Here is a 72,089-nt window from a genome sequence, read left to right on the forward strand (position 1 = left end):
ATGTTGGAGGAGATAACTTGTCTTTTTAATTTGTCTCTGATCAAGAGGGCTTATATCCACATCTGTTGGAGAGAGAACTATGTGTCACCCAGAGATCCTGGAGCCTGTTGTCATGGACAAAGGAGACTTGGAGATTGTATATCTCAGAGGTAGTGTGAGTGTATCTTACACATGGGAAGGAGTGTGAACCTGCTACCTGGTGACCAGTAGGGTGCTTGTCGTTGATGCTGTTCACCCGGTATTTCCTCCTTCTGAGCTTGTGATGGGGTTGCACTTTGCTGGCCGTTTAGAGTTAAATGTGGTCCTATCACTTACTTTGGCCACTGAAATGTAACGTAGGCTACTTCTGGGTGGAAACTTGAACCAGTGCATGATTTGTCATGTTCATACTTTCCCTTTTCTATAGTGGCCAGCAGCGTTGCAGGTAAACCTTTGGCTTTAGAGTGAGGAACAAAACAGCCGCATCCACCATGACCCAAAGTTGAACAGCAGGAGTAGTAAATAAACCCATGTGGTTTGGGGAGCTTGGGGATGTTAGATTTTTTTTTAAAATTACCATAGCCTGATCTAGCCTCTTCTGACTGATATTATAGGAAAGGTCATTCTAGACAGAGATTATAGCATATGCACGGAGGCCAGAAATATCCTGTCATTGGTATATCAGAGGGAATAGTTTGGCTTGGCATCCAAGGAGAGTATCATTCTTGAGAAAAGAGAGTGATGGTGGGGTCACTTTAATGCCAGGGAGAGAAGTGCAGATTTAATTCTTCTGCTGAAGGATTATGTGAGTATAGAGGGGGCTATAGATTGGAGCAAAAGAAACTCATTAATTGACTGTCGAGAGAGTCTGATAACATCCAAATTAGAGCAACAGTCAGAGTTCCTGTTGTGGCTCAGCAGTAACGAACCTGACTAGTAAACATGAAGACACAGGTTCAATCCCTGAGCTTGCCCAGTGGGTTAAGGATCTGGTGTTGCCATGAGCAGTGGTGTAGGTCTGTGACCCAGCTTGGATCTGACGTTGCTGTGGCTGAGATGTAGGCCGGCAGCTACAGCTCAAGTAGCCTGGGAACTTCCATATGCCATAGATGTGACCCTAAAAAAAAAAAAAAAAAAAAAAAAAAAAAAAAAACAAATTAGGGCAATGTTATGGAAGTAGAAAAGCAAAGACTGAGGGAAAACTTGGAGGTCATCAAATTGATGCTACATGATGATCATTTGGGGGTGGGAGGTGGGGAGAGTAAGGAATCCAAGATGATTTGAGATAATTTGGGGAGCTTGGGGATGTTTGTTTTGCTTTAGGTTCTGTTTGCTTTGGCAATTTTCAGCACATTGCCTGATTCAAGGTCAAGGACCATTATCTTGTACAGGCCCGAGAAGGCAAGAGGAGACTGATTATTTGGTTGTTCAAGTCCAGGGTGCCATGTTTCCCCCTTCTCATTCTCTCCCTCACTGGGAGGGGTGGTGGGTGTGGGGGAGTGAGGCTATCAGTTACATTGTATCTTTGATTTCTCCTCTGAAGTGCTGTAAAGGCTGGTGCCTGATTCAGGGAAGAGAATAGCATTTATCAACCCTCTGTAGTTTCATACATTTTGAAGTGTAGAAGAGATGAGAGGAGGGTGAATCTTCAGTTCAATGGGATTATGTGAGTTTCCTCTATGGAATATTTCAAAATCATAGACACAATTTAAACATAGCCCTGAAGAAATCAAGACTCTATAAAAAAAATCTGTAAGTGTAACCAGGCGAAAAAACTGGATAATTCACAAAATGGCATTATCCCTGCCAAGAGCTCTTAGTTCATCTCTTAAAGGGTCAGGAGCATCTTCAGATGTTTTCATGTCTATTGAAATAGTATGTTGTATGAGAGATGTAAGGTGGTTGGTTCCCTGACCTCACCTGTCTCTTAGCCCCACCCCAGCCCCTTAGGTGCTTTCTATCTATTGTTTTATTATCCTGCAAGTGCAGTTGTTCATTTTTCTCTTCTTGGCTACCTTTGTGTTCCACTCTCACTTTTTGGAATGAGGTTGAATTTGTTTCATTTCACACCCCGCCTCCAATGGAACATGCCCTGGTTGAAACAGTTACCCTCAGTGTGACTGCCGCCAAGAACCCCCACACCTGGGTCTGTGTCATTGTTTGCACTGGAGCTTCTCAAATGAGTTGGCAGACAAGCAGCATTAGTGTCACCACATCTTTCTTTTTTTCTTCTTTCTTCCTTCCTTTCTTTCTTTTCTTTCTCTTTCTTCCTTCCTTCCTTCCTTCCTTCCTTCCTTCCTTTCTTTCTTTCTTTCTTTCTTTCTTTCTTTCTTTCTTTCTTTCTTTCTTTCTTTCTTTCTTTCTTTCTTTCTTTCTTTCCTTCTTTCCTTCTTTCCTTCTTTCCTTCTTTCTTTCCTTCTTTCCTTCTTTCCTTCTTTCTGGCTTTCAATTACAAATCATTTTTTTAAAACGATATTTTTTTTTTTGGTCTTTTTAGGGCCATACCCATGAAATACGGAGGTTCCCAGGCTAGGGGTCAAACTGGAGCTACAGCTGCCAGCTTAAACCATTTTTAGAAACTGAAGTATAGTTAATTTAAAATGTCACTTTAGTTTCAGGAGTACAGCAAAGTGATTCAGTCTCTCCCTCTCTCTCTCTATATATATATACCCATAAGTATTATATATATTATTTTTCAGACTTCTTCCCATTATATGCTTTTACATGATATTGAATATTTTCCCCTGTGCTATATGGTGGGTTCTTGTTGTTTATCTATTGTATGTATAGTGATGTGTACATGTTAATCCCAAATTCCTAATTTATCTCCCCCACCATTTTCCCCTTTGGTAACCCTATGTTTGTTTTCTATGACTGTGAGTCCACTTCTGCTTTGTAAATAAGTTCACTTTTATTATCTTTTAGACTCCATATATGTGATATCATATGATGTTTGTCTTTTATGTCTGACTGACTTCACTTAGTATGGTAATCTTAAGCTCCATCAATGATGCTATAAATGGCATTATTTCATTCTTTTTCATGGCTGAGTAGTATTCCATTATATATATGTACCACATCTCCTTATCCATCCATCTTTTGATGGACATTTAAGTTGCTTCCATGTCTGGGTTAACAATCTGTTTTTAAAAAGCCCTCCAAATGTCTCTGAAACATGCTAAAATGAAGGACCCCTGGTCTAGGGAAGTTTGTAGACATAAGCCTCTCTAGTGCTGTGGGTAGGTCTGGGGACAATCTGGTGATGAGCAGTAATCATGAGAAGTGGGTATTTTGACTGAGAACAAAATTGCTTACCCTCTCTGGACTGTAGTTTCTTCACCTTTGAAATTAGGCAGTTGGTCATCAGTTCCAATTTAGGAACCGACAAATTTGTATGAGAAATTTATTGACTCTAATATTTCAGAAAACTTCAGAGAAATTATGTGTTTCCCCTCAATGTACCAAGGACCAATCAGTTCAGGGCTCAAATAAGCAATAAGCTATGACACTGTGAGCTTCTCATGGTTATTTGTCTTCATATTTCCAGGGCTAATCCCAGGGTCTGGCCCAGTGGAAGCCCTTTAATGCTTTCTGAAGTGTATATAAAAATCGGTGTGGGAGTTCCCATCATGGTTCAGTGGTTAACTAATCCAACTACGAACCATGAGGTTGCGGGTTCAATCCCTGGCCTTGCTCAGTGGATTAAGGATCTGGCGTTGACGTGAGCTGTGGTGTAGGTTGCAGATGCGGCTCGAATCCTGCGTTGCTGTGGCTTTGGCGTATGTAGGCCGGCAGCTGCAGCTCCGATTCAACCCCTAGCCTGGGAACCTCCATATGCCATGGAAACGGCCCAAGAAATGGCAAAAAGACAAAAAAAAAAAAAAAAAGTCGGTGTGAACACACAGGTTATCTTATGCTAATCAGAATCTCTGATTGGATTCCCAAAGGAAGATCATGGAACTCTTGTTTTTTAAGGATGTGTATCAATGGCTGCCATGTTAGATTTCCACAAATAAAGGATATTCAAAATAGGGACCAGGTGGCCTCCACCTTAAACTTGGCTTGTTAGATCTATGGACTAGAGCCTAGTTTACTTATTCATAAATCTGTGTGGTTTCAATTATGCATGACTTTCTGCTAAAACTGGATGTGGTTCCTTTGGTCCTGCAGGATCCATCTGGGTCACTGACAGGCCCCTGCTGTGTCCATGTGTGCAGCACATTTGTTGGCAGTGCACGAGGCAGCAGTATGGCAGGGAAATCACATTTTCACAGGCCGGGGAAGGTGTCCTGTGGCTGCCTGGGAGAGCATGACGTGGTGCCGGGAACCTTCCAAGTGCTCTGAGAGGGCTCTCTGCCACAGAATTATCAGTCTGAACCTGCGGTATTGCCTTCAATCTTGAATGTTTTTAAGGGGAACAGATTGGAGGCCTCTCCCACTGTGTTGGCCTGTCAGAGGGAGAGAAAAAAGTGATGCTTCCTGCTGCTCCAGAAGGGAAGAGGATCAGCAGGACCCTGATATCCTTCAAACTCAAATCACTATCTCTTTGCTTATAAGATTTTTCTTTATTTCTTCCTTCCTTCCTTCCTCCCTTCCTTCCTTCCTTTTATCCCCCCTCCCTTTCTTTTTGCTTTTTTGGGCCATACCCATGGCATATGGAAGTTCCCAGATTAGGGGTAGAATTGGAGCTGCAGCTGCCAGCCTATACCACAGCCACACGGGATCCGAGCTGTGTCTGCAGCCTACACCACAGCTCATGGCAATGCTGGATCCTTAACCCACTGAACAAGGCCAGGGATCCAGCCTGTATATCCTCATGGATACTAGTCAGATTCTTAACCCACTGAGCCACAATGGGAACTCCCATGCTTATGAGATTTTCTAATCCAATGGTCACCCTTTTGAAATCTGAACTCCAGGGTCAGACACACAGAGGGGCAAGAGAACAGACACAGCTTTATTAGTTCACAGAACTCCAATTCTTTATTAATCACAGCTTGCTCACAATGACATACAGGAAAATAGCACTAATGAAGAGTAAATATGCAGGCAGCAACTTTCAGGAGTTGGGAGTAAGGGGAGAAAGGACTTCAAAACTGCGATAGGTATTTATGATGGATATCTGGTGATTCTCTTAGTTGGCACAAACACCCTGCCTAGCCCCCTTAACTGCATCGGCCCTCACAGATGGAGTAATTTTTTTTTTTTTAAATAGGCAGGACTGCCTCACACTGGGGAAGAAAGACCAGCTTAAGTGAAAGTCCGCAGTGCTTTTGATTTTGTTTGCGTGTGTGTTTGAATGCAACAACCAGCTCACAGTTTCCAAGTGGAAAAAATATTCAGTAGCATCATGTACTTGTACTATAGGTAAGAGCTTAAAATGAACATCATCAATCATGGCATCCACAAATAAGCCACCTGACACGTTAATTCATTCCATCAAAAGAACTTAAACTAGAGAATTAAGCCCACTTCATGAAGAGCGATTTCGCGGCTGCTTGAACCACTGGGGTTTGGATCTGTGTTCAGCACTTTAAAAGGTTCAGTCTTTTGCTTCTACCCAGATTGATCTCAGATCTGTCTTTTTCATCCATCCCTTTCTACAGCCAAAGCACATTTGTAGCACATAATCCAGTAGAAGCAGAAGTAAATGTTAATGAGGAGTGGTTTTTCTTAGCCAGGTTTTGTAGGTTCTAGGCAGTTAGTAGATTATGAGCAAACAAATGTGGTGGTTTGTGTGGAGTTGTAATACCTGTGATCTAGGTATGGTCTCGGTCAAGTTCAGAGATTACAAAGCTGTCTAGGTCATTAGGCAATGGTGGGTTTCTAGCACCAAAGACTGTCTACTGACCTCATTTTCCCGTTGGAATGAAAAGGGCAGGGGATGGAGTCAGACATGGGGAGCTTCAAAAAGAACAGACCTAGCAAATTCATTTGAGTGGAAAGACACAACATCAAAAGCCTGTTACAGGACATGTAAGATTATGAAATAACTTGCATAATGCAATACTTGTATTTTTTAACAAAAATGTAAGTATTTACAAAATAAGATCCAAGGTATTTTTTAAACATCAAGCAAAACATTCTGCAAAGAGACCGCATTGATTTTTTTTTTATTTTTGATTCTGGTTTTTTTTTGTTTTTTATAATGAGTTCTTTTTAAACCATGTCATACATTTCCCATACTGATATCGCATGATCCATTATAATATAGGCAGGGGGATTTACTAATGGTGGGGCGTGCCATACCCTCCTGTTGCTTCAGCCAGACAGTTCGACCTGGAGCTCCTTGTTCCTGCGCACCTCGGCGGCATGCCTCTCCTGAAAAACACCCAAGGGAGAAGAAACATTATGAGCCTTGTCCAGTCCGTGGAACCAGGAGGTCCCATCCACTAATTTGCATGCCATGCGCTTGACCGGAAGTAACACTTTTGTGTCTCTCCAATAGAATAGGAAATGTTCTCATTTCATGAGAAAGGAAAACATGGAACTCAATAAGGGTCAGATTACAGAAGATCACAGAAGACTAAGAGTGTCTGAAAATTTTATCACTGAAGTTGCAAAAAGTCATATGATTAAGAGAATGTTGACTCTCAGGACTACTGTATAGAGCCACAGACTAGCAATAAGACTTTTTTTTTTTTTTTTGCTTTTTAGGGCTGCGCCCGTGGCATATGGAGATTCCCAGGCTAGGGGTCAAATCAGAGCTACAGCTGCTGGCCCACACCACAGCCACAGCAACATCAGATCCAAGCCACATCTGCAACCTATACCACAGCTTATGGCAACACTGGATCCTTAACCCACTGAGCGAGGCCAGGGATTGAACCTACAACCTTATGGTTCCTAGTTGGATTCGTTTCCGCTGCGCCACAACAGGAACTCCAAGATAACATTTTTAATGGTGTTTTTTTCCCCCGTTCCTTAACATTTTGAGGAATTCGTATTTACCAGTGGACACTTTGGGAGGATTAGATACAGGAAGAGGTCTTTTTGGATGCCTCCTAAATTCTTAATCCATTAGTCACATCTTTCAAAACTTGAGTTCAAATGATCTTTCCCAGTTTACCCTCCACCTTTCTTCTATGTCTACTTAATTTTTCGGTTTAACAGAATTGTCTTTTCACATGATTTTCAATGTTTGAGATTCCTAGTCTTTCTGTTCCATCAGTCAGGAGAGTAAACTGACTTTTTTTTTGGCTGCGCCCACAGCATGCAGAAGTTCCCAGGCCGGGGACTGAACCCACATCACAGCAGAGCCCCAACTGCTGCAGTGAGAACACCACAGTAGGAATTCCTAAATTGAATCTTTTAATTTCTTTAGTGGCTGTCTCTATCCCCATAAAGATTTTCAAGGGACTGAAAATGATCTCACTTTCCACTTGAAAATCTGCATAAATCTTCCCTTTCATGGGGCAGCCACTTTATTCTAACTTGTATTTTGGGCATTTCTGTTCTTATCTGTTCCCTTAAGTAGATGCTTACTTAGAAGCTTACTGAGGACTGAGACTGTATTTTCTCACTTTAGTCCCACTTGCAGGGGCCAGTAGGGTATTTAGCACCTAGTACATGATGGATGGATGTTTATTTACATGAGGAACCGAAGCACTAAACTTTCTGGCAGGGGGGTGCTGATGGAGGAAATGTGTAATGGTAATTTTATTAAAAAAAATTTTTTTTTGGTCTTTTTTGTCTTTTTAGGGCCACACCCGCCGCATATGGAGGTTCCCAAGCTAGGGGTTGAATTGGAGCTTCAGATGCCGGCCTATGCCACAGCCACAGCAATGTGGGATCTGAGCCGCCACATCTGTGACTTACACCATAGCTCACGGCAATGTCTGGATCCCTAACCCACTGAGCGAGGCCGGGGATTGAACCTGAAACCTCATGGTTCCTAGTTGGATTCGTTTTCACAGTGCCACGGCAGGAACTCCCAGGAATGGTAATTTTAGTACACAGTTTTATGCTGGATGATTATAAGCATATGGTCTTGCTTACTAGCACAGGTGCTAAATAAGTGTTTGTTAAGTTGAAATTGAAAAATGCTAATTATTAGCATTGTTTATTTTTCTATTCAGAATACTATATATTGCCACTTTTTTTCCCCTGTAGCTTCAGAAATTTCTTGTGGGTCTATAGATTCCTTCTGTTTAGGGGCAATGCCCTTGGCTAGTTATAAAGTACGTCTTACCATTAGACTCTATAATCTCAAGAAGTCTCTGCTTATAGGTTCTTTATATATACTAAGCACTTAATATGTATCAGTTCTTCATAAGTCCAGATTTTACCTGTATTAATTCCCTTGACCCTCGCAAGAATCCTGTGCTGGAGGCTCTATTACGGTTCCCATTTTACAGATGAAGAAACTGAGGCACAGACAAGCTGAGTCACTTGCCCAAAGATCACATAATTAACAAGCAGCAGAGCTGAGACTTGAGCCCAGGGAGCCTGGCTCAACCACTGCCTTCCATTCTCGATTGGAGTTTAAGGGAACATTTTATGGTTGTGTGGAAAAATGTGTCTTTTCAAAGGTAGGTTCTGGGAGAAAAAGGCATACACAGCCCGACACTTCCTTCAAAGATAAGAGAATTCAAGTAAGCAGGAAGTTGATTTTGGAGAAAGAGTTTAAAAGCAATTTTATTTAATTGGTTTAAACGAGCCTTTTGTCTATACTCAAAAGCCATGAAGAGGAGGGAAGAAAAGCATGTATAAAAGACTGTTTGGAAACGTCATGGGGGAATCAGCACAGATACAGCTGACTCTTCCTTTTTTTTTTTTTGGCTGTGCTTTTATAAGGAAAAAGATGCTGCAAGATCTTTTTCTCATGCAGAAAAGAAACTAATTAGTAGGAACTGAGCTCTGACAAAAATGAGAAAAAGCCCAGACTGTCGCTATGCTAGGAATAACACTAGCCTCCCGTCTAAAGATTCATATAAACTCAACCTTATAATATAACAGGAAAGATTATAATGAGTATTATTAGGCTGATTTGGAGCACACTTCTTATTCAACTCAAAATATAAAGAAATGGATTTGTGCCATAGCAAGGAACAAATACAATCTGTGAACTTGAGAAAACAACAAAAAAAGAAAACTTAAATAAATGCTGAGCTTCTAGGAAAAATATTATTTTCAGGTAGTTTAGTAAATCTATCATTTGAAAATGTTATGTTCAAATCATTAGATATATAGTCAAAATTGTAATGTTTTTTTCTTTTTCTCTTTTTTTTTGTCTTTTTGCCATTTTCTTGGGCTGCTCCCGCAGCATATGGAGGTTCCCAGGCTAGGGGTTAAATTGGAGCTGTGGCCGCAGGCCTACACCAGAGCCACAGCAATGTGGGATCCGAGACACGTCTGTGACCCACACCACAGCTCACGGCAACGCCGGATCCTTAACCCACTGAGCAAGGCCAGGGATTGAACCCGAAACCTCATGGTTCCTGGTGGGATTCGTTAACCACTGAGCCATTTCGGGAACTCTGATAGTCTGTTTTTCTTAGCAAAGTGTTGGCAATTGTCAGAAGACCTTGTGTAGGAAGTTACTGAGACAGCTGTGATGATAAAGTTTATCAAGAGGTCAAGTCTAGTCTTTGATTATTTTCATTTTGTTATTGAACTTCTAATATTTGCCAGGCACTGTCAGACACACTGGGCTAAGCAGACTAAAGCAGATCTAAATTGTGACATTCTCTGCAATTTACTTCCTTCCTCCCATTGATATAATAAATAGTAATTTAGCATCATATGCAACTATTTCTTTGATATGCAAAAATATGAGCAGAGGTTTTAGGAAAAATTCTGATTCCTTGAGAAAATGTGGTTAGAGAGAGTTTCTGTACTGATAGTGAAGAAGTGTGAGGTGTTTTTTTTTCTTCTTTTTCTTTTTTTCTTTACCTTTTAATAGCCCCTTCACTTTACTAGGTATCAAATGAAAACATGCACCTAGAATTAGATGATTGAGAGTTTCAGTTCCAGTCCATGCAATTCAAGATGAGATCAACATTATCAGAATCCTTTTAAACTAACAACTCTGCACTTCCAAGGCAACAAAGTTATTAGGAGAGAGCTGGGAGTGCAGGAAAGCACATTTCCATACAGGAAGATGACACTGGTCATAAGAGTACTGTAAACTTCCAACAATGCTGCCAAACCTGCTTACTGTGCAGTGTTTGATGATTGACAAAGAGTCACACCTTTAGCTTAGTACAAAATTTCAGAGTCAAAGAGACATGGGTTCAAATGTAGACACTTTGCTTTACTTAGCCATGTGCTCTTGGCTAAAGGGCTTAACCTCTCTAAGGACCAGGTCCCTTAGATGTGAAATGGCAATGATAACTGTATTTATTTTTTAGGGTTGTAGTTTTGATTAAATGTGATAGTACATGCCAAATGCCTGGGAGAAATCAGAAAAGGCTAGTTTCAAGCTTCTTTTTCTTTTCCCTATTCATTCATCAGACATATTCCATAGTTACCCAAATGGCACTCGTGAATTAGAATGACAGGAAACAGAGGTCAGATGAGAATAATGAAGGTTACAATAGTTAGAGATGGATAATGGTTGAAATCTATGTCTAAAGAATTACATATCATCAAAATAATCTCAGAAAAATAAAGAATTTTACTTCTTTAAGAAAATTTTTTTTATCATTTTAAGCTACATCATATTATGTGATATTACTGTCACTAAAATAGTAACTATATATATTTATTCTTTTTAGGGCCATATCTGGTACATATGTAAGTCCCATATTTTTGTTTTTTGTCTTTTTAGGGCTGCACCTGCAGCGTATGGGAGTTCCCAGGCTAGAGGTCGAATTGGAGCTGTGGCTGCCAGCCTATACCACAGCCACAGCAATGCAGGATCCACCAGATTCTCACCACATCTGCAACCTACACTGCATCTTGTGGCAACACTGGATCCTTAACCCACTGAGCAAGGCCAGGGATTGAACCTGTATCTTCATGGATACTAGTCGGGTTCTTAACCCCTGAGCCACAATGGGAACTCCCCTAAAGTTTTCTCTTGACCTTTTCTCTATTGTTTGAGGTAAATACATCCATTACATTGAAACAGCATCTCATTTCCTAAGTGCTGTATTTTGTGGTTGGATAAGGTAAAGTGGTTGTCCAGGAAGTCTGTTCTTTTGCCTCTCTCACTCCAGAACACCACTGAAAGCTCCTTTGGTACCTGTTACACTACTATGAGCTGGGCAGTCTTTGCTTTAGCCAGTGAATGATAAATGTATAAAAGCTAGAAGGTATGTCACAATTTGGATTAAGAGGAGAACTCAGCAAGGTTGAGTAAATGTCCTCTTAAATGACCAGGTTAATTAACATTCCCCATTCTCTCCGTCAGTTCTGCTGTCTGGCATCACCTAAATGTTGAGGCTAGCTCCCTCCTCTCTGGCCTTTCCACTTACCGTTTCTCTCACTGGTCAAGTTATAGGCTTGATTACAGCCTAGCTGCATTTGAAATTTAGCCATGTTATCAATCAATCAATCAATCAATCACGCTTTTAAGGGCCGCACTCATGGCATATGGAAGTTCCCAGGCTAGGGATCAAATCAGAACTGCAGCTGTTGGCCTCTATCATAGCCACAGCAACACAGGATCCAAGCTACATCTAAGATCTACACCACAGCTCACTGAAACACCGGATCCTTGACCCACTGAGTAAAGCCAGGGATTGAACCCACGTCTTTGTGGATACTAGTTGGGTTCATTTGCACTGAGCCACAATGGGAACTCCCAGCCACGTTATTTAATTAAATACTATAGAAATGGTATAGAAATTATAAGAGTGGACAGAAAGTTTTGGAAATGCTTGACAAAGTGAAGTATTATTAGATATCGGGTGGATCAACTGGGTTAAAAGCCAGAGGGAAAAGTTGTAAAAAAATTCTAATATTTAGATTATTTTGCAGATGTCTTCACAAAATTAAAAAAAAAAAAGAAATTGTAAGTCATAGCTAATGTAGTACAGGTGTGGGTAATGCAAGGAAAGAAAAGGACTTGGAACCCCAATTTACTGATTCGTTTCTCAAAAAGGTCCTGGTGCATGTTAAAAGGTTGTAATTGAAAGTACATTTAAATGTTTGATATTGAAGTTCTATATTTAATACATATATGTATTATTAAAATGACTATACCTTCTTTAATTGATTTGTCAAAATTAATTGCTCGGTTCCTGGTTGGGTTAATAGGAGAACTGCTACTACTCAGGGTTCCTGATGGGTCAGATGGTGAATTTTCTGCAGGACACTGTCTAGTGCCTTGGGGAAAGGATATGTTGGTGGAGGGAGAAAGTGTCTCTTTTATCTTTTCTTCATGGCAAAACAGATGTTTCCTCTTGCTCATTTTTAGAAATAGAAATTCCGAGAATGTGAACTTTTAAAATTTCACCACAGTGTCTGTCGTAATTCACAGACTGTAATTTTGAGGCCTGGGTGTGACTATGTCACTCAATTTGATCGACTAAAACGGAACAGCATGCCCCATTCCTAGCAACACTACTTGATTTTTCTGTTTAGAGATGAGGTTGAAAGATGAAGGTCAAGTCACAATTATTGTGAATAAAAGAGATAGTGGCTCTGAGAACAGAGCTTCCAGAGGGTCTCCAGCACTGCTCAGCCTGAATGATGGGAATGGATTTATGTTCAGATTGATGAGGAGAAAGGCACCAGGATGCCAGAACTTGAGGAAATAAACTTCTCTTACTAGTTTTCCATGTAGATTTTTCTACATGAAGAGAATGGTCTTCCTGCTGTTCATAAATATCCTATCCTTCGCTGGCTAAATATTATTTTTCCAAATGTGTGAAGATACGTCCAAGTATACTTGGACCAAAACATTTATAAATTTACTATTATATATTGATTAAATATTAGACTAAATATATTAGATATTTATACATCTAAATATATTATTATATATGTCTATTATTTATTTCTACTTGTATGAAATATTTAATATTTCTGATTTAATATGTTTCCAGTAGATGGGTTTCAAAGATTTGCCTTTTACTAATTTGAAAAGCAGGAATCAGCGTCCCTGAATCTACTCGCCACTGAAAAATCTGACAAAATTCCAGCTTTAAGTCGTCCTCCCATTCCTCTACCACGTTGCAGTGCCTGCTAAGGCCACGCTACCCTGGGAGACCCAGCCCACTGGGTCAGGTGTTCTCTGCACCTGCAGTCAAGTTTAAGTTTCTGGTTCCCTGGGTATCTGAAGGGTCTCCCAGCTGTGCCGCCTATGAGTGATGCATCTGCTCAGGGTTCTGATTACCTTTTCCTGCAGACGTTCAATAATAGCAGCTAGATTAGCCTCACGGTTTTCCTTAATTTGTTCCATTTTCAGGATCAGCTTCTCCTCCGCCATCTTGCTGAAGTTGTTGTTCTCCTCCAAGGCCTTCTGGAGGACCTCTCGCTCGTGTTCCCTCTTCTCTGCCAATTGTTTCAGCACCTGAGCCTCCTGAGACTGAGAAGGAAAACAAATCCATCTTAGAATCACCCAAATGCAATCCTGGTGGAATAACGGTGCCCTGATTCAAGACTGCATTCTTTCCACAAAAATAGTGTTTCTAGCCTTGAGCACTGTTGTCAGTTCCCTGCTTATCTGCATGTCTTAGCGTTTCCTATAGAATCTGGTGAGCTGGGAAATGTGGTTAGCTGAATTTTCAGCTGTGAGGTTTATAGACAGACTGTTGTAGAAGAAGAAGCATTTAACCCTCATGGAAGAGTTTTTGTTTTTGTTTTCACAGGTTGCTGCTAAGCAATGATGCAACAGGGAATGCTGTGATGAATCGCCAGATGGCAACTTCCTTGGAAGCTTGAGGAAAATAGGTGAGGATGGAGGCGAGTTCCCATCTTTTTTTCTGCCTCCTTATTTTTGATCAGCCATAGGCTGGGCCCTGTGATTTCAACTTTCCCCAATCAAATCATCAAATTCACTTTCTCGTTTTATTCCATCCCCACCTCTACCCCTCTTTGTTTTCATGCACCGAATTCTCTTTTAAGATTTGTGAATAGGGCAAACGTCATGTGCATGTGGCCATAGACAATAGAAAGTCCTTTTTTGGCTGTGTCATGAACATGCCAAGGCCACCTGGGTCATCTTTGAAATCCTGTGGTTGCTCAGTGACTACAACAGTGACATCAGAGCCCTGTGTACGCCACTCCTGCACATACCCCACATTTTGTGCGTTGTGACTCTCTTGTAGCATAGGAGGCGGTGTGGTTCTGTATGTTAAAAATCATAGGGTACTTGATAAATATGCAGAGGTTAAGAGACACTTAACCTCCAGAGATTATGACTCTGTGATTCTTTGGTGAGACCTAAGAATCTGTATTTTTATGTGCATCCGTAGTGATTGTAATGCAGGCAGTCTACAGTGTACTTTTGGAAAAATACACTGTCCTGGGCTTTGATGTCAGGACTTTTTTTAAGTCCTAACTGTCTTGGTGACCCGGAATGTATTAACGTATTTCCAGATTCATCTCCTTCTCCACAATTACGCAGCTATGAAAAGTCTTACACAGTAAAATCTACCCAGGCTTAAGACTAAATTAATACACATCAGGGGGAGGGAGGTGGGAGAGGGAAGGATTGAGAGTTTGCTATTAGCAGAGGCAAACTATTATATATGGAATGGATAAATGACAAGGTCCTACTGTACAGCATGGGGAAGTATATTCCATATCCTGTGATAAACCATAAGGGAAAAGAGTATGAGAAAGAATATATGTATGTATAACTGAATCACTTCGCTGGATAGTAGAAATTAACACAATTTTGTAAATCAACTATACTTCAATAAAATTAAAAAAAATTATTACACATCCTTCCTTCCTGGATAATTCTTTGGGATCAGCTGGTCCACAGGGGTAACTGTAAATGTGAATATCTAAACAATGGTAGATCAAACAAATATGCATGGGCTAAGTATTGACAACCATAAAATACATCAATAGAAAGACATTTCAGTTGACGGGAGCGGTCGTGGGGCCTTAATGGAGAGAGATGTTGATGTATAAACATGAAGTCTGACAGGGGAAGAAATTTCTCTTCAGATAAAAGTCTACAAGAATAGTAAAATCAGATAACCCTTGTTGATGGGTTTATTCTGAAGTTCATAGGGAACAGGTCAAGTGACTTATTAGAGAGGAAACAGACAATTCTGGGAACCAGTCTCACTTTTTGTTTTAATCCTATAGAGGTTTTACTGATGTCTTTAATAGACCCATCTCATTCTTGCTTTGTGATAGGTTGCAAAGAAACTAATAAGAAAAAAGGATGAGAAGACGTTGACACAAAGTGAGTTCAAAATCACATGAAGCCTTTCTGGAAGAAATAAGAAAAATGTATTTTCTAGCTTGTTCAACCTTTTGCCTCTAGGTGGAGCTATTAGTAAAGCATTATACATTGATTTTGCTCATCCTGCTACCAGAACTACTGAATTGTGACACAGGGATGGAGAGACTAAGGGTGTGTGTGTGTGTGTGTGTGTGTGTGTGTGTGTGTGTTTAAAATTCCTCTCTAAGAAAAGTCTTCATGGATTTTTTTTTATATGGATACAGATAGTACCGGTCCCAAAGGATTGTCTGTCAGCATCAAATGAAATAATGTTTGCAAGCTATTCAGCATAGTGTCTAATAGTGAGTATGTTATTACTAAGCAAATGGCAGCCATTATCACTGAAAGTAAAATTCAAAACCCTTGTGACAGGAGATGATGGCAATTGAATGGCCCGGTTCCACTAAACTCAAATGTAGAATCTTGGCTATCTCATGTGTGCAGGATGTGTTCATTTTCCTTTGGTTATTAACAGTTAATGGGTTCAGGTGTCTTCATAGTTGATGACAGTCAGCCCTTTCCTATCTCCCTTCTCTGCATCAGCACATTTCCCCAGAATGTAGCCATATCGATAGGATTTTTCACAGTTAAGGAAGCACCACTAGGAAGTAAGAGGAAATCACTCTGATCTTTCATTTCAGAAAGTTCAATCTATGTCACCTCCAGGCCAGGAAAATTTGCTAAAGGGAGAGACATCTGGGTTATCACAAAACAAGGGTGCAATAGATCTGAGAATGAGGGATAAGCTGGGGGCGGCCCTAAATTTCTCTCGTAATGGGCAGAAAACCACAAGGCAGCTTCGGGAAACAAAGCCAAAAGAAACAAATCCAAAAAAAGCAAGACAAAACTGAACTTTTCAAAATCCTCTATAGCAGTGCTTTTAGATCGAGGTCTTCCCCACAACATGGTCCACTGGCCATAGCTGCTGAAGGTAGGTACTTGAACTTCCTGGCCAGTGTGTTAGCAAGTCCTTTCCTCTCCTCCAATTCCCCCAGATCAGTGCTTTCAACACTGCCCTGGATAGGATCTACCTGGATTTTTAAATGGCTCTCAGAGAGAGTTACCATGGGCAGTTATCAAGGGGTGACTGCCTACTTTTTAATTTTCAGATGCTCAAGTTAACTTTGGCCCTCACTTAAATTGTGTTGGAACTTGATGTTGATATTTGCAGTCTTAATTTTCTTTGGGGAAAGAGCCAGTCAGGAGACAGCAGGGGAATGGGATTGAGAAGGGAGGGCTCTGGAATTAAAAAGGCAAGAGAGCAGCACATTCCCTTTCAAATCTCTTGCCTCGGTGGGACACTTTTGGTCTGTGTGAACCATCACTCCCGCAGGGGCTGAGATCAGTAATGAAGGGAGCCTGATTGCATTTAGTGGAGTGTGTTTGGCTCAGTTTGAAATGCTTCAGTATTTTTGTAGCCACTGGGGCCAAATGAGATCACCCAGCCAAGGTGTCAAGTGCATTTCTTTAGCACAAGTAATAGGGTGGGACAGAAACAGAAGGCAGTAACAGAGTGTTCTCATGTGAGGCTGCTGCTCAGTGATAAAGACCTGCGAGCCTGAGCCTGGACACCTCTCAGGGCTGCTCACTACTTCTTCTTCTTCTTTTGCTTCTTTAGGGTGCATCTTCGGCATATGGAAGTTTCCAGGCGAGGGGTCTAATTGGAACTGCAGCCATTGGCCTACACCATAGCCACAGCAATGCCAGATCCTAGCCGCATCTGCAGCCTACACCACAGCTGATGGCCATGCTGGATCCTTAACCCGCTAAGCGAGGCCAGAGATCGAACCTGCATCCTCATGGATACTAGTTGAGTTCGTTTTCCCTGAGCCACGATGGGAACTCCAGGGCTGCTCACTTCTGTGGTGCCTTTACTTGTACACTGGAGAGGAAGGTTATAGCCAAGACTACCTCACGATTGTCCTGTGTAGGACTCAATGATTATATATGTTCCAAATATTTAAGCTTGAGCCCATGAAAAAAAATATAGGATAAGCTGATTATGGAAAGAATTCTCACTGAGAAAATGTCTGTCTCCCTCTTTTGATCCTTCCCCATAAGTATTCAATTCCTAAATTCTTCTGTGGTGTTAACGGCCTTGAGGCCCTTGAGCTCAGTGCCCAAGGCCTCAGGAACTCCCTTGCTACAGACAGTCATAATTCTTCCTTCTCACATAGCCTAGAATCTAAATATCACTACTTCTAACCTCTCTAACTTTATTCCTGGGTAGAACTTGATTCTCTTTTGAATGTCGCTTAATCTCCTAGTCACAGCCTCACTGGTTCTGAGTCTAATATTTCTATCAATGAGCAAATAAATATTTAGTCTAGAAAACTACCCCGAAACATAAAATGAGTGTGAGGATATAAAATGAAACCATCTGATATACAAAAGTGGAAGTGTTTTCCTGTGTTTCAGGAGAAGTTCTGGCGACATGGTTGCATAGGTATTTTGACTCCTTTGCTTGGGCAGATGAGCAGAATGGAATCTTGATCATGCTGAGTGACAGAGAAGCTGGAGAAGTGGGATTTGCCCAAAGTGGTTAAAAATAAACCATTTAAATGAAAAGGATCTGACCACAGAGGAACATTTCTGAGTAGCATGCACCTAATATTGAAGGTCGCCGAAATACTGAAATAGCAAATGAGGGCATGATCATGATCAGCTGGTATAATGCAAATGTCAAGGCAAGGTATTTATAGAACTAAGACATCCAAAAAGATGTTCTGGGAGATGAAGGGACTGTCCCCATCTTGCTGTCATAACAGCAGCACCTCTTTTAGGCATAAACTTCCTCTCACTGAACTCCGTATCACTAAAGTAATTACAAGAGAGATACGTGAAGGGAAAAAATAATGAGGTGCTGAGAAGAGTTATTGTACATTTAGGAACACTTTAACTGTATAATTTTCCAAAGAGGTTCATTACCATTTCTTATATTACTGAGTATAAGAGTTTAATTACTGTCTGAATGAAACGGAAGATAAATTTGAGTTAAGTGGCATAATAAAATTCATTTTACTTTGTGTTCACGTAGGACATTTAAGACTATTATTTTAGGTGGTGCTACCTTCTGTTTCTATGTGTTCCGAAGTAAATGCACTTCTACCTCTATTTTCTTGTTTCTTTTCATGATTCCGACCTATGTCTTGCCTTCTAGAATCATTTATCAGATGCTAAATCTCCCAGCACCTAAGTGCTTTGACAGTAGTAGGCTAGTTGATGTGTCTCTAACTTTTGGCTTTACTGTTAACAATGAAAAAAATATTATTAACCCGGCCAAAGTCACAAATGAAGGCTTGTTGAAATACGATGATTGAAAATAACTGTGTAAAACGGAAGGATTTAATATTCACTTGGTGTTGAAGAAGCAGAAGCATAATAAAAAAATTTAAATGATTGAAGTCCAAAGACCTTTAGAATGAGTCCTTCTGATGGATTCTGTAAAGCATTTACTATGGTTAACTTCCTGGAAGAGACCCATAGGTAGGGGGCTCTCCTTGAGAGGATAACGCATGTGAAGAGTCTGTGGACCACGTGTACCTTCTCTAAGGGGCAGAATGTTTCCTGAATACTGAATTGTGCCTAATCCAGCACTTTAGCTCATCATCCATTGCTATACAACCCCTCCTTCTTTTCCTGGGTTCGAATTCAATTGCCACCTGCAATGTGAGACGTCAACAAATGGAAAAATTAAATCTATTGGGTTTGGTGAGAAATGATCCACTTGGACGCTATTTTATTAAAAATAAGCAACACAACTTACGTCTGGAGGTTCAATAACTTTGGAGCTGATTGTGGCAATATTGTCAGTACGCCAATGATGGCTTATCGGGGTGGTTTAAGTAGCATTCTTTTATTTTTTAATTTTAACTTTATTTTCCTTCTTTAATTCTCCAACTTTTACTAAGTAGCATTCTTTTAAATTTCATCTATTTTGTTGTGAGATTTTTATCAATGTCAGTCAAGTCCTTAAGTTTTTCATAATATTAATTTTTTCAAGCTACTTCTAGTTGGGCTGAACTATTTATGTATCTGTTGCCTATCAAACTGTCTACCCTTCCTTATAATATAATAGATAATATTTTATAATATTCAAAAATATTTATGAAATGTATGGTAATATTTCAGTATCTGTGAGAATGAGAAACTTTCTTTATAAGACCATGAGTTTGCTAGACCATCACCTCTGTGAGGCTGGGAACTGGATGTGTTTTTACACAACAACAGCTGATGCTTTCACAGTGCTTGTGATATGCATTTATGTGGAATAACCCTTAATTCTCACAATAACCCTAGGATGGAGTCCCATTGTTAGTCCCACTTTACAGATGGATAAAATAAGACATAGGGAAGTTAGTGACTTGGCCAAGCTCACACAACTAGAAAGTGGTGAAACCAGGTTTTGATCACGGGCATTCTCTTAGCCATGTGTTACCCACTGTGCTTTTAAAGATGCTCTTAAACACCGTGCTTGGCTTATGATAATCACATAATTTATTCTCCAAACTGGGACACTTATGAGATTGAGATAACAATGATATCCAAACAACAGAAATACATGGAGCTGTGCTGGGCCAACTGGGATATATGGTTAGCTTAGCTCTGCTGCCTCTCACTAAATAAGTGTTTGTTGAATGAATAAATGGACGAATGTATGTATAGATATATGAATGGATGGATAGATGGATGGATAGATGACTGCAGTGTTCTTATCACTTCATGGGTAGGCTGCAGTATGGAAACTTCAATTTCAAATCATGAGCTTGAAAGTCAATGTCATGAGCTAATGTAGTCTCACGCAAGTGAATACTGCCTCTTGGAGATCATCAAAGAAGGAAGGAAAAAATCAGGAGAAGAAATGATTCCTTTTATAATAAACTTCTACCAGCTAATCAATGGAACATTAATTCTGGCTAAAAAGTGTACCTGAGGGAGGTGCATTCAGTGTAGTGACCAGATGGAAAGTGGTGCCATAGCATCAAAGATGGGGTGAGGAATTGGTGAAACTTTGAAAACATTTAACACAAAGTGAATTCGAGCCCACATGGAGATGGCTCAGTGGCAGCCTTCTAGCTATAAATCCAGAAGGCCCCCAGCCACACAGCCTCACTTATGCTCACTGGTTCCCAGTTGTGGTCCCTACAACTCCCAGAAGCAGGCCTTTCAAAGGTAGGAAAGGAAGGGGATAGGTCTCTTAATCTTGCTGTAAAAGCCCTATCAGAAATTGTATTTTCCCTCTTAAGTCTACCTTTATTATGTCAATTTAGTGAGAAAACGCTTATTTTATGATGGTGAAAAATATTAATTGGCAATTACAGACTGCTTTGATTAGCAAAAAGGACAAAAGAAATTGATTAACAATTAATTGTAAAATGTTTATAGGCAGACTCTTTAAAAACTTCTAACTTATGGGAAAGGAAATGGAACCAGGGCAATGAGAATGTTGCTGGTCACTAGGCTCAGCTAGAGACTCCTCATTTCTTAGATAAAATGGGTGTGCGCATCTAACCTGGCACTCAAGTCTCTCCACAATCTCACCTCACTATTCCCCAACTCCCTATCCAAATGCACTGGTTCAAACTTCTAGTCTACCCACTGCCCTGAAAACACAGTTTCTACATTCTCACCTCTGGGTATCCTTAGTTCTGGAACCATTCTCTATATCTAGAACAATTTCATGTCTTCTCTATTTTTCTGACACTATTCTTCTAGTCACCCAGGTTTTCAAAGCAGATACTTCTCTGAAAAGATGTTGTGATTCACAAGTAGTGAAATGGTTTTATTTTCCAAATGACCTCCTTTCTAATTTTTTATTTTATCAAAGCTCTTTTAAGTATTTTTAAATGCTACCTTTTGACTTCGATTCCTACCAGTCTCCCATTGCTCCTTTGTTTCCACTCTACTGTCCTCAGTATTTCTCGAATAGTCCTAGCATACTCCTACCTCAGGACCTTTGCACTGGCTATGTCTCTTTACTTCAAATGTTCCAACCCCTGAGAAGAGTTTGCCTGGCTCCTTCCTTACCTTCCTACCTTTTTCTCCCAAATGTTTTCCCTCACTACCTTCATACTTTTTTCGAATGTTCTCATATTCAAGAGGCTTTCTCTGACCACCCCATAGGAATAGCACCTCTCATTCCAGAACCACCAATTCTCTTTGTGCTGCTTTATTAAGTATTGTCTGGGTTGGGCATGTGAACCAAGACAGGTCACTGAGACTCAATTCCAGGACTTGTATTAGGAAAGAGAAGCTCTCTTTCTGCTGGAGTTGCTAATTTGTGAGGAAAATAATTTGGGACTGACTGAAACTAAAATTCCTTGGTATTGAAACCAATTAGATGCAGAAAGAAATGGAATTCTACTTGGTATTTTGTGATAACCTACATGGGAAAAGAATCTGAAAAGGAATGGGTATGTGTATCACATTGCTGTATGGCAGAAATCAGCACAGCATTGTAAATTAACCATACCTCCATAAAATTTTAAAGAATGAAAAAAAAAGAGAAAGAAATGATAAACAAAAAGAAAGTTTTCTGACAATATGGATCTCCTGGATCAAGCTGTTTCTGAAGCTGTAACTGCTCTGAGGTCTTTTAGTCACATACCCTCTTTTTGCTTTAGTTAGCTGAGTTGGGTTTTGGTTATATGCATATCCTCACTTACGTAGTTACTGAGATATATATATATATATATATATATATATATATATATATATATATATATGCACTTGCTAACAGCTAAGGAAAATTAACAGTTCTTCAAATGAGTGCTAATTAAGTCAGTATGACTGAACAGAAAAAAAATCAATTAATGATTTCTTAAGCTGGCACTTTCTGTTAATTAGTTATGTTTTCTACTAATTAAAACCTTATTGCCAGGACATAATCTATATCATGATTTTTGCCTTGAAAATTTCAATAAGAGCAGATATGTGAAGGAATTCTGATTTTTTTTGGAAGAGTCCCAAAGAACATTTTTCCTGAATGTCACAATGCTGAGTGATTACACTTGTGAATGTCTTTTAGCCACTTGGTTAATTTCTAGTTTAAATCAATTATTTAAATGCATAATTGTTGATAATTTATTGTTGTCAGGGTGTATGAAGTTTACCAGAATCAGTAATTAGTTAACACAGGGAATTTTATGAGAACACCCAGTTAATTTTTATCACTTCTGTGTCCTTCTTTTCCTTTTAATGATTTCTTTTGAATTAAATATACCAGCAACATCCTGAACCATGATGTTGAATTTCCATCTCTAAGTTTCAATTTCAGCTCAAATGCTGACTTTGTGTCCTAATCAAGTCATAGCATCTTTATATGTCAACCTAAGACCTATACCTTTATCTGTCACCTAAAAGATGCTAACGTTTTGGTGAGATTTAAATTGCCTTGACTGTAATACACTACTACTGTAGTTAGTTATTCATATCTGTTGGTAGCAAAGTCTTGAAGGATTGTAACTAATAAGTTAATTTAGCTTTACTGTGAGAAGAAAGCTGTAAGTGACAACAAGAAAAGCTGATAAATATTTTTAAGCAACTTCCGGTACATATACTTGGGTTATTAACTCAGCTTCCTCTTTTTGAGATCTGTATCTGTAACAATAGTAATTGGCCAAATACAATAAATACGTATGTAGAAATACTCATCAGATGCTTAGAGAACTGGAGTAAACATTGAAATTGGGATGTTACAGTGTGTTACACAATATAGGACAATTTTCCAATCACAAATGTTAAAACAAAAAATATTTTAGGGTTTAGACAGTTTAATCTAGGATTTATAATCTTTGAGCCTTATCTGTATCTTGTTATATGTATGTATGTGTGTGAGAAAGAGAGGGGGGTCGGGGGAAGGAGAGAGAAAAGGCAGAGTCAAGACAAGAAGAGAGAAGAATTTAAAAACCTATGGAAAAAAAGCTACCTTTCTTCTTTCCTCCGCAGCCTCCAGTTTCTTCTGGATCTCCTCCAGGGACAGGTCTTTCTTCTTAGGAGAAGCTAAAGTTCGTGGGGCTTCGGAGATAGGAGATGGTGGCTTTAAGATCAGCTCAAAAGCCTGGCCAGAGGCACGTTTGTTGATTTGCTTCACTTCCATATCTGAGAGATGAATATTGGAGAGTGTTAAGCATACAGAACACAGGCATGGCTTTACTTCAATAATTTGAATTCCAGCAATTAAAAGTAGCCTTGTTATTCTGGCAAATACAAATAAAATGCTGCATATGATTGTTCGCTCTATGTGGCTTTGAGCATATAAGACCTCTTTCTTTGGTATAATTGTGGATATATTTTAACTGAATAAATATCTATAGCATTATGCCATTCAACAATGTCCACAAGGAGGTGAATCATGGTAGGCATGCTCAGGAAAAACTAGCCCGAATTGATTTTAAACTAAATTTTATTTTTCATTTGAATAAATATAAGCCTCCTATGAAAATCAAGTAACACAGATGTAGACTTATTTATTTATTTTGGAAATGACCATGCCTGCAGGCATTTTCAGACTAAATAATGAAGAAAGTAAAGAAGCCCTCCAGTTCCTGTATCTAATCCTGTGGTTGAAAATCATGTTAAAACCCACATAAGTCCCTGAATGGTTGGAAGAATTTGGCCCAGTCAAGGCTAATGTGCAAAGCACCCTGCTGCTTCCTGTTTTGCCCTTCACTGTGTCTGTCGATCTGAGTCATCAACCTGACTAATGTTCACCCTGGGGAGGGCACTGTGCCGGGGTCCCATTCTCAAGGTGCTTGCAGTCTAATGAAGACAGTAAGAAAAGTCCCATGGTAGTAACGGTAATATTTTTGCTTCTGTTTTGTTGCTACTTAGAATGTCCTCCTTCAGCAGCCCTCAGCTGTAGACAGGAGAGGGAGTAGGGGGCATGTGGGAGGTTGGGTAGGGGTAGGGGGGTGGGGGTGTGTGGAGATGGGTGTGGGTGCAGGTTGGGGAGGCATTGTGGTGGGGAGGGGCTTATCTAATTTTCACACTCTGTGCACTTAATATTTAAATTTGATAACTGCATAATATGCATACTAATTAAATCGGCAAAAAACTGAAAGATAAATGCATAATATGATCTATAATTGAGAAAATAATTTATAATTTATATAAATAAATTAAATATAACTTATAATTTACATAAATTTATATAATTTATATACTTTATATTATAAAATAGAGTGACGCTAGCATCTGCTAGGACATGAATGTAACTACACAACTTATAGCTTAGTAAAATATAATGATTTTAAAAAGCTCATTGGACAACTCTCATTTTCAGATGAGTGTTATTTATTTTTATTTATTTATTTATTTATTCTTGGACTTTTTGCCTTTTCTAGGGCCACTTCCCGTGGCATATGGAGGTTCCCAGGCTAGGGCTTGAATCGGAACTGTAGCCGCCGGCCTACACCAGAGCCACAGCAACGCAGGATCAAAGCCACATCTGGGAACTACACCACAGTTCACGGCAGTGCCGGATCCTCAACCCACTGAGCGAGGCCAGGGATTGAACCTGCAACCTCATGGTTCCTAGTCGGATTTGTTAACCACTGCACCACGAAACTCCTAGTGTTTTTTATTTTGAGCTCCAGGCTGCACATCTCTCTTTTTGGCTCCCCAGTCCTTGCTTTGCCCTCAGAACTGACTCAGGCCACTCTGTGCTGTGTACCACCATCTTTCAAGCATTTGAAAATAGTTACGATTTTCCATTTCAATTTTTTTCCTAGGCTAACGTGTCCTTGGTGTTCTAAAGTGACACTGTTTCTAAATCTTTACCTCTGTATCACTCGCTAACCTCACAGGACTAGAGAATTTATCAACGTCCCTTGAAAATTGTCTCAAGGTGAGTTCTGACTAGGGCAGAGCAAAGAAAAAAATATGATTTCTCCTCATGTGAATACTAACTTCCATTAATGTTCTTTTAACAGCCTGGTCTGTTCACTTTGAGGTTGTGGTCAGGTAAAACAGGAATGGACCTTATTTATTATTTAATCTGTAAATGTTAAGAAATCATATAGACAAAATCAATTCAGTAAGTATATGCGCTTTTTCACAAATGTAAAATTATTTAAAAACTTCCTGAAGGCATCCAAATTTATACTTATATCTTAAATACAATTCTATAAAAATTATGTATTCTTATGGAAAAGGATTTCAAAAGAACATGAGCAAATAAAAACAACTTATTTGATAAGGTGCTGGGATTTTAAGTGGATTGAATTAGAGACTGGAATCTGAATTGACTGTATTTGCATTCAAATAGTAAGCCCTTTTAACTAGTGGTGTGATAGGGAAAGTTAATTTCAATTCTTTAAGCTTTCATTTCCTCATCTAAAGATGAAGACAAAAAGGCACCTTTCTCTTAAGAAAGTTGCTTAGATGAAAAGATAAAAGATATTGTCCGAATTACTCAAATTACATACATTAATATGTGCGGCATTTTGTATGTTACCTCAATACAGCTGTAATTAAACTTTGGAGTTTCTGTCCTGGCTCAGCATAATGAACCCAACTAGTGTCCATGAGGACATCGGTTTGATCCCTGGCCTTGCTCAGTGGGTTAAGGATCTGGTGTTGCCATGAGCTGTAGTGGAGGTTGCAGATGTGACTTGGATCTGGTGTTACTGTGGCTGAGGCTCCGACTGGACCCCTGCTAGCTTGGGAACTTCCATAGGCCGCAGGTGTGGCCCTAAATAAATAAATAATAAATTAAAAAAACCTTTGAAAATATTCCAAAAAAAAAAAAAAGATATAAAGGATACTGCATGTAAAACATAGGCCATGGCACTTAGTGCTTATAAATGTAAACAATTATTATTAGTAGTATGAATTCTTGTTATAATTTTTGTCTTCAGTAAACCTTTCAAATTACTATCTAATATAGACACACAAGGCAAGGTTAAAGACTTTGGGAATTTGAAATTCGTTACCACTTCTTTTAGGGAAGCAGTGCCAAGAGTTATGCTGAATTGCCTATTGGGCTTTTAAGATTCAGCTTATATTCAGATTTTCGTTTTCCCCTCTCCAATTCCTAAGAGGGCAGAAACCATCACTGTCTTTTGTGTTCTACCAGTAAACATGTATAACCTTTGTCTTAACATGTCACCATACTGTGCTCCACTCGCTCATTACGCGTGTATGTTGTATTTCTTCTACTAGACTGCAGCTTCCTTGAGGGAGAGGCTGGAGCTGTATTCATCATTGGAGCCTCAGTGACAACACACAGTGAGATATGAGAGTCTCAGAAGACACATCGCTGAATTACTAGTCATAGCCATGTCTAACAGATTAAAGACCTGAATCGTGTATTTGTTGACTGAATGAACTTATATAAAGTAGGCATGGGGCCTGAATTCTAATGAGAGTTTTGGATGGAGCCTGAAACCCTTTTGCATGAAAGGCATTTCTTTGTGAAACAGTTAATTCATATTTATGATGCTTATACCATGATGGAATCATTTTGGAAGGAAAAAAAAACACCTTTGAGTCCTGGAATATTTTAAAGGCATAGAAGGGGTTAACTGCCATAGATCCCCCTCACCTTACCTTTAATGTATTTCTTTATACAGCGGAAAAGAAAAATTGTCATGAGCCAAATAGGTAACCAAATATGCCTCAGCTTTATCTACTGCACATATAACTGCACCAAACATTTTGATTAAATGGACTGAATTCAGTGAAGATGGTGTTGTTGGTTATGACGGCTATCTTTTTTTTTTTTTTTTTTAATTTTGTCTTTTTAGGGCCACACCCGAGGCATTTGGAAGCTCCCAGGTTAGGGGTCCAATAAGAGCTGTAGCTGCTAGCCTATGCCACAGCCACAGGAACACAGGATCTGAGCAACGTCTGTGACTTACACCACAGCTCACAACAACGCCAGATCCTTAACCCACAGAGCAAGGCCAGGGATTGAACCTGCATCCTCATGGATGCTAGTCAGGTTTGTTTCCGCTGAGCCATGACAGGAACTCCGACGGCTATCATTTTTGAGTGCTTGCAAGAGGCTAGGCTCTGTGCCAAACATGAAACCATTTAAACTTTGCAACCTTGCATTAAACCATGTAAACCCCACAAAGAATCTAGGTTACTTGTCCAAGGTCATGAGGACAGTGGCAGAACCAGGAAGGAAATCAAATGAAGTAGGAACAAATCAAGATAACCAAACTGCAAGGATTTCATTGCATAATAAGATTCATAGCCATGCCAATTCCTTAGGATTTTCTTTTAAAATCCTCTTTATCTGGGGCGTCCATCATAAATCAATTATATTATTGAAAATTATTAGATTGTTGACATGCATACATAAAATATAGGGACTTAGTAAATGCTACCCTAAAGCAAAAGCTGGGATAGTGGTTGATTTTATTCTCCTGAGATTGCTAAGCCTAAAGCATTCTCTTGCAAATGGTGATCTGCTCTAATTATAGCTTAACGTATTATGTTATTTGCAAAGAAGAGCCTCCGACATATTGTGGATGTTGATATGCTTGGAGGCAGCAGCTAATAACAGCTGAAGTATATTTCTTAAAAGATGTTAATGCGTTGTTATTAGCATCAAATTCATACTGTTGTGAACAATAGGCAATCTATAAGACCTAATAGCTAGTCCATAGGAAGAGCTACAAAATAATGATTTCATTATATCGGGAGCTATGAGAGAGAAGCAACATCCGAGTTTTTTTGAGCTGATCCAGCCAGCAGGGCCATTCTGCTGTAGGCAACTCACCATCGTAAGTATAGATGTTGATGTTGCGAGGTTCTGGGTAGAAGCAAGAGCAGATCAGTGACAGCATGGACAGCTCCTTCATTTTTTCCTTGTAGGCTGAAAGAAAAGGCTCGAGATTAGCATCTTTCATTGTCTGAATTTCCCCTGAATGCTTTTTTTCATCTGAATAATAATGATAGCCTTTTGCAGAATGAAGTCTCTGGGGCCTGTGATCTCTTTCACAAAATGAACGAAAATGGAAACAGAACTCTGGGGTGCATATTCCTTATGAAAGAGGACATAAAACACAACTTATTGCTGGTTAGATGAGAAGGGGGAGAAAGGGGGCTAGAGAAGGAAAGGAAGGTAGAAGGAATTAAGATCTAGTCGGACAGGAAGAAGAGATAGAAAGGACATACAGGAAGCAGAAACAGACAAAATGAGCAGAAAGATGGTCCATTCTGGTCCATCAGATGGTACATTCTGATGCAGGTCTGCTGTATTGAAGTCAGATTCAGCAGATGTCCTTTGGTGGATAAGCCTGAATGGCCACATATTCATTTGGGGACATTTATTAGGGACAGTTATTAAGGACAGTTACTAAGCAGATACACCCTCTAAGGACCAATGTTGCTGTTTTCTCTTCATCCTGAGCATACTTAGCTCCCTCTTGCCACATACACTGAAAACCTGGCCCTCAGCTCTGATAAGCATCTCCCTTCCTCTGGGCACTCAGTTTAGATGCCAAGCACTTACAGGAGTTCAGATGACTTTCCTCCTTCCCTCCCTCCCACCCCCCACTTCATTTTCCCCTTTCTTCTTCCAGAGGTCTTCTGTCCAGGCAAACTTGAGGGTCTCTTGTAACTGTTGGTTGTCACCGGGACAAGTGAAAACTCGACAGGGGTCAGAAGGTGGGATCTTCTCACTACTGTTGATGATTTAATGAGCAAGATTAACAAGGAAATAGGAAGAAAAATTATAGAGCTATTGTGTACTAACTTGTAAGAAAGTATAAACAGATGGTGATGCCCTAACATATGGAACCTCGCAGGGAACAGGTGCCTCTTGGCAGGGTCATCTGATCATTATGTAACCCATGAGACAGGAGGACCTGGGGAAGGCGGGAATCCGCAGAAGATTGGGCACTCTTGCCAGGTGCATCTGTGGTTGGCCAGGAGGAAAGAGATTCAACACCTGGATACCTTAGAGCTATAGAAAGTTAGGTTGGGGAGGTTCTAAGAGATCATTTAGTCAACTGTTCACCCATTCTATCATCAATTTTCCAAATGAAACTGGCCCACAGAGGACAAAGTCATATATGGCCAGTGACAAAGCAGGGGCCTCTGGATAAAATGTTGTAAATCAATTTGTGCTAAGATTGCCAAGAAGCTCTATTTTCAGGATGAGGTTCAATGTGCCATGAGGGCTGGACATGTTTGTATACTGTTGAACCCTAGGCAAAGATCAAATATTGCAGTATTGCCTATGGTTTAACCTCATGCGTCTAGAGTGTCTCTGAAAGAATCTCCCTCCCTATTTAGCTTATTTCCTTAAAATAAGCACCACAGTTGGCCTTGTGCCTGAATGGTCCTGCCAACATCCATTCTGAGAGATTTTACTAGATGCCTTTGGCATTTTAGAAGGCTGAAACCGTATTGTTTTGTCTCATGTCTCCATGTAGTTAGTAAAATTATGACACTGATAAAGGTCCAAGCTGATCTTCACATAGATGTTCAGTGTGAATCACAGTATCCATCATATGAAAACACTTTGTGGTTCAGTGCACTTAATTCCATGAACTGATTAAAATCAAATGGTAAGGCTTTGCAGGCTTGTACCTTTTTTTTTTTGGTAAGAGAATTCCAAATGGTGTCCAAAATATTTTGCAAAATTAGGCACATATTAGAAGCACATGATAAAGATATCAACTTTATTAGGGCGGGGCAATCCAAAAGCAAAAGAAAAGATTTTCCATCCATAGAAAAGGGAGCCCTCCTACACTGTTGGTGGGGATATAAATTGGTGCAGCCCCTATGGAAAATCATATGAAGTTTTCTTAAAAGTACTAAAAATAGAGCTATCACATGATTCAGCAATCCTACTCTTGGGCATATGTCCAGAAAAGATGAAAACTCTCATTTGGAAAGATACATGTACCCAGTGTTCAGAGCGGAACTATTTACAATGACCAAGACATGGAAACAACGCAAGTGCCCATCAACCAATGATTGGTTTAAGAAGATGTGGCATGTATATTTCTACTCAGCCATAGAAAAGACTGAAATATTACTCAGCCATAAAAGTGAATGAAATGTTGCCATTTGCAGCGATATGGATGGGCCTAGAGAATATCATACTAAGTGAAGTTGGAAGACAGAGAAAGACAAATATTTTATCATATTATTACATGTTGACTATAAATGAATCTATATTTGTTAGATTATAATAAATAATCTACAGACACACAGATATAGAAAAGAAACTTATGGTTACCAAAGGGGAAAAGGAGGGAGGAAGGGTTAAATTAGGAGTATGGATTCACAGAGACAAACCACTATACATAAAATAGATAAGCAACAAGGATTTACTGTATATAGTACAGGGAATAATATTCAATATCATATAGTAACCTATAATGGAAAATAACCTGAAAAACAAAATATGACAGAATCACTTTGCTATACACCTGAAACTAACACAATATTGTAAATCAACCAGACTTCTATAAAAAAGACCTTGCATCTTACAAAGTAGTAACAGATTAAAGTGGCAGAAGAAAAAGAATTTCTACTGAAGAAAACACTCTTCAACATCTGTCCTCAGTTTCCTGGAAATGAAGTTTAGCAATTTTCAGGAAGGTCACTGCTTTAATTATGCTTGAGAAAATGGGGGCATAAACCTTGTCAGGAACCAATAGAGCCTTGTATAATATACAACACTGCCTGATAAAAATCTTTGTTCTTTCCTCTCGTACATGGTCTGGGGGCAAACCCCAGCTGACCACTGTGGGTGATTTCTTTAATAGCATCCTTGCTTTGATTTTTTTTTTTTTTAAATCAGGGCCTGTGACTCTACATGGCATAACTCTACCCACTAGTAGCCATTGTGTCTATTTTCATTAGTATCATTGCTCTGAATTCTAGGGAGCTCCTTAAATCCAGGTGTAACCACAGCCCAAGCAAACTGATTGTTTCCATGTAGCAAAGGCACTCTCCTGTGAAGATGGGTCTCCTCTCCATCTGCTGCAGTTTGCAAACACTCCCCCAGACGGCCTTGCCCTTCCTAAACCTGTCTTCTCATCTGCATCCTTCCCAAGATTTGAATCTCAATTCAGATCCCTCCCCGCCAGCTTCCTCTCTTAGGGGAACCACCCATATTAATCTCCTATGGCCCTTCGCTAATTGCATATATTGATTGATTGACTATATACTGTTATACTTGATGACATACTCTTTAGGGTCATTCACTGCTGGGTTTTGATGCATAGTGTTCATTTGTTAATCTATAAGCTCTTTGATGGCAAATGTTGCATCTCACTCATTTATGCAATAATTTACAGCATAGTCTGAATGGGCCAGAAAGCAGTTGCTTAGTAAATGGTTGTTGGCAAATTTGATCACTGATTTCAAAACTTTTTAAAAAATTTTTTGATTTTTAGGACCGCACTCGTGGCATATGGAAAGTTCCCAGGCTAGGGGTCGATTCAGAGCTACAGCTGCTGGCCTGCACCAAAGCCACTGCAATGCAGGATCCAAGCCGCATCTACAACCCACACCACAGCTCATGGCAATGTCAGATCCTTAACCCACTGACCAAGGCCAGGGATCGAACCTGAGTTCTCATGGATTCCAGTCAGGTTTGCTAACCACTGAGCCACGAAGAGAACTCCTGATCATTTTTAGTCAGTCTCTCAACCACTTATGGTCACCACTTATGGTCAGGAGTTTCTGGGAGGCATTATGGAATGACAAAGAAACGTAATATATGTGTCCTCATTCTCAAGGAGCTCCCAAGTCAGGGAAGTGCTGTGTATGGATATAAACATCAATAGAAACATGCAAAATAGGGGAAATGTCAAATAGAGGCACAAATGACTTGTATTAGAAATTCAGAAGAACCTTCAAGCCCTGGGGCTCTGGGAAGGGTGGTAAGGAATAGCTTTACAGTTAGAGTTGCAGGATTTAGCAAATAAAAATTTTGAATACCTAGTTAAGGTTAATCCAAATTTTGCCTGGGACATACTAAAATTCATTCTTTGTTTTACCAAAGAAAAGAATCTTTAGAAGTATCTTGAAAGAATCTTTGAAAGTATCTTGTATTTTAGATGGCAACCAGAGCAAATTGATCAGGATCATAAGACTAAGTCTGGTTGAGAAAGCAGAGAAAAGTGTATTTATTATTGTTGACATGGAAATGGGCTTCTAAGGAGACCACAGGGAAGACTTTTATGGGTGGGGCATTGAGGACTGATGACTCAACTCTAAGGAGCATCATTCACTTCCCGGGTCTTTGTCAATGACTGTTCTCTGAGCTTCGGGAAACAGCATTCTCCTAGACTACACTGCCATGGGGTTTTTAGGAGTTGTGTCCTGATAGCAAGACTTCCTTGAGGTCCATTTTGCTCCAGTATTTTGGATAAGATGTTTTGGATTTTTGCTCATGTGAAAGGGTTGTTGTGACTTAAAACATTATGTTAATATTAAAACAAACATGGATATATGCAATAATATTAGAATATCAAGAATTTTAAACCTGTAAGCTTAAAGCAATTTAAGCTTTAGAGTTTAGTTTTGAGTCCACCCTTAGGGATGTTTATACAGGAAGGTTTGAGAAGCACAGAGTTGGCCATGGGTTGGTTCTCTCTAAGTCCTGGTTTGCCTGCATGGTTCTGGTTTAAGTCCATTGATAACATTCCCTTCTGTTGTCAAAAGTTTGGCTAGTACATGTTATCCTTGCGATAGCAAGCCACTGAACATTTTGAAAGTGGAGTTACCCAAGAAAAGCCTCTTCTTTTGGCTGCTTTATGCAGGAAAGACCCATCACTAGGAGACAGACTTAAGAAACAATTGAACAAAGTTCAGTAGGTCTTTCAGTGTGGCTTTGGAAAATGGTTGTGCAGCAGAAAAAGAAAGGGACAATGCAAGAGACTTTATGAAAGATGAATTGATAGAAAAGAATAACTAAATTTGAAGTCAAGGGCAGATGGAAGAGAGTGAGAGATCCTTGTGGATGGGTAGCCAAAGGAAGCTTTCTGGAGAAACTGCCACTAAAATTGAGTCCAGTAGAAAACAGAGCATGCGTTGAGGTACTGAAATATGTATACTTGAAAGAAATCCTTTGATAAACAACTACAATATATTGTCATTGTTATTTATTAACAGTGAAACAAATCTCAGCCAAATGAGAAGGCTATTAGAAACACTCTAGTAAGAGTATGCTATTGAAATTTCATACTTTGAATTGACAATCATTTTCTTCACTGGTTTTGAAAAATCAGCATATATTAATCTTTTCCCTACATCCAACACTAAGCAGAGTAGCATGTTTGTAAGGATGTGGGAGGAGATAGGTAATTCCATATAATTTCGTCATAGTTGGTTGCATTTGCTATTACCTATTAATGTTTTCAAGGAAGTGTATTTCTCTAGCAAATTCATTTAAAATTCAACCCACATGACGTATAATGATTTTACAGTAATATCCACTTAACCTAATGGTGTATGCGTCCCATTCTTCCAAATGGTTACAATGAACTATGAATGATGGTAAGAGCTGCTGTTTGCTGAGCACAAACAATGTGCCAGGCATGGTGGGAGCTATTTGCATTATTTTCTCACTTAATCATCTCAACCATACTATGAGAGGTACTCAAATTAGTCTAGATTTACAAATGAAATTAAAAGACTCAGAGAAGTGGTGTAGCTTGTCCAATGCGCAATGGATAAAAAAGTGTGGAGTTTAGTTTGAGTGCAGGTCTATCTGACTTTACATGCTTTGCTCTAAATGTTATTCACTTTCCTAGGAATTTGCTTAGATGTAGCACACACACCTTCACTGTCTACATACTGTTTCTAACAAGAAAATACTGTATATTATTACCGATTTTTAAAATTATGGCATTCCTGTCGTGGCTCAGCTGAAACAAATCTGACTAGTATCCATGAGGATGCAGATTCCATCCCTGGCCTTGCTCAGTGGGTTAGGGATCTGGTGTTGCCCTGAGCTGTGGTATAGGTCACAGAGGCGACTCAGATCTGGTGTTGCTGTGGCTCTGGAGTAGGCCAGTAGCTACAGCTCCAATTCGACCCCTAGCCTGGGAACCTCCACATGCAACATGTGCAGCCCTAAAAGGACAAAAAAAAAAGCGATTATGAGTCCAAGACTTTTTTCTTTCCCATTTTTTCCTTTGGCATTTGTTCTTTAATTCCCTCTTGTATGTTATTTTATTTATGTATGTATTTATTTATTTATTTATAAAATTTTATGGCAGCACCCACAGCATATGCAAGTTCCTAGGCCAGGGATTGAATCTGAGCCACAGCTGCAGCCTATGCCTCAGCTGCCATAATGCTGGATCCTTTAACCTGTGCTTAGCAGGGGATGCAACCCTTACCTGCATAGTAACTGGAGCCACTGCAGCTGGATTCTCAACTCACTGTGCTATGGCGAGAAGCCTCTCAGGTACGTTACTGACTACATAGCTATAGCAAAGTGTAAAGGTTTAGAAAGAAAATGTAACTTTTTTTTTTTTTTTTTTTTTTACTTGTGGGTTTTACTTGAAGCAGAGATAGCTAGAAAACTGAGGAACAGTTTCTCTAAAGGAAATCTGAGTATATATATTATTATATGGATAAATATATCCTTATACACTCATATTCTAGCTAATGAGGTAAAAAGTGAAAATGGTAATTACCTAGGTATTTTAGGAAAAATGCTTTTACACAGGTATTTAGATATTTTAAGAATGATATATTTTGGCAGTCAACCACCTATATTTTCTCTATTTTTTTTCTCCTCTTTTTCTTGTGTGTGTGCATGTGGAAACTGTATTTTTCCTTCAAGAACAAAGAGTGATTGAGGAGAAAAATACAACTGGTGCTAGAGATTTATTTATTTTTTATTTTTTTTGTCTTTTGTCTTTTTAGGGCCGCACCTGAAGCTTATGGACATTCCCAGGCTAGGGGTCGAATCGGAGCTACAGCTGCTGGCCTACTCCACAGCCACAGCAACTCGGGATCCGAGCTGCCTTTGCGACCTACACTACAGTTCAGGGCAACGGGGATGCTGGATCCTTAACCCATTAAGCAAGGTCAGGGATCAAACCCGAAACCTCATGGTTACTGGTCGGGTTCATTAACCACTGAGCCCCGACAGGAACTCCTGGCGCTAGAGATTTAATTATCAGATTAGGTTTTGGGAGAGATTAAACTGGCAGAGAGATTTTGCTTACTTGGTAAGAAAATGTGAAATAGATGACACACACACACACACATATATAGATATAATTATAAATAATTATTTATCCCATTCTTCTAAGTATATATCACAAACTCTATAGCCTTTGCAGAAACTTTCAAATACATCTTAATTTTATACATAAAACTTCTTGTGTTTCAACAAGAAAATAATATATATATTATTCATGACAACATACTCCGTTAATTCTGAAAGGCTCAAACAATTAAAAATAAGTGGCTTAAAAATGGTCAGTTTTCTATTTCACTTCGCTTGTGTGGGACTAGCCATCAATATGAGTTCTCATACTTATTTTGTTATTTAACTTGGAATCAGTAATATCACAAAAATACCTTCCATTTATTCATGGAATAAATTCTATCTGACTTCTCAGTTTTGGCTAAGGCTAAGCTTAAAAAAGTAACCATGTGAATTAGACTTCCTGTTCACACATGAAAGACCATTAAGGAATGCTCTGGGAATATCATTAAAATTCTACTTTGAGAGAAAAATATCTCAGGATCTCTTATGTAATGGGCTATTTGTATTTGTCTGTGTCTCAACATAGTAGTTTTTTTTTTTTTTTTTTTTTTTTTTCCTTTTTAGGGCCGCACCCATGGCATACGGAGCTTCCCAGGCTAGGAGTCAAATCTGAGCTACAGCTGCCAGCCTTTGCCACAGCAATGCCAGATCCGAGCCACGTCTGTGATCCACACCACAGCTCACGGCATCGCTGGATCCTTAACCCACTGAGCGAGGCCAGGGTACGTACGTCCTCATGGATACTAATCAGGTCTGTTTCTTCTGAGCCACGACGGGAACTCCAGCAGGGTTCTTAACAACCGTAAGAACACAGACATTCGGGGCTCTGGCTGCCTGACCATGGACTTGTATTCTAGGGGGAGAGGGGATCCTCTGATGAAGGATGCTCAGAGTCTGTTAGCACATTCCTTTCCCTCCTTTCCTTTCTCATGTTTTCCTTGCTATCACCTTAGTCCAGCAGGGAGGTTTTCTTGGCAAGTCCTAAAATACTGAATTTGAATTCAACCTAAATTTCTTCTTTTGAAAGGTCTCTGAGCAGCAAGTAAAGGGCACATTTAGATGATATACAGAGTGCAGGATATAGGTCCCTTGCACTGGTTTTATTTCTTTTTAAATGTTTACTTATTTATTTGCTTTATTTTATTTATTTATTTATTTATTTATTTATTTATTTAGGGCCGCACCTGCAGTATATGGACATTCCTGGGCTAGGGGTTGAGTCGGAGCTGCAGCTGCCAGCCTGTGCCACAGCCACAGCAACACCAGAACTGAGCTGCATCTGTAGCTTATGGCAACGCCAGGTCCTTAACCACTGAGTGAGGCCAAGGACTGAACCCACATCCTTGTGGATATTAGTGGGTTCTTGACCCGCTAAGCCACAACGGGAACTCCTGCACTAGTTTCCTTGTGGGAACTAGTGCAAATCTAAGCAAGTAAATTTGCATTGGTTTCTAAGAGATCTCATTGACAATATTTCTTTATTTGAAGCTTTCCAATTTACATAAATGATGAAAAAAATCATTTTCTTCTTTGGAGAAAAAACAAAACAAAACAAAACAAACTTGTCATTTCCAGGTCAAAACATCTTTAGGATCTGGCAAAGTGAGAGTGACAGTTGTGAACATTCTCGTGAGTCCTCATTACTGGTGCGAGGATTTAAGTGACAGACCAAGAGAGATACAGGGTATCCTGCTAATTGGTTCTAAAAAGACCCAAGACTTACAGCCACAATCACATGCTGAACCCACAGTCTACCACTGATCTCCTAATTCTGTCTTCCCCTCTCCTTTCCTCCTATCATCTAAGTCTTCAAAGAGATGGGAATCAGTTACCAATATGCTCTTTTTTTTTGGTGTCTTCTTTACCCATGACATAAATTAAGCTCCTGATGATCATTCTTAACTTGATTTTGGCCATATGGTACGTTATTGTGTGTGTGTGTGTGTGTGTGTGTGTGTGTGTGTGTGTGTTTTGTGTTTGGTAGTCTGATTGCTTGGGGTCCTAGAGCCCGAGGTCAGATTATTTTCCTAAAGTCAAACCTATCATCCTGTTTAGAAACACTTTTGGCAGCTCCATCACTGTGATTTTCTTCTTGAAAGATGAGATAGACTATAATGATTTTATTTAAAACTTCTGCATACTCTGTTGGTTTCAATTTGAACCTTAAAAAAACCTCTGGTTGATGAATATGTAATTGAGAATTCAACATTTACATGAAAAGAAATCTCAGATTTTTAAAGATCTATTTTAACATCCCAGAATATGCTGATATGAGGTCATGGTCTAGATATTTCTGCTATGATGATGTAATGCTCATTGGTTTAGTATAAATAGGGATTCAGTTTGTATTCTTCCCACTCATGTCTCCCCACAAGAATTATGGTCTCCTAAGCTATAATGACCAGCGAGGTTTTGAAAGATTAATATGTTGATCAGCCAAAGCAGCATACTTTTTCTGTAGGAATAGATCTCAAATCAAATAAAGGGACATTTGAGAAGGTCAAAGGTGTACAACCCATCATCGGGTTTTGCAGAAACATCTGAGGCTCTTAAATTTCAATTTCATTGCTGCATTTCATTGTAAAGCAACTGTGACAAGGAAAAGAAATTGGGTGACATGAATCTGCCCTTGTGATCAAAATTGTAATAAAAGCAGTAAATTGTATCCACTTGGGACCTCACCCTACTTTTGATTCCAGGTCAAGCTCCTGCTGAATTTAATGAGAATTCCACTATATCATGTAGGGTCTTATTCTTTTATCTCTCCCCTGGTGAAAGAAATTCTCATAGTCCTACCTGCAGACCAAACTACACTGTGGCTTACAGGAGTAAGGGAAGCAATTTTTCTGTCTGCTGTCAAGGTTTTATCACCAAGCCTAATTCTGGGTACTGAGGAATATATTTTTCTTAAGTTCCCCAGTAGTAGTTACAAGCTTAGGATGACAACTAAATTGGTTGGGACTTAAAAAGACCAGGTCAGAGCAAAAGACTGGAGAGCCTGTCCATCTGGCTGAGTGGAGTCCTCATAGGCGGACGACTCTTTCTTTTCTCCCCTTGCCTGCGGTCTACAGAGATGGATGCGATGGCCATTTGAGGGCTGCCATGACATTCTCTGAATGGTGTCTCCAAAATGGCCGAATGTCACATCCAAATGATTTAAACCCCTTCCCATTACTTTTTAATGTTTTGGCAGAAGAGTGGGAAAATACTCTGCACTCATTCTTACTTCAGCCAAACTCATACTTCCTAGGCAGACTATTGCATTTGCGGTGTAAATTCTAGAATCAAAAATGTTTTGGTCATCAGTGACAAGGATGTTCGATTCCTTGTTCACTAGTTGTAATATGCAGCTTTTCCCTAGAAAATAAGCCCTGGCTTCTCCTTCACATGGATTTTAGAATTACATCTGACTATGATTCATGTTTTTATGTTGCATAAAGAAGTATAAAACTACATATATGTTGAATTTCACATCATGTTCTCGGTAAAAGCAGGGACTTTCAGAAATGAAAAATGCAAGACTCTTATTACAAGAGCAAAACAAAAAAATCCATAATACAAAAATTCACATCAAACATTATATAATATCACTTATACGTTGAATATAAAAAAAGGGGTACATATGAACTTATTTGCAGAACAGAAACAGACTCAAAGACTTTGAAAACAAACTTACGGTTACCAAAAGGGCCTGGTGGGACTAGGGAGAGGTGGACTGGGGGGTTTAGGATTGGCTTATACACACAGTAGTATATGGAATGATTGACCAATGGGAACCTGCTGTACAGCACAGGGAATTTTACCCAATATTCTGTGATGGTCTATATGGGAAAAGAATTTGAAAAAGAAAGGATGTGTGTACATGTATGGCTGGGTCACTTTGTTGTATAACAGAAATGATCACCAAATTGTAAATCAACTATCCTTCAATAAAACTTTAAAAAATGAAAAAAAAAAAAGATTCACATGACTTCATCTCACTTAATAGGCCAACTAATTTTCCCCTTGTATTGACCAGTGGTTTTGACGCTGATGATACAAACAATGAATTCAAAGGGAATCCTATCATTAGAAGATGGGGTTGTCTGTCTTCAGATAATGAAATGTGTTTTTTTTGTTTGTTTGTTTTTGTTTTTTTTTGGTCTTTTTGCCTTTTCTTGAGCTGCTCCTGCAGCATACGGAGGTTCCCAGGCTAGGGGTTCAAATCAGAAGCTGTAGCCGCTGGCCTATACCAGAGCCACAGCAACACAGGATCCGAGCCGCGTCTGCGACCCACACCACAGCTCACGGCAATGCCAGATCCTTAACCCACTGAGCAAGGCCAGGGATCGAACCCGCAACCTCACGGTTCCTAGTCGGATTCATTAACCACTGCACCATGACGGGAACTCCTGGAACATGTTAATTTATACAGAACATTAAGAAGAAACATAGTCAGGTTAAGCAGGAACTCTTGTGTGACAAGCCCTATCAGTTATATTCTGATTTAATTCCTCTACCAATCTGAAAATTTGCTAAAAACTCCAAACCATAGTTCTTGAAGAGTTTGCACAAAAACCTCCACTCCCTTGGAATGGTGTAAAGCTTCTATGTATTTGAAGAGCTCCATTTTATTGTTTTAGTTCAGAGTGTGGCTTGCACAATCTTTAATACATATAATACTTACCAGCATCAACTGTGAATAAAATAAATATTTTAACTTGGTGTTATTGCCAAGTTCTATTGAATAGATTCCTTATCTAGGCAGTATGGAAATTATACTTATAGCAGTCTCCTTAATTTTTTTCTTAGGAAATGAATGGTGTATAAATGATGAATAGACAATAGTTTAGGAAAGGCCTCAGAAGCCTCATGTCAAAGCCAGTATTTTGCTTGTTTCCAAAAAACCTAAGAAGAATGCTAGAGTCTTGAATTTTGTAAAATGCCCAGTATGTCACATTTATTCAATAGTGCCCTGAAAGTTGGATTTTCTGAGAATACTTATTAGAGTTCTATTTTATTTTATTTTATTTTTGTTTTTTTTTGCCTTTTCTAGGGCCATTCCTGCAGCATATGGAGGTTCCCAGGCTAGGGGTCCAATCGGAGCTGTGGGCACCGGCCTACGACAGAGCCACAGCAACGCGGGATCCGAGCCGCATCTGAGACCTATGCCACAGCTCACAGCAACGCCTGATCCTTAACCCACTGAGCAAGGCCAGGGATTGAACCCGCAACCTCATGGTTCCTAGTCGGATTCATTAACCACTGCAACATGACGGGAACTCCTAGAGTTCTATTTTAGTCATCCATTCCAAAACTAGGTATTGAATGCTTAGGTGACAGGAACAAAAATTGAACAATCGGGTAAATCATTTACCTTGAATGAAAACGAGTCTCCTGACCTTGTTAGTCACATGTAAGTAACATGTCTTACAGTCACTCTGTGTCCAAGGGAAGAGAATGAACAAATACCTATTTTTTAAAATAGGAAATACAAATATTGTCAAAATTTAGAACTACCACTGATAGAAAAAAAAAATGACTGAGTGATATTCTTGCATATTTCTGAGAGTATGTGGGAGTACCACAAAATCTGAGATGAGCGTGAAGCCTCTTAAAGTTACAGCTCCCGCTAGGTGATTATCTTTTCATCCATTTACAAGGCAGCTAAATAGCATGGAAAAAATCTTCAGGTTAATCTAGATATGCCATGAAAATTGCCTTTTTGTTTTGGAAATCAAATGCTACTTCCTTGAGCTTTGCCATGTAAAGACTCATTTTCTGAAATAGGATTAATCTGATCATATACTAGAACTTTAATTCACATAATTTTCTGCAAGGAATCAAAAGCAATAGAAAAAACGAGTAAGTGATTTGTCAGAAGTTTCTGAATGCCACAGTCAGTATTGTGTCCTCACAACAACAAACAAGATTAAAACATAAAAGACAACTTGGCCTAAGAAAATTTTCTAAATTTTTCTTTCTTTAACATGCTTTTGGCTTCTCCTGGAAATAAAAGCTTTTCTAAGAAATGGTAATTTTTGGTGGCACAAAAGTTTTGCATGCTTGTGCAATAATAAATGTAGTTTTGTTAAGTTACTACTCTTTCCATGTCAAAATATCATTCTTTGCCTTTTTCATAATAAAGCAAATGACTATAGAAAAGATAGAAAATTGGATTTTGATTTACTTGTAATAAGCACATCACAAAAAACCCAGAAAGATTTGAAAAGTAACTATATGTTCTCTTGCATGTGGATTTCACAATATACTTAACCTACGAAATACAAGTAAGAATAGCTGAGTGATTAGGAGAGTTTGTTCTTACTTTAAAAAATATATCGTGAAGGTTTTTAGTTTGTTTTGGTCATGCATTTTGTTTTTCTACTTTTGTGAAATCTGATTGACCTGTACTGGTTCCTCAAAAAGAGTTACTTTAGGTCATCAATATAAGAATGCCTGTTTAGGTTACTAATAAGTCTATATTTTGTCAAATGCAATTGGAATCACTAGCCATAGCATCTTTAGAACCGGAAGGAACAGCAGATATAATCTAAATCTTTTAATGATATCCTCATTTTATAGATGAAGAAGAAGTCAAACCTAATAACCTTTATTTCTTCAAAGGTCTCCCCCCATTTTGGAGATGGTAGTTGGTGAGGTAGTGGTGATGGTAGGACAGAATGGAAACAGACACAGGAAAGGGAGTATAATTTATGAAAGTGATGGTAGACTTAAAAAAACTCAGTATCTTTTTTTTTTTTTTTTTGATATTTGACTCTTTCTCCTGTTTCTAAATCTGGTTGTATATTTTTGATTTTTGATGTTGGGTGAGATAAAGCAATTTATTTTGCTTCCTGGAGGTTTTTTTTTTTTTTTTTTTTTTTTTTCCTGAGACCTGAAAAGTCTTTAATCTCCTCTTTTTTATTTTTTTTTATTTTTTCTCCTTTGTCTTTTTGAGGGCCACACCCATGGCATATGGAGGTTCCCAGGGAGCTGTAGCCACTGGCCTACACCACAGCCACAGCAACACCAGACCCCAACTGCGTCTGAGACCTACACCACAGCTCATGGCAATGCCGGATCCTTAACCCACTGAGCGAGACCAGGGATTGAACCCACAACCTCATGGTTCCTAGTTGGATTCGTTTCCGCTGCGCCACAGTGGGAACTCCTTTAATCTCCTCTTTCAAAGGAGGTCACTCATTTTGGTTCCTCTTGAGAAGCAAATTCCTCTGCATATAAGAAAGACCATGCCTCTGGCATGGATACAAAGTTACTGAGATGCATCCAGAATGGTGGTACTTGCTGCTTCTGCTGCCCCAGGGCAATTTTTGTGTTCCCTGTATTACTTGTGGAAATCTCCCATTTATGGAATTTCATAAAGAATGGCATTTCTCCTTTACTTTACAAAATTATGGCATGTGTTGAGACTCTTTCAGAGGTAACCACACTCTTGGATATCAGCTCATGTCTTCATTAACTCCATTATTTCAGGTAGGAAAATAAATTATCAGGTGGTGATTGGATTATATGCCACTTGAAGTTTTCTCAGAATCTAAGATTTTTTATTTTAAGACTTTGAGCAAGTCATTTAATTTTTATGGACCTCTTTTCTCATTGAGAGTTGGTATTCCCAAGTTCTGGAATTTTTTCTTTTTATGGCTGCACCTGCAGCATATGAAGTTCCCAGGCTAGGGATGGAATCAGAACTGCAGCTGCTGACTTAATCCACAGCCACAGCAATGCCAGATCCAAGCCACATCTGCAACATATGCCTTAGCTTGTGGCAATACTGGATCCTTAACCCACTGAGCAAGACCATGGATCCATTCCTCATCCTCATGGATAAGAATCTGGGTCTTAACCCCCGAACCACAATGGGAACACCATTTTTTTTTTCCTTTTCTATTAGTCATTTCTTCCCAACTATATTTCAGCTTTTAGAAAGGGCCAGGAAAAGTGTCTCATTTAATGTCTGCATGCAGAGTTGTGTGTGGCAGTTAGTTAGTGTCCTATACATGCTCACCCATTGGTTGCTGAGGGGGGAGGAGCTGTCTTCAGCTGCAAATGATACCTGATTGTTTTGAGAGTGGCTCAGCTGGCTTCCCCATTGAGACTAGGTTAAGACTGGGGGTTAAGAGCCCAGATGTTGGAGCCAGAGAGAGCTCAGCTCTTCTTGCCACTAAATTGACTAGCTTCAGTTTATGCTTACAGACTGGTATTTCTCTCACTGGCCTGCCTCTCTCCCTTAGCCCTTATCCCATAGCTGTAGCTATGGCGATACTGTCAATATAGTGTTGGTTAATGGTATAACTATAATTACCTGGTTTCCAGGCAAACTTTAGGCAACCCCTCCCACCTCCGTCTTTCATAAAGTCACCTGCACAACAACAGCATGTAATCACCTCCCTCTATGCAAGAAGAAAAAGGAGACAGGTGAAGGTTTCCTCTGCATTCACTTATGTTCTTTTGCTTTTTTGGCCACAATACTGACTAAAGATGAGGAAATATTACCTTGAGGTAATGGAACAAATATGAATAGGAGCCAAACACTTGTGCTCTAGCTCAGGATCTATTCAACGTTAACAACTTATAAACCTTCTAAACATGAGTTTATTTATTCACAAAATGGGGATAGGATATCATAAATATTAAATTGAGTAATGCAACTGAAGTGCTAATATAAGACATTGTTCATAATGATTAATCATAATTTGCTCTTTATTCTTTGAGTGATTTTTGAAGTTTTATAGGGTTTGGCTCTAGTGAAATGCTGTGACACCTTGCTTCCTACAATTCTGTGGCTTCTCTTCATCTGTATCTCAACAAATTAGTGCACACAATCAGAGCCTTACTCTGTCCAAGGGAGTCTGTACATATAGTGGTTGACCAAGAAGGCCAAGAAGGTCAGACTTATTTGCTCCAAATCCTGGCCCTAGCACCTACTAGCTGCATGTGACTTTGCCTCCTTCCTTTTCTCACCTGTGAAAATGGGGATGGCAATAAGGTGATTGTCATAGTCACTGCACCCAGACACTAAGTACTCCATTCTCGTTAGCCAGTAGGACTATTACTGCCAGCAGCAAGGGTGCTGTAGGGGAGACACAGTAAGTGAAACATGGTCTAAAAGAAGCCTTCAGGGAGTTCCCAGTGTGGCTTAGTGGGTTATGAACCTGACTAGTATCCATGAGGATGTGGGTTTGATCCCTGGCCTTGCTCAGTGGTGTCGGATTCTGTGGCTGTGGTGTAGGCTGGCAGCTGCAGCTCTGATTCAACCCTTACCTGGGAAGTTCCATATGCTGCAGGTACAGCCCTAGAAACAAACACACAAACAAAAAAACAAAAACAAAGAAAGAAAGAACCCAAATGGAAAAAACAACAACAAAAAAACCCTGTAGCCCTCAGCATAGCTGGATATAAGACAAAGAAATGTCTGTAGCAAAACACAAAGTAACAACTGTTCAAGGTGCAGCAGCTGGAGTGAATGTTCGGAGGGTGATCTTTGAAACCTACCTCTGCCCTGAAGGATGTGCGACTTCAACAAAGTCACTCAACTTCCCCAGGGCTTCTCCTTTCCTTTCTTGTCTAGTGGTGATAATGAAACCTAAGAGTTTCCATAAAAATGAAATGGGGAAAAGCGCATAGGGGCACGTAACATGTGACTGGCTCATGCGAGTAGGGGGACAATGAGCGACAGGGAAGACAATGACAACAAAAAGGTGCTACAAGACAGTATAGGACTAATCCCCAAGCTTATTGTTAGACAGCAAACATGCAAATTTCATAGGAAGAAAGACCCAGGAAAGCTAGATTCCAGGCTGACCTGCAAGGCCCATATTCTTTGTTTCAAGGCGTGCAGACCCTTTCTCCAAAGCAATTCTGAGAAATCCTCTTCGACCTCTTAGCCGACTACCCTCACCCTACATAGTCACCATTCCTTCTAAAATTTATCAAAAGTGATATAACTTTGGTGTTGGCTATTTGTTGTTAGGAGAGGTTTTGTGATCCCTTTGTAAAACTGGGTACTTTTCTTTAGCTATGCAAGCAGGACATAAAGTCCATTGTTCTCTCCCAAGTGATATTTTTCTTCCTTTCTTCTCTTTCATACCTTGCAACAGAGTTGTCTGCAATTCGCAACCGATACAGACTGCTACCAGGTACACTTAAAACAATCATTTTAAGAAAAAGTTCAGCAAACAGAATCCAATTCGTTCGAAGTGGCTTCATTCAATATTTCATCAATGTTAATGCTAAACTTAGTAGAAAAAAGTCTCTCCTGGACACTGAATATCATTTTCTTTTATTTCTTCTACAACAAAGTTTTTTTTAAACCAAGTTTTTGGTTGATAGAAGAGATGTGCTTCTTTTTCTCTCCATCTTTGTGTTTTGGGTAGGCATTTCAGAACCTTACTCACTTTTTTTTTAAAGTGAGACAATGTCTACCTTTTCTTTAAAGCTGAACTTTTCTATCCAGTGCAATATATTATGACTTTGTGAGGTGAGGATTGAAATTGTATTGATGCCTTTGTCATTATTTAATGCTTATGAGAAAGTAGGAGTATATCTTATCACTTGCATTTTATCCTATAAATGTGAACAATATCAAGTATTTTTATATGTAGATTGTTATTATCAACTGTATCTAAATTTGAAAAAGGACTATACTTGTAAATATAAACATATTTCTATTAATATTTCTGTAATTATGTCATAAACATAGTTCCAAATTTATGTACCATATGTTTATATGAATTGATCTTTTGGAGGCAAAACAAAACAGTTTTAATGCTCTTTTATCTCCATAGTCAATTATGCTCCCTTAAGTCTTTGTAAGGTTCAGATTTCAAAAGAATGCTAATTTGATTTTGCAGGACATCTTTATTATTTTAATAATTATATTGCACTAACATTTTCAGTGTTTTACTCACTGGTACCTGGAACACTACTGATTGAAAAGGTATTATTTTCATGAATGACTGGAAGAATAATACTAAACTCTAAATATCTGTATTCTTTTTCCCACTATAGTCATCTAAGGAATATTCTGTTGGTACTGTTTGGATCTAGTATTTTTGTTGTGCTTATCTACTAATGGGTGGAGAGGAGGAAGGCTAAATTGATCCAGGTAAGAAATACCTGGATTTATCCCTGAAAGAAAAAATCTAGCTGAAGGAAGGCTGTTCAAAATGGAAGTAGAGGAGCAGGTGAGCTCCAGGCAGGGAAGGGACCATAGAAACAGGAAAGACAGATTATGAAACAGTCAAGTGATGTGGGAGTTGGATGAAATTGATGGGTTAATAAGATTTTATGAACGAAAGACTCTGTGTGTATGTGGTATGTGATATAATTCCCCCTTTCCTGGTCTCCAAGAAACTTCAGTGAAGACTTTTACATTTTAATGCTTCTGGAATCAGTTTTTACTTCTACTGAATGTGACATTTCCTGTCGAGGAGCCTTACTAGGTAGGCAAGAAGGGTGAGTTTTACTGAAGTTATATATGTATCGGGAGGGGGATAAGATATGAAACATTACAGGGAAAACTGAGATATTAATGCAAAAGAAACACACTTTTAATTCTGGCATTACTCAGAATGGATTTACCTTGGAGATACACTATATTGGTAGCTATGTCATAAACATCTCATCAGTTCTTCCTCTATCTCAAAGAATTATTGGGTAATGACCATTTCCTAAATTTTAAGTAATTCTAGTAGATTTGTTATTACAGGTGGAAATGTACAAAGTATAAGAATTTAGTTCTTCAAATTAATAATTTTTTAGTGTTTTCATCATCCCTCTAGGATATCAAGAAGAGGGGATTACTACTTTAAATTACCAAGTGGTTAACATTGAAATATTATTCCTCTCAATAACCACGTGATTTTTTAAGTGAAGTATAACTGTCTTACTTAGTTTCTGCTGTACAACATAGTGATTCTGTATTTTTGCAGATTATATTCCATTATAGGTTACTAAGATAATGGCTATAATTCCCTGTGCCCTATAGTATACTCTTGTTGCTTATCTATTGTATATATAGTAGTTTCTGTTAATCCCATACCCCTAATTTGTTCTTCCCTTTTTTCCTCCCCTCCTTGGTAGCCCCAAGTTTTTTCCCCTATATCTGTGAGTCTATTTGTTTTGCATATAGATTCACTTGTATTTTTTTTTGTTTGTTTTTTGTGATGTCATACAGTATTTGTCTTTTTCTGTTGGACAACAACTGTGTAATTTAGGTTGTATTATTTTCCCCTGAGATATAACTGAGAAAATTGTAGTATAGAAATGATAATTCACTCAAGGATTGTAAGCGAATAGGTGGAACAAGATTTAAAACCATGTCCATCTAATCCTCATACCCACAATCTCTTAGAGCCTTTGGGTGAATCTCTATACTTCCTAACTGATGGTCTTAGTATCATTATGGATGTGTGTACATGTATAACTGAATCACTGTTATACAGCAGAAATTATCACAACATTGATAACACACAAATCAACTATACTTCAATAAAACTTAAAAAAATGAAAAAATATATAGTCTTGTAATATTGTAGTGTAATAAAGTTGTTAAAAAGGTGGAGACTTCTATTTATAGTTATAAGCTACTCCTAATGGTTATTAATTTGTTTGGTGTGTTTGGGGTCCTATTTACTTCAAAAGACTAAATTCTCCAAGGGTGAGGATTACGATTATTTGTATTTTCGCAATACCCAGCATAGGCTCCATAACAAAGTTGGTTCTTGAATCTATTTTATTTTAGTTAATGCCATTAAGTATTAATAACTTTAGACCAAAGACGAAGTCTCTTAGTGCATGCCTTTTGTCATTTGTGCATATTTCATTACTGAACAGGAGAAAGTACTAAAGTGCATTAATTTTATTTTTATTATATACTATAATCTTATATATAATGTATATATTATATACATATGTATAATATCATATATATATGCAATGTCATATAATATCTAATAATAGTTTCATCCCAAACTTGACTTATTTTGTAACTAAAAATTTGTACCTTTTAATCTCCCTCACCTATTTTGCCTAATCCCCACCCCCTCCAAAAACTACCAGTTTATTCTCTGTAGCTCTATGAGTCTATTTGTTTTATTTGTTCATTTTTTTGTAGATTTCACATGTAAGTGAAATTTATTTGTACATTTTTTGTAGATTTCACATATAAGTGAAATCATATATATACATATACACATATGATTTCACTTACATACATATTTTTATTAGGCCATATTCTAAAACCACATGTGAACTTGACCAAGTAAATTCTTTGAGCTTAACTTTACTCATTTCAAGCAGAGTAACATGTATACTATTGCCCATCTCATCAGGATTTCTTGAAGATTAAAAAGGAAAGAGTGGGTGAATATATGCTGAAAACTATAAGGTCCCTTATTAATAGATCATGCTATCTAATTTTTTTGTTGAACATTTTCAATCTCCCATGTTCATCTGCTCCTTTTTTTAATTCTGAAAGGAAAAAGTAGGTCAGAAGTAGAATGAAAGATGATTTTTAAAGCAACAGGAGTCTTGGATCATTTAATCTGTGCATCAAAAGACTAGAATTGACTCTGGTAAGATTTCATGTGTTTGAACAGTGATTATGAGAAGGATGCCAGATGGCACTGCTCGGATAAAGCTGTAAGGCTTGAATAACAAAAACAGGTATTAGTATGCTGGAAACAAAAAAGAATTACACAGTAGTGAAGAAAATGGTGTTCCCCAGCAGGGTTCCCTGCAGGCTGCACTAACCTAGCGTGGGTTCAAGTTCAAATGCCTGAGATGGTTGGTGTTCCTCCCCATTAGAATCTGGAAGTAATAACAAGTGACATCTTGATGTGATTTTCTGGCCTTTGTTTTGCAACAATCAGTATTTCATAGATTGAAAAAGAAAAAAAAAAAAAAAAGAAAAAGGAAGAGTTGCAGGAACCGTGTATTTGGTGGCTCAGCCGAAACCAATCTGGCATCCATGAGGCGGGCAGGTTCCATCCCTGGCCTTGCTCAGTGGGTTAAGGATCTGGCGGTGCAGTGAGCTGTGGTGTAGGTCACAGATGTGGCTCAGATCCTGCGTTGCTTTGGCTGTGGTGTAGGTTGGCAGCTACAGCTCCGATTTGATCCCTAGCCTGGGAACCTCCATATGCTTCATGTGCGGCCCTGAAAAGACAAAAAAAATTTTTTTTTTCATTAATAGAGCTTTATCACATGAGTTAGGTTTCTATTTCCTAGGAAGCCTAAACAGAAATTCTATTATTAGGTTTACTGTGCACAGTTTTGTTGAATGGAAATTAAATTTTATGGTTGCCGTTAAAAGGGAAAAAAAATATTCCAGAAAAGGGAGTAGAAGGAAAATTTAAACTTTAAAATGCTTTCTTGTACAAGTATTTGTAGGGCTAAGCTTACATAAATTTTACCCATTTCTTTTTATCCTAATATACAGACATACAACTAAGATATGGACAAATTCATGTCACTGATGATCTATTGTTATACTAAGTATTTGTGTTAATGGATGATGGACAGACTCTGACATCCAAAGTACAATTATTCCAGAATAACTGCTACATAAGCCCTTTTACAGTCATGACTTTATAATAAAAAATCAATTTCAGATAATATTATATTTAATGTACTTTACAAGACCTGTGATTATCTATGTTTGGTCACCGAAAACACATTTTTGAAATCTTAGAATTTTTCAAAGTATTAAATATTTTAATCTGGAGGTTAACAAAATTACAAAGGAGAAAAACCTGAAAAATTTTGGTTACGGTTTTGTCATATAATGTATAACGTGTGGCTTCTTAAATACAGTTCCTAGAGAGGCTATATTTCCAGATGACTAGCAAAATGATTGCTGAAATGCATTAATTAACCTTTACATTCACATAAAAGTGTTTTGTGAGAACAAATGTACACAAAATGTTATCTTTAATCATGGCTAATAAAAATGGGTTACATAAACACAGGTTTTACTACTGCGAATGTCTCCTTGACAAATGGCAGGACCGATTCCTTTATTAAAAGATAATTAGAAAGGTTTCACAAGGGATTCAGAGCCTTCCCCCAGATCTCTCTTGCCTTGCTGCCTCCTTTTGAGGTAATCAGATGAAGAGGGACTTGAAGTAATACCCACTGATTACATTAAACGTGAAACCCTGGTCTGCACCTCTCTTTTGGCTCTGGATTTATTTCATAAAACAAAATATTAAAATTAAACATCTAGGGTCGATGGAAACAGCTAAGAATCTATTTTGAAATGGGTTAATCAGGTTGATACTGATTAGATTGTTTTTTATTTTTATAGAACTAGTCATCACTGTGTCCACACCGGAAGTCCCTGCTGTGCTGTCAGTTGAATCCCTCAGAGAGCCAGGTGGTTCCACATATTACAGCCTCCAGGGTCTCATATCTCTCCCCCAAAGTCTAAATCACCGCCATTATTTTAACAAGCCTCAGGTTAGCTATGAAAGCTAATCATTCATCCGAAGGTATTTCTTCTTCAAGATACGTCTGTGTTCAGAAAGGATAAGACCATCAGGCCTGTTAAATAAAATGTCAGCATCCCTGGTTCGACCTCTGTGATAGGGAAATCTCTGACATATTAGCCTCCTGCTTAAAGGGGAAGGTTCTGGAACCAGAAAGCCTGGGTTCAAATTCTGCATCTGACTAACTGTGTGACCTTGGGCAAGTCATTTCTCTTTTCTGGACCTCAGTTTCCTCATCTGTGACAATACCTACTTTTTAGGATTATTGGATAATGAACGTAGCTAATACGAAAGTGTTTAGTGCCTAGCATGTGATGCACACTATATAAAGATGAAATCAATACATTAAAGTCCCTTATAGACACTCTGAAATTTACAACTATGCCAGAGAAATGATTCTTTATAATAAGCACTGTCAAAGGAAAACTGTTGATAGAAGGAAAATTTTTGGCTCAGTTCACAAGTTTAGATTTTTGTTATCTTCAAATGAAGTATACACACACAGCCACAACCGACTGCTAGGATTAAATGATTAAAACACACATTACTTTTATAATGCTGTCTTGGTGTGTCTTCTTCCTTTTTAAATGAACCAGGAGTTGCAAAAATTGAACATTTCCTGGCTTTCGAGAGACCCTGAAGGGAACAGCTAAAAACAACAAGAACAAAGAAATGGATAATCTTGAGTCTTAATCCAACTTCATGGTAAATAACAGTATATCCTACCAACCCTGGCTGGTTTTATTTGGGACCATGCTTTTAGTGCCCAATGTGGGAAATGGTATATTTCTAATTTCATATATTTTGTGCATAGTTTCATTTTTGCAGGACAGCATTTCCAGAAATATGGTAATGTTTGCAGGGTCAGCTCCCTATTGCATGAGGGACTGACATTATAATATCTTTGATGACATTCTTCAAAGACCCATTTTTCATCTCCAGTTTGACTTAGAAAGTTAGTATTGAATAATGGAGGCCCTTTATTGGTTTAAGTAAGCAGAACACACACACACATAATCTGTTTTCAAATATACATCCATACTCAATAAATTACTAATAATTTCCAGGAAGAAATACTTGTTAGATAATTTAGTAAGTAATAAATATTGAGAGATCATTTTAGTGCTACTCAATCCTCTGCGTCAATTTCTTTAACAAGAGGTGTGTCTGTAATGAATTAGCCATGTGGTAAATGGGGTTACAGGTTTGGCAATATATTATATTGCACAACTCAAAGGTTCTAAATTGAACTTTTTGTTCTGCACATTGTCTTGTAAATGAGTTAACTGGCAATACTGATTTGTCATTCTTCTCAGCTGTGCTGCAAGCCACATTCGTTTTTTTCTTACACACACACATGCACACAACACAGAACCAAATTCTTATTTTCACATTTCTCTTGAAGGTCTTCTGCCGAGTCCTGCAACATGAATATATTTTTAAAAACCCAATTAAAAGAGAATGATGGCATAGAACACGTAACTCCCAGAGGAACAGAATCCCTAAGTGTATGAGTTTGGAAGTGAAATACTTTGTAAAGATTGCCATAAACGTAAAAAGCTTAAGACAGAACGGCAGAGCCTACTGTGGGAGGCATATGTATACCACAATTTTGTATTTCTTAACTGATGTGCTGGGTGATTAGAATCAACAGCATCTGGGAGCTTGTTAGGAATTCATGCTATCTGGCTTTAACCAAACCTAGAGTATTAGCATTTACATTTTAATGAAAATCAGAGGTAATTCTATATACATTAAAGTTTGGGGAACCCAGTAATATGAACCTATTAAATACTTTACGCATGGATTATAGCTACATGAAACTACGAGAGAAAAAGAATTCCTTACCAATGCAAACATTAAAAAAATCCAATTTTGATAATCCTAAAAATTAAGGATTATATAAGGTTATGCTTATCTGTTTCTTATTTCATTAACATCAATTTTCTACTAAACTAATAAAACTACTACCAGGAGGTACTCCATAATTATTGAAACTGACAAAACATTAGGCTTAAATATTCAAGCTGAAATCACACTGGATTTGGTTTAAAAAGTATCCTTTAAATGGAAAAAAAAAAACCTTAAAAAGTGGGGAAAATAGTAACAGCCACTTTGGGGGGACCCCTCTCAGTATCACTTTGTATCTACCTGTTTTATCTACTAACTTGCAAGTTCATCAAAGGTGTAGTGACATTCAGGTGTGTCCTGAACATTGAGCACAATTTAAATAAATGAATAACTAAACAATGCTTTTGTTTAATTAATTCCTTTATTTAAATACTGAAACATTCTATTCCTATATAATTTTGACATAACTCTATTTTCTACTATTTATCCACTAACCCCCCCAATAACATAAATCATATAATAATAATAATGTAATGATACCAGAAAGTAAAATCATAAGAATAATTAACCTGGGCCTACACTTACTTCCAGATTACAAGATTGCTCATTTCATCTTGTCTCCTTGAAAAAGTGTACAAATCTTTTTTATCCACTAGGTTAAGGACAGCATTAACTTACCAAATAAGCAATTAAGTGCTCCAGATAAGAGAAAAGATGTTATTAAACAGCTAGCATTTGGAACAGGGTTTAAATCAATCTGCTTCTTTGGAGAACCTGATTGCCCTCTAGTGGAGTGAGAAGTTAATGCAGACTCTAAGATTTTCCAGTTTGGAGAACCAGCAAAAGGTTCTTTTGAGCTTCCGTTCTGGAAACATCTGGGTCAATAGCTAATTGCGTGTATTTTTCTTGTCTGAAAAATTTCTTGCATTTTTCACATAAGGTCATAGATCCTGTGTCAACAGATTAATCTGTGTTTTCCTAAGACCAAAGAGGAAACTGGTGTGAGCTGGAGTTAGCTATCAACAGCTTAGGGTAGCCACACCCTAAGCAGGTAGCCACCTGCTTCATCCAGCCTGTGGGAGCAATGGGCTACTGGGGTGGGGTGCAGTGAATAATCACTTGGAATGAGAAACACCAGAGATGGATAAATCAGGGATTTTCCTAAAGATGGTCTGAATTTATCAATGACAAAAATCCTCAATTAATTATGTAATTGATTTACCTTCCTTTTCATTTTTAATTGTACAGATTTAAATTTAAAATCCTGCTTGATAGATACTACTAGATATTCACCAAATTGAGTAACTATTTTAACCTTAAATTCTAGGGAGGAAAACTATTTTATTGTGTGAATTGGCTTTATGCCACTCTGAGAGGACATTTCTTGAATCTACTGAGTAAAATGTAGCTTCTTGCAGCATTTCATTACTGAGATCAAATTATTTGATGGAAAGCATTTATGTCAAATGATTACATGCTTATTCCACACTCTATACATTCATAACTAAAACCATGAAAATAAGTAAAAATGTTTTAATGCAACAAATAAAATTCTGCTAAAAATGTTAATGACTAAGGGCAGAGGCAGTTTCTCTAACAATGAAAACACCCCCTTTCCCCTTGGAATAATTTACTACAAGTCTGTAAATCACATCACAAAACCATGGTTAATTTTGACTAAAGTAGATTTTTATATGACAAACCATCCAATCTTAATTATTTATCATTTAAAAATTTATTTTCTTGCAGAGAATTTTACCATGCATTCGCATTGACAACCTCTACCAGGTATATTAATTTATATCATTATACTAGCTACCTGCCTTGGGCTACACTGGCAGTAATGATTACTGCAGGCTCAGCTTACCTAGTATAAACTAATTATAGATGATTAAGTGATAAGCTACTGCTATTTCTTTGTCAATTTTATTTTGAAATTTTGACCAAATCCTCTTCTTTACATTTCTAGTTATTAAGTATCCATTTAGAAGGTGTCCACTTCATTAGAGAAGATGACAGAGAATATTATATCCACCTAGTACAGTCATGCTGAATACAATAATTGTTTAATGAATCAGGAAAAAACACCCGCCCTGGTGATTAATTGATTATGCTTTGCAACTAGAACAATTTAAAAATCCATTATTTTAATAACGCAGAGGTTGTGCTTCTTTTCATGATTTGCTTACTCATGGCAGAAGGGACTCTTGCATTTGTCACATTTGGGGTGGGATTTTTACTAATGGGAAGGTGGCTACCATTTCACGATCCATGTTTCTGTGCAGAATTGAGACGGTATCGAGCATCAGCAATTGGAAGAACAGTTTTGAAATAGAAATCATTAAAATTTGTGCATACAGTTTATATATTTATAGATATAGTCTATGGAATACAAAGTGAAGATCATGACATTTCAATCATACCTGGGTATTTTTCACCCATTGCAGTCACAAACAATTCTCTGTGAGAATTTTCCAGCAATCTCTGGCATACAAGCCCTGCCCTTGGCGAGCGCCTGCACCTATATCTGACCCATGTGAACGTACATCATAATCCCTACGGGAGCGGAAACTATATTTGCTTTATAATGTAAAATGAACAGGAAAATGATTTTTTTTTGAAGGGGTGGAGATTAGGAAGGAGAAAAGAAAAGTGAGTGCAACAAGGGTTAATCCTTATTCAAAGGCAATCATTCAAACCGTCTGAACAAATATGGCCACTGAGTTAAGAAATAATAATAACTATTTGAAGTAACAGCAGTACTGATGATGGTGATGAGTTTGCAGACGCCCTCCTGCAGCAGAAACCTCTTGGTGAGGATGCGGAGCGCAGAGCGCGATCGCCCCCATCCCCCATTCTCCGAACCTTTCCGGACTTGCGGGAGAACCGCGAATTGTGGGAAGTCGGGGTAGTTCGGGACACTGCGCAGAAACCTGTCTCCAGGGCTGCACCCGCGGGGGCGAGCGCCCAGCTCTGGGGCGGGGAACGCGGGGCGCGGCGCCGGGCTCTGCAGGGCTGGCTGCGCTCCACGCGCGGCTCACCACGTGCGCCCCCACCCGGCCAGCGGCTGTCGGATTTGGCCCCCAGCTTCGAAGGGTGGGGCCGAGCTACTAGCTCAACTGTCAAGGGTCTCTCGTGCGGAGACCATCCAAGGGGTCTGACCCAGGAAAGCGTGGAGGACAGAGCGTGGGCCGTGGGCTTAGGCTGCGGGAAATAGCCCCAAGGTCCTCCGAATGTGGGAGGGCGAGAAGAGAAACCCTCCCCGCCCTGCTGGGAAGGGGTCACCTCTGCGGTCCCGCGGCCGGCTGGGGTGGGGCCGCCGCCTTTGTGTGGCCTGGCAGGGCTCTAGCCAGCCCGTCTGCAGAGCTACTTTCTAGGCTGGGAGTGGCTCGGAGCTGGCACTCGGAGCAACGCCCGGTGTAGGCTCACTTCGAGGGGCGCCTGGGCTGTTCTGGGCTGCGGGGTTGGGAAAAGGGGCACTGGGACTGCAGATCGCTCAAGGGCCCCTCCCCAAACCCCTTTCTTGGCCAAGTATCTGAAACAAGGGCTTTTGACTCCGCCAGGGAGGGTGGGGCAGGGAGGAGCTGTCCAGAACAAGCCCTTTTCGCTGGCTTTTCCCTTCTCCGCATCCCACACTGGGTCCTGGGGGAAGGGTGTTTCCAGCTGCCACCCAATCTTGGGTCCCTCCCTGCCAGTCCCCAGCTCCCACCTACCCCCTCACGGGGCGGGGGGGGGGGGGCATTGGAGACGCATGACCCTTTGGGGATGGAGGCCCTGGATCCGGAACTTCGTTTGGTCTCTTCTGTCTCCACTGTCTCTGACACGGGGCTGAGCTTATGAGAATTGTTGGTCTTTGGCCCTGTCTGACCTACAAAACAGATATTTTACTTGGCTCAATTTAAGACGTTGACCTCTTTTGTATCCGGTTATTATATATACTCATATCTAGGTTCCGAAGCTTTTTCCCAAAAACGACCAAATGAGTTCAAAAAGCCTTTATCTGCGTTTAGTCTAATCACCCTAGGTAATGTGTTTTTGAAAAGAAAAATGTTAACCCACTTTTGCCCCCTTCTCTCCCTAAAACAGAACAATGAGGCCAGGGGTGGGGAAGGCGGGGGCAATGGTCAGGTCTCACTCGTAAGCAGAGCCAAGGAGTCAGGAACGCAAAGCACGGGGCGTGGCGCGTGGCCATGCTGTCCCCCAGGGCTGGGCTCCCGGGCGTCGCGCTGCGCTCCCGACCCGGCCCCTTTTCCGCCGAGGATGCTGCGCCGGGCTGCGGGGGAGGGGGGAAGGCGCCGGCGCGGCTCCGCACAGGGTGGGGCAGTCCGCATTGTGAGCCCAGCTCTGCAGGTGCCTCCCCCCGCCCCCAGGGGGGGGACTGCTCGTCCTCACACAAAGAAACCCCACCCCAGCGCCTGCGAAACCGATGTCCCTCCACCCCTCCCCAACGGCGCACTTCCCCGCCCCTGCAGCTGCCCACCCGCGCCCTCCGTGCCCTCCCGACTTCCTCTCTCCTTCCCCTCCCTTTCCCTAAAACAAAGGAGTATAAGTCTCCCCGCCGCCCCCATCCCCCCAACCCCGCCCCGATCCCTTCTCCCTGCACCGCGCCCCAGGACTAGCGGTTTTTCCGACTAGACAATACCATAAAATTTGCCCGGTTCTTCACCCGCCTCCCTTGTCTCCACCCATCTTTCAAAAAGCCTAGATAGGACGGCTTTGACTTTGCATTTTTCTTTTTCCTTTCTCTCATACCCCCTTTTCTTCCCTATTTTCTTTCTTTTTCTTTTTTTAACTAGAGAAGAAATAAAGCACGTTACAAAGCACTTTTCAAAATATCGCTTAACCCGGTTTAAGGCATACTGTTAAGATAGCCCCCTCCCCCCACGACTGAGCCCTAATTTAAAATATGGAAACAGAATAAATTTCCTACCCATGGGAAGTCAACTTACCTGCTTTCACCTTAAAAAAAAAAATTCTTCGCTTTAGATGTTTAAGGATCCCCTCTGTTTCCTCCCCCTAACCCCAGTGCTGCTTCCGTCCTTGCCGATTCCTATGTTACCAATAACATCTTTTTCTCTAAAAAATATCTCCAAATGCCTATGAGAGAAGGTGAGAGGTGGGCTCCAGAGAGAGCCGAGGAAGAACGAGGCGCGATGCCTTACCCATTGCTGTTTTAGCCATTGTAGGGATGTGCAGATGCTGAGCGGTGGCGAAGGCGGAGGGTCCAGCTACAGCAGCGCAGAGAGCGAGAGAGAAGACTGAATAAGGCACTGAGTCTGCAGAGTGGGACCGTGCGAGAGAAAGAGCAAGAGGCAGGAGCCCATGAATAATTATCACTCAGAAGCTCAAGCAGATTGGCTCCCAAGGTCCCCTGACATGACTCCCACAGAGTCAGAATCTCCAAGCATTAAATATTGATCGGCCAATGGTGCTGGAGTACAAAGTACCAGAATGCAGTTTGAAATGGAAATCAGTCCTTCCTGGCAGCTCCCCCCGTTTTGGGGGCCTGATAGTACAGTCCAAGTAGAGTGGAGCCTTAGCCCAGAAGCCTTCTAGGAGCTAAGAACTGGGCTGTGCCTACCTGGGAGTCAGGAGGCTTGACTTGATTCGCACATGTTTCATTGCACAAATAGACATAAAAGAAGGAAAGGGATTCGCAGGCCTGAGAAGTCTTCACAACATGCTGACTGTTGGAAATAACTGTTTAAACCCTGTTTTCACTAGTTCATGTTTTCTCTTTTACCTTTGGCCACATCTTTGGTAGATGATAGTCTTCCAGGGTGACACCATGTCTGGCCGTGGTGGAAACTCAGTGCAGAACTGCATTATTGTCCTTTGTCTCCTAACACAGCTGGACTCAGGCGTCTCTAGACTCTTGAGGATCTCTCAGCAGAGCAAGGCCTGATGTTTTCTACTCGTGACACAGGAGGAAGGGGCTGCCTGGGTTGCTTGGGAATAGGGACAAGCAGTTATGGTCTATCTGGGGACTTTGTGGAAGAGAATGAGCATTAGCCTCTTGTGCCTGGGTCCTGTGCGTCTGGTAACAGGGCAGAACCAGGTTGACTGGTTGGCTTGAGGACTGGAGGAGCCAGAGGTGGGTGGATGCCATGCTACCCTGGAGATGTAGAACTGCACTGATTGAAACCTCAGTGAACTTTCTAGGGCTCTAAGGAGAACCCACTGAGAGCTTAGTGGAGATGAGTGGTGTGGTCTGGAGTATTTTTTTTTTTTTTTTCTGAGATGCAGAGGTACCATTGATACAGGCTAAAGAAAGATGTGTTCATGTTCTAGGCTGAGGATTTCTTGAAACCAGCTGAAAAAAGCTGCTTTTCATTATGAACAAGATATTCCTTAATTCACACCTACTCACTTAATGAATGCTATTCATTGGTTCCTTTTTTTTTTTTTTTTTTAACTTGACTCACAGAAATACTCATTAAGCATTTACTATGTGCCAAGCTCTGAGGCCACAGCAGTGAGAAACATTTTAGGACTTGTTCTCTTGGAGCTTTTAGTCACTGTTATTTTAACACTTCTGTGACTTCACTGAATCTTCCTCCAATCAAGGTCTATTCAGAAACTGTGATTTTGACATTGGGAAAATAGGCAAATAATCCCCAATTCCATTATATTTGTAAACTGAAAGAATAACATGTTGAAATCATGTAGAAACTCTTGGCAATTTAATTTTACAGAAATGATAAGAATTTTTCTCATGAATGAAATAAGTTCTTAGCAGCTTTCTATCAAGGCACCCTTTAAAATTTCTTTTTAGCTTCATGAATGATATGAGATTTTGAACACATAAAACCATTTGAGAATAACAGGGCACTCTCCTTGGTGCTGAAATAAATTTCTTCACCTTCTATTACCTTGTGAGGCATTTTAACTCCATGGACATCTTCTGAATGATAGAAAGCTACTGGAACTGGAGCAATTATGACCTGCTGAATCATAGGAAAAATAAAAGATAAAGTAGAGATCAATAAAATCACTTCTTGAACAGGAAGATTAGAAAATATTTTTCCTGTCATTGTACAGATCTGTGAGTATGACACAGCAACAGCAAGAGAGCAATGGAGAAGTTGTCAGGGCCTGGAAATAAATAACCTTTTCTTTCTCTCTCTCTAGCCATTTCCCACTTGAAATGTAAGAGCAGGTTTCCTCTCAATGGAGTAGTTACCAGTCAGAAGATGAGGGATTTTCAGTATGTCCATATGACAATATATCTTTAAAGAATTCCTTTTCCCACCACACCCCTTCCCCTCAGGTTATGTGTTATCTCTACCCCATTCTTTAGATTCCCTTGGAGAAAAATGTCCCTAAATCATAGCATTGATGTCTTTAATGACTACCATTGGCAGCTGAACAAGATCTATTGTACTTTTGATCACTATGAGTAAAAACAAAACACACATTTTATGGTCTAATCTTATTTATTCTCTGATAATCATTCCTTACTGATGGATAGGAATGTGAGATAGAGGTCAGTATACATGGTGAAAGTGTCAGCTATGTGACTCTTTTTTATTTCTGACTTTCTAGATGCTAGCAACCTAAGCTTAGTTATGTATGATTTTCAAATAATGTCAAGCAGGGGAGATGGTAGGTTAGTATGGCTTACTATAGAATATAGAGATAGCAGGCTATCGTCAACTGGCTAAGACAAATTAAGTTCAAAGAACTGAGTTACGTCAATTATTGTTTTGCATTTTCTTTTAACATAAAAATGTCAATTATGCATCTTAGCTTGAGAGGGTAGGGACAAAATAGGAACAGAGAAATCTCATATTCGGTAGTTTAATTGTTAGTCATTCATTTGTTCAGCTAATTTATTCATCCACAAAATATTTGTTTAATGAAATTTCAAGCATTATTTTATGAAATCAGCTAATCTTTTTAGTGTCTGAAAAATTATAAAATAAAGGAAACTCTAACTCCCACCTCTTTAAGAAAAATATTACTAAATTTTGCAGGATGAATATTATTCTGTGTATCAATTGGAGTTCTTTTGGTTACAAAGTATAGAAAAAACAATCCAAACTGGCTTTGATGATAAAGGGGGATTTGTTGGCTCATCTAACTAAGTAGCTTGAGTAGGTTCCAGAGGTCTGAAGACGAGAATCAGCTTTCCTTCAAGCAAATAGTTTTGGTGAGGATGGGTGGATACCCAAATTAAAGAATAGGGACTAGATCTATGCAATGTAAATAAGGACAAGAATACTTGTCTTGAAGGATACGGGGTAGAATGAAGTTTTCCCATGTGTAGACTGCCTAAATCACCATGGACATTTACTAAATCGCAGCTTGGGAGTTCCCATCGTGGCTCAGTGGTTAACGAATCTGAATAGGAACCATGAGGTTGCGGGTTCGATCCCTGGCCTTGCTCAGTGGGTTAAGGATCTAGTGTTGCCATGAGCTGTGGTGTAGGTCACAGACGTGGCTCGGATCCCGCGTTGCTGTGGCTCTGGCGTAGGCTGGCGGCTACAGCTCCGATTGGACCCCTAGCCTGGGAACCTCCATATGCTGTGGGAGTGGCCCAAGAAATGGCAAAAATCAATCAATCAATCAATCAATCAATCGCAGCTACTCTGTTTGTTGTTTTCAATACAGTTAAACTTTTTAAGGGTAGGGACTTAGTGCATGTCTTTATATCTTTTGTAGTGCTTGGCTTCATGATTCACATGGTAGATAATCAATAAATGCTTGTGAAAAAACAATAACAACCACAACAATTTTCAACACTCTTGAAAATAATTCAAGGTGATTGTACCTTGTGAAGCCATAATGATGCTTCCAACCATCCTTCTTTGCTTAGTTCATCTTAGTGAGTACTAAGCTGTTTATCAATGTTTCTTTTTTTTGTTGTTAAATGGCCACACCCATGGCGTATGGAAGTTCCGGGGCCAGGGACTGAATTCGAGCCACAGCTGTGACCTACGTCATAGCTGTGGCAATGCTGTATCTTTAGCCCACTGTGCTGGGCCAGGGATTGACTGGAGCTCCTTCAATCGGATTCTTAACCCACTGGGCCACAGCGGAAATTCCTATTGTTTCTTTATTTGTATCTTGACATTGAGGGATAAAGCTCTTGTCAATGGAAACCCCTTGATAATTTTTAAAATCTTTAACAGCAGTAAGAGGAAGTGAAAGTCAAAAGCATGCTAACAGAGATTTTAATTATTGTGGCTTTTGGTGTATTTGTGTATTATCTCTGCAATGAGGCCTTAGATGTTGATTTCTTTCAACATCTAAGAAACAGTTGCTTTGGAGGATTAGCTGATGTCATCTAATACAGTCAATAGGAATATCTGCTAATAATAATGAAGAGTCCTGGAAAAAAAATCTTAAAGTAATTAGTAGAAGTTAATGAAATACAAAAAATATTGTTAGAATTGTATTGTTTTGATCTGACCTCAGTTGACCATAAAGGAAGTTTATGGAAAAAAAAAAAGCCATGGTATTTCTTTAGGTGGTTGGAAATCCAATAAAATCTGAAAATATCTAGAGATGCACCTAAAATAGTAACACATGAAAAAGTGATTCAACTAACAGTTTGATTATTTTGCCATATTTAAACCCTTATAGATTAATGAAAAACAAAAAGAATCAGATGTCTTTCAGTAGAACCATCGAATGTGGTTTATTTAAAAGTAAAATAATTCTAAGGAGGGAGTTAGTATTCCTTATTAACAATGAAATTTGCATTGTTCGGGAATTTTTTCCAGTTGTAGTTGATTCTGCAGTGGTGAATGAACATATCTTACTATGTCCCTCTTAGTTATTAAAAACAAAGAATGCTTAGCCAGTTATTATCTCCTTTTTGTACCTAGGGTTTTCCCCCTGTCCAAATGGGACTTGCACATATTAGTCATTAGAATAATTTACCCAGAAGAAAAGTGACTTATTGAAATTAATAAGCCCTATTGATGATTTTATAGTTGAAATTTTCTGGGAATGAATTTACCCTAATCATAAGAAGGACAATATAAATTTAATAAGTTGAATCTCTATATTAAATGGGTAATGTTGAAAAACTACTCGTTGTCTTGGCAGCAACTAGGTGATGTTTTCCTTCCTTCTGTGAGTTGATTTACAGCTTGAGTCCAAGGAGAACATTAGTTGGACATCACTGAAGCTGGGAAGTTGATTCCCTTTGGGATTCCACTTAGCATTTTAGCTTACAACATTCCAGTGAGAACACAATGGAGACAATATTGAAGTGCCTGGAAGAGAAATCTAGGAGAAGTATGACTCACTCCATCTACCCTACAGGCTTTATTTTATTTCATTTTATTTTTAAAACAGAAGCCCCACTATAAGTTTTGCACTATACCTGCAGTTAGCATTAGTTGCCCAAGAACTTAGTTTTATTTAAGTCACATCTGGGAGGAGGAGAAAGGGGAATTGAGAAAGAGAAAAGCAAAAGCATTTTATTGTATTGCCTTCTGAAGATATTTTCCATTAATCATTTATTAACTTCTTCTCTGACTCTCTGAACTTCCCCCACCCATCCTGCTTTATTGTCAGATGGAATTGAATTAATAGATATAGGTAGAATTTTAAAAGGTGATTTCATCAAAAATTCAATTTGAAAGTAACATTATCCTTGAGTGAGACTCTAGAGTATAGAATCTTAATCTATTTTTTCTCATTTTTTTCACTTCTTGATGGACCCTTCCTCCCCCCCCCCCCCCACCTCAAATGCTTCCTTAATCATAGGGTGAGTGATTACACCTAACTTTTCAGGAATTCAGGTCAGTGACAAAGGAGTAATGTGCAGGTTAGATGGCAAATGGTGCCTATTATGGCAGGAAAAAAAATTCCCACAGATTTACTGTTCAGGTTTATTTATAATGTTGAGGAAATATCTTCTTTTGGAAAGAGGATTTCAAAAAATTTTGCATACATCTTATGCAACTAAAATTAAGAATATTTTTGTGAGGAACAATTTCAAATAAATAGAAAGGAAGAGAGAACAAATAATGAACTCATATCAAGTTAGAAATTATCTCAATTTCCTTGCTTCTATTCTTTTTTCTTTATTTTCCCTTTTGTTGAAATAGTTAAGAGGAAATAGACATTATTTAAATTTGTTCTTACTTAAGTAGGTATCTCTAAAACATGAACCTTTTCTAACACACATACAGTTACATTATGACACTATTATGACAATTTTAATAATTCATTGGTATCATCTAATACCTGGCCCATAAGCACACTTCCATGATTGTTTCAAAAGTGTCTTCTTATAGCTTATTTTTTGAAATGGGACCTAAATATGGTGCATGCATTCTATTCAGTTTCATGTTTCTCAGATCTCTTTTAATCTGGAGCAGACCTCCCTTTGTTTAAGAAATTCCTGCCATTGAGTTATCGCAGAAACTAGGTCAATTGTCCTATGACTTTTTATCATTCTGGATATACTTTTTTGCTTCCATGTGGTCCCTTAGCTTTTTCCCACGTTTCCTGTCAATGGAAGTCAACTTTCCACTCTTGATTAGGTTCTGGATCATCTTGTTAAAGAATAACGCAGATGTATTTAGTTTTATTTAAAGCACAGCTGGTATTTACTCATATGAGATGGAGGTCAATCATGGGACCAAGGCAAAGAACAGTTTATAAAAGCAAAACCACAGCATCTGAGGAATAGTGAAATATTATTATTATTATTTTTATTAAAGTATAGTTGATTTACAATGTTTCTTCAATTTCTGTCATATAGAAAAGTGACCCAATCACACAAAGTTCCCTGTGCCGCTCTACCATAGGAGACCATGGCCCCTTCATTCCAAATATTTCAGTTTGTATCCACCAACCCCAAACTCCCATCCATCCCATGGGCAAGGTGAGTAGTTAAAATTTATCAGGGGGAACGTTTTCCTCAAAACAAAGTGGCTTTTGTCAGGGACTGGCAGTTATCAGGAAGGCAGTTTTAGTTACTTATGAATTTTCTGAGAAATCCTGTGACTGAAGGTGATGTATTTTATTTCTGGGTATGGCTATTGCTAAACTCTTGGCTAGACTTCTGAGCTCCCTTCCTTAGTTAAGGTAAGACTGCACCATTTCTCTATTAGAATAAAAGCTTTGTCTTCCTTTTGGTCCAAGTCAGCTGAGTCAGCCATAACAGAGTCAGTCTTTTTGATGCAGCAGCAGTTGAGTGTTAGCCTGGCATAGTGACAATGTAGTAATTTTTAAGCACCTGCATATCATTTAGTAGGAAAAGCAAGATGAATCATAAATATCAAGCGAAATGTTTGGAATCCCACTCTTTGTACCCAGTTTTTATTTGGCCTGGAACCAACCAGGAGTATCAGTCCCACAGATCAATTTGGCCAATCTTAAAAGCTCTGTGCCCATATTTTCTCCTCAAATTAAGGATTCCACTTTTCATGGATCAGGTATTTCAGTCCAAGGAAGAAATCCTCATGATTTCTGGTGTCTGGAGTCATTTCTGATGAGTTACCATGTGAGGCTCCCCACCAAAAATATGAGAAGAAGGGGGATTTATTTTGAATCCTAAGAAAGGCAGTGTGATTTTGTCAAAGTGTGTGTCATATTTGATGTCATTAGAATGGGAAGCCCACCTAATTATATAGGAAAAGTCATCCTGTGGGTGTATACAGAGAGGACATAAAGATAATCAGTTGAGACCAGTTGCTATGTGACTATAATTGGTCTAACTGTGAAGAACAAACATTCACATTCCTGGTAGGATTTAAGCAAATCATGTAATGGGTTCTGAATGAGGCAAAAGAGTTGAAACATAACTTGCATTATCAGTCATCTATTCCTTTCTATCCTTACAGCCCAGGGGGGTTGTACAGTCCGTGGGGGACATAGGAGTATCAACAGTAATTGTGGGAGGCCTAGAGTTTGATTGAGACATGTGTGTTAGATGTATTTGGGTTAGCACTTTTTACAAGTATCCTGGGCCAGGAAAGATATTCCACAATTGGCAATGTTGGTGGTTGTGACAATTGCCTGTAGCAATTGTCTATTTCTGTAAATTTCCTGGAGGCCTAAAGGGAGTGCATGATTATACCTCCGATGGGAGTGGATATTTAGATTGTAAGATCCTTAGAACATTTGCATTGGGAAGCATAAATCCATGGATTGTGTTCTGGAACTTAAGAGCAGGATTAGTGGCTGGAAGCACTGGAAAAGGTCCTTTTCAATATAGTTGAAGACTGACTTGTATTGGTTCTTTCCCTATATAACTCAGTCTCCTCATTGTGCAACGGTAATAGTCTACTAGTTGTCTGTTCACTGCAGTCTGCTTCTAGTGGGTATGCCTCGATATATGATGTTAGGTTTCAAAAATAGCTGACAAGATTAGGATATAATAAAGATAATGTTGGTCAGCAAAAAGGTTGAAGTTTATGAATATTTTGTGATGAGGCTGACCTTATAATTAAGACTAAGGTGAAACTTTAGGGTAAGGAGGATTGAACACTTCTGTACATATTAACTATTATGATTTTAAATACTATTAGTTCATACTTTAAAATATAATGCTTTGATTATATATTCTCAGTTTAAAGACAACAAAACTACTTCCCCACCAAAGAAAATCAAAACCACTCAAAACCTTGAACTCTGAACACTTAATAATTGTTTCTTATTGGTGTAGTAGGAATGTGAGAATCCTGGAACCTTCTTGTATATACAGTAAGATTGAAAAATTGAGTAAATATATTTTTGCATTTCTTATTTTTAGGGGTCAGTCTTGTCTCTGTGGGAGAAGGGAGATATAAATATGGAAAGAATATCATGGCACTAGATTTCAATTGGCAATATAAGAATTCATAGTATGAAAATGCATGCATTTCTAATTATGGTTTAAAATAGACCATATTTATAATAAAAGCCTATCTTTCTTGGTTCTATCCACTGAATGAACTTAGAAGCAATTACACCCCAGTACACTGAGCATAATAGCACCCAGATTTCAGTCTTAAAAAAACATTCTCCGCTAAAAGGAACCAGGGCAGGATGATCTTGTCAAAGTATAGCTCACATTTTCATGTAGTTAGCATAGGAAGGCCATCTAGATACATAGGAAAAAAGACTTCATCAGGGTACATACTGAGGGAACTTACATTATTGAATAATCACGGAGAACAAACACTCTAGGTAGACTTAAACAAATGATGTAATGGTTTCTGAATAGCTTAGGGTTATGGTTGACATTAGGGCTGGGATAGAAAAAACAAACAATGAGTCTGAAATATCTTAATTGTGTCAAAAAGTAAGAATGTTCTGAAAAATAAGAGACATTGTAAAAAGGACACAGGAGTCAGTTTGAAGGGATACATTTGTAAACACTCAATTTATCCTTGAAGGGTGGTTGTGAGTTCTGCCCTTACCTTTAGCATTTTTCCTGGGTGATGATGATTACAGAAAAGTCAGTGTACAATGTGTTTATTTGATGCTCTTACATATTACAAAATGATTACATACCATAGTGTTAGGTAATACCTCCATCACATCACATAATTTAATTACTATTTCTTTTTCTTTCTTTCTTTTTTTTTCTTTTTGGTGTTCAAAACCAAACTCTGCATCCTGAATGATGTAAAGTGGGAAGATGAATTTATTATAAGGCTTTTGACCTGTGAGCCAGGAAACTCAAGGCTATGATAGCAATGAGTTCCAAGTTGCCCACAGATTAGGGTGTCTTGGTGAAGTAAATGTGGAAGCTATTTGGCTTTTTCAACTGCTTAGTTCCCTAGTAGTTTTCTTCCCTATTTGAATCAGGGTAACTGAGCTGGGAAACCAAGAAGTTTCAAGATGATGTGAATAGATTTGGTACTGGGATTGGTTGATTGTCCTCTGATGACTTCTGAGAAGAGCTGTACATTCCTGTAAAGTTAGATTAAGATTCCTTTACTTGCCCATGTTGACCATCACCAATTTGTCCCTGCATGAGTGTTTGTCATTTTAGTTTGGTTCTACAGTGGTGAGAACATTTAAGATCTACTCTCTTAGCAACTTTCAAGTATATAATAAAGCCAAAGAAGACACACCAATGGCCAAAAAACACATGAAAAGTTGCTCAACATCACTAATTATTAGAGAAATGTAAATCAAAACTACTGTGAGGTACCACCTTACAGCAGCCGGAATGGCCATCATCAAAAAGTATACAAACAATAAATGTTGGGGAGGGTGTGGAGAAAAGGAAACCCTCTTACACTGTTGGTGGGAATGTCAGTTGGTGCAACCACTATGGAAAACTTTATGGGTAGTCCTCAAAAAACTAAAAATAGAATTAACATATGATCCAGCATTTCCACTCCTGGGCATCTATCTGGAGAAAACCATAACTTGAAAATATACATGTACCCTGATGTTCATTATAGCACTATATACAATAGCCAAAATGTGGAAGCAACCTAAATGTCCATTGACAGAGGAGTGGATAGAGAAGATGTGGTATATATATATATGCCTACAATGGAATATTACTCAGCCACAAAAAAGAATGAAATAATGGCTTTTGCAGCAATATGAATGGACCTAGAAATTATCATGCTAAATGAAGTTGGTTAGGCAGTGAGACACAAACATCATGTGTTATTACTTATATATGGAATCTAAAAAAAAGGATAAAAATGAGCTTATTTTCAGAACTGAAACAGACTCATAGACTTTGAAAAACTTATGGTTACCAAAGGGGGCAGGTTGCAGGGAGGGATGGACTGGATTTTTGGCATGGAAATGTCCTAAAATTAGGTTGTGGTGATGGTTGTGTGACTATAAATATAATAAAATTCATTGATTTAAAATGTGTATAATAAACTATTGGCCAGTTGTTAAATAGATAAGGAATTCATCTTTACCAGGAAGAGAAAGTAAGTTAGCTGGATTTAGATTGGAGCAGCATTTGACTATTAAATGGGGATTGGAAAAAGTAAGATGTTATAGGTGGTAATAAGGCTGAATGAGGAGTGCTGGGTGTTAATTTGGAGCAAGGAAGCCTGCACTCTATAAGGAAGCCATAGTGAAAAATGCTAGGCCACAACACTCTCTGTCGAGACTTTAGTTAATTAAGCCACTGCCATGCCCAGATGTAAACACCATGGTTGAGTCTTAGCTACAGGATCAAGAAGCATACCAAGGAAAGCAATAGGCTTATGATAAGGTCCCAGTTTGGGAAATAAGCACCATAATCCACAGCTTTTTCTTTTACCTACAAGAAGGATTTTATTTAATTGGGGTGCCTGAATTTGGGAGTTGTAATATCTGCTTAAGAAAGGAAAAGGACTTTTCCCACTCTAAATCCCAAAGGAGGCTCTCTGGGTCATTTATTTTAGTTAGCTTTCATCATGTTTGAGCTAACTGATATAGGACAGATATTATACCTCAATTATATGCAGCATCCATTTGTTGTAATGTAAACAATAAACCTGATGGCCTATTTGAGGAGCACCTAGGACTGTTTGAGTAAAACAGTTATCTTAAGAGTTTTATCAGTCTGAATTCAGGGCCAGTGCTTGGGAAAGACAGTATCAGAGCGATCTGCCAGAGGAAACTGCTCATTAATTCAATATATTAGCACAAATCATAGATGCCTAAAGTTAGGAAATTATTACTTGGTTTAGAAAAAGCAAAATATTTATTGTTAAGAAAAGGGAAAACATTTAGAATAAATACAATAGTAAGTACTAACAAATATGATAGAAACCATAGCTTTTTAGAGAAAAAAACCATAGCTTTATTAAAAGTGATTTAAATTATATGTTTTGCCACAATTGAAAATAGCAATAAAAATTTTAAAGTGATGTAAGAACATAACAAAAACTTCAAAATTATACTCAAAGATCAACATTTTTCTGAACTATGATTTGCAAGCTTTCTTTATTAATTAAAATAACATTATGTATAAGTACTTTAGCACATACAAATACATATCAAATTACACAGATGTTTAATATTTTAAAATTATCAGCTTTATCAGCACATTCAGGATTATTGCTTTTCTCACTGAATTTGTATCCCAGTGAAATTGCTTCCATTCTCTTGATAAATAGATGAAACATATCCACCACTGACACAATAGTATCTCTTTACAACTACCATATCATTTATGTTAGCTTCAATTTTAGAAAAAAAAGCAATTTCTAGTCATTCACAGTTACAGAGAAAACTGAGAAGTAGGTAATTAAGAACTGTTATACACTAACAACTCAGCAGGATTTTCCTTGCTTAGGGAATACTATGCAAGCTTATCCATATGGAATTTTCTTTATTTATATGGCTAAAATTAAAATAACTAAAGTTCTACTTAAAAAAGATAAACTATTTGCTGCTCTGATATTGCTGAAATTTATTTTTTTATAATTCAATATAAAAAAAAAAACCAAGGCTATCCATTTGAAAAATGGGCAGAAGACCTGAACAGACATTTTTCCAAAGAAGACATACTGATGTCTATCAGGAGCATGAAAAGAGGCTCAACATTTTTAACCATCAGAGAAATGAAAATTAAAACCACAATGAGATATCACCTCACACCTCTCAGAATAGCTATCCTCAAAAAAGAATAAAAATAGCACATGTTGGCAAGGATATGGATAAAAGGGAACTTTTGTACACTGTTGGTGGGAGTGTAGACTGGTTCAGTCACTGTGAAAGACAGTATGGAAATTCTCAAAATCTAAAACTAAAATGATTATATGACCCAGCAATTCCACTGGGTTGTATTTGAAAAAATTAAAAACGCTATTATGAAAAGTTACATGCACTCCAATATTCATAGCAGCATTATTTACAAGAGCAAAATATAGACACCACCTGTTTATCCACAGACAAATGGATAAAGAATATGTGGTACACATATCTACAATGGAATACTACTCAGCCATAAAAAGTGAAAATTTGCCATTTGAAACAACATGGATGGACTTTTTTTTTAAGGGCCACACCTATTGCATATGGAAGTTCCCAGGCTAGGGGTTGAATTGGAGCTGCAGCCACTGGCCTACACCAGAGCCACAGCAACATGGGATCTGCACTGAATCTGCAACCTACACCACAGGTCACAGGGCAACGCCAGATCCTTAACCCACTGTGTGAGGCCAGGGATCCAACCCATGTCCTCATGGATGCTAGTAGGGTTCGTTAAATGCTGAGCCAATGGGAACTCCCTGGATGAACTTTGAGGATATTATACTTAGTGAAATAAGTGAGGCAGAGAAAGACAAATACTGTATGATATCACTTACATGTGGAACCTAAAAAATAAAACAAACTAGTGAATATAAATAAAGAAGCAGACTCATAGATACAGAAAATAAACTAGTGGCTATCTCTGGGGAGAGGGGAAAGGGGAGAGGGGATACAAATAATAGCAGGGGATTAAGAGGTACATACTACCATGTATAAAATAAATAAGCTACAAGTATATATTGTACAGCACAGGGAACATAGCCAATATTTTATAATAGCTATAATGGAGTACACCCTTTAAAAATTATAAGTCACTATGTCGTACACTTGAAACATATAATATTGTATATCAACCATCAAATTATTTTTAAAATAAGAATTTTTAAAAAATTGAAAAAGATAAACTATTTGCTAGCCTGATCTAAATTGACATGTATTTGCTCTTTATTTTGTAACTTAGCAAACTAAGTCCATTACTATGATTCAGATTCATATTTAAACTTGTTCTTTTTCTTTGTTTCCTTGTAACTTTCAGCTCTTTCAAGTTCTTAAAGGCCAGCTGTTTAAAAACATTTTTACTTTCCTTTCTTGGATTTTTTATTTCCCTAGGGTAGTTTAAATAAGGGCTTACTAGTCTTTATAAACCAATCATAATAGGATCTCCTTTCAAACTGAAAGAATTTATAATCTAATTTATTAATATTCTCTGGAAAAGACAAAGATACAACAGTATGCCTGTTTAGAAAGTATTTCATAACTCACTCAGGGGAAAAACCTTACCTCATTTCGGGAAAAAATTGGGATTTTGCCCTGTCGTTATGTGCTATTTTCCGTAGTATTTTTCCAGTAGTACTTCTCCAAATCAAGCTAGGGACAGTTCAGCTTCAAGTTTTATTGACATTTTTTGTGGGCATGAAATGCTTTTTTTAATACCTTACTTTAACTCATTTTGTGTATTTCTATGGGATTCCTATTTCTTTTCTGAAGAAAGGAGAAAAAGTCATTAACTTAGAGAAGTTCAGACTTTTCAGAAGGTCAT

At 38.7% G+C, this 72,089-nt stretch overlaps 1 protein-coding gene across 1 annotated transcript; it reads right to left on the reverse strand.

The window, feature by feature from the left end:
* Window positions 1–4,935: 4,935 nt before the first annotated feature.
* Window positions 4,936–58,161, reverse strand: STMN2 (stathmin 2). Its single transcript, XM_001928556.7, has 5 exons — window positions 58,039–58,161; window positions 28,062–28,157; window positions 23,259–23,431; window positions 13,265–13,456; window positions 4,936–6,300 (listed from the first exon to the last, which is right to left on the reverse strand). The coding sequence occupies exons 1-5, from the start codon at window positions 58,055–58,057 to the stop codon at window positions 6,241–6,243; spliced, it is 540 nt and encodes a 179-aa protein (XP_001928591.3). The 5' UTR covers window positions 58,058–58,161; the 3' UTR covers window positions 4,936–6,240.
* Window positions 58,162–72,089: the final 13,928 nt, after the last annotated feature.

Source organism: Sus scrofa, chromosome 4 (assembly GCF_054392235.1).
Source record: "Sus scrofa isolate SSC_HxYL_T2T_F1_AM1 chromosome 4, Sscrofa_HxYL_maternal_Yorkshire_Landrace_v2.0, whole genome shotgun sequence".
Taxonomy (NCBI): domain Eukaryota; kingdom Metazoa; phylum Chordata; class Mammalia; order Artiodactyla; family Suidae; genus Sus; species Sus scrofa.

Bases quoted from the DNA above. Each gene is read 5' to 3' on its own strand.
- STMN2 (XM_001928556.7), bottom strand. The intron at 13,457-23,258 runs GTAGCTTTTTTT...TTTCCTTCTCAG, and splicing joins CTGCGGAGGAAAGAAGAAAG to TCTCAGGAGGCTCAGGTGCT. The intron at 6,301-13,264 runs GTAATCAGAACC...GGTGTTTTTCAG, and splicing joins TTGAACGTCTGCAGGAAAAG to GAGAGGCATGCCGCCGAGGT.